General features: G+C 43.4%; 1 protein-coding gene across 4 annotated transcripts; it reads left to right on the forward strand.

Annotated features, from left to right (window-relative positions):
* Positions 1 to 2,708: 2,708 nt before the first annotated feature.
* On the forward strand, positions 2,709 to 42,322 carry LOC306913549 (palmdelphin-like). 4 transcript variants are annotated; one of them, XM_079490278.1, is made up of 12 exons: positions 2,709 to 2,790; positions 23,078 to 23,129; positions 26,269 to 26,349; positions 26,770 to 26,906; positions 30,096 to 30,210; positions 32,482 to 32,506; positions 33,907 to 34,017; positions 34,387 to 34,711; positions 35,007 to 35,143; positions 35,290 to 35,704; positions 36,989 to 37,512; positions 41,800 to 42,322. In XM_079490278.1, exons 2-12 carry the CDS (start codon positions 23,085 to 23,087, stop codon positions 41,919 to 41,921), a joined length of 2,037 nt encoding a protein of 678 aa, XP_079346404.1. In that variant the 5' UTR covers positions 2,709 to 2,790; positions 23,078 to 23,084; the 3' UTR covers positions 41,922 to 42,322. The 4 variants fall into 4 exon arrangements, with proteins under 4 accessions (XP_079346404.1, XP_079346406.1, XP_079346405.1 ...); XM_079490280.1 differs by having other exon boundaries at positions 35,314 to 35,704; XM_079490279.1 differs by having other exon boundaries at positions 35,010 to 35,143.
* Positions 42,323 to 72,089: the final 29,767 nt, after the last annotated feature.

Consider the following 72,089-nt stretch of genomic DNA (forward strand, 5'->3'; position numbering starts at 1 on the left):
AGCAACCAATCCAAACCGTTGGGCTGCAAGGAGAGACCTTTTCCAGTTTGTGTTTTGTTTTGCATAGGAGGCTATTAGGGGACAGGAGGAGCAAGATCTTGGCTTCACTATTACTCCCAGATGGTCTACGAGAAACCCTGCAGAAACCCTGACAGACCTGGACAATGCTGATGGCATCTATGTACCTGCTATCTAATCAAGTAGAACAGGCATAGGAGCTCTAGACCGGAGTGGAGTTAGTCTGCCAACAAGGTTGGCCTCATGCTGGAACCTAAAAACATATAAGAAAAAGTCCTTCTGCACACCTACAATGGACAGGTGCGTCGGATAACTGGAACTGAGAAGTAGAGAAAAAAGAATCCCGCACACTGTCTTCACTTGAGTTTAGATTTTATTGAGCAACGTTTCGGTCGTCAGACCTTCATCAGGCATGCCTGATGAAGGTCTTTTTTTCTCCTTTTTTTTCTCTTTTTCTCTACTTCTCGGACCCTAAAAACAAAAATACATCGCATTGATGATGCACCTATAGGACGTATCCTCAGTGATGTATCCCAAGGTCATCGGGGGTTTCGGGTCTCCCAACATCATACCCCTCACTCAGGTGACCCAGCCGGTGTGATCAAGTCCCGACTTTCGTCCCAGTAGCTACCCTCGATCAGTCCCATTAGGGAAAAACCAGGGCCACACAATCCGTTCCTCCTGAACTACTCTGCCGGGTACCATTCCAGCACGTGGAAGGACTAGGCTCTGTGGGTTGTCTCCTGTCCGGGCCCCTCCTACGTCTCACCAGGTCCACTCCTGCTCTCACCAGGTCCAGCCCCTGTGTGTTGCACCAGACTCCCAGCACCAGGCACTTCATTCAGGAATGGTGGATTCTCGAGCCGCAATGGTTCCGCAGGCTCCACCTTGCCCTTGGTGGTGCCGCAGGCTCCACTTGAGGCTTGAATGGCCCTCCTAAAGGCCTCACCTTCCTCCCAAAGGAAATCAAGGTCATAACCTATATCAGGGGTGCCCACACATTTTTGACGTGAGAGCTACTTTCAAAATGATCAGCTCAACAAGACCTACCCACCGAAAAAAATATTATACTATTGTTGAAGATAGTTTAAATACAGTGTATTCACCTGAGGGGGCTTTGGAATAGCGGAGCTGGCGTTACATATAAGACAAATGCACTTGGAATGGGAAATGGAGGGGGAGAAATGGAATAGGTAGGGTTTTTTTGGTGCCCGTATTGTATCTGCCATTCTGCCTTCTATCTTTAGAAAACACTTAATTTTGAGAGAGGTTTCCATAGCAACACAAGGGTTCCTCTAATGTAGATAGTCTACTGTAGATATACGCTGAACTGTTTCATTCTAAAGAATAATCAATAATTTAATAAAATAATCCATTAATAACCAATCCCTCGATGAGCGTTTAAAATGATCGCCGATACAAGCTCAACGATTTTGATCTAGTCTTTTGTATCCTGTATGGGTTCTCGCTCCTGATTGGATAAAATTGGTATTCCAACGTGAACACCTATTTTCCGTTTTAAGGGAGACTTACAAACGCTCTAACACAATTATTACTATCAGACTATAGAGATATTCAACACTTTTTAATAAAAAAGTTCCAAAGTTGTTAACTTGTAGTGGGGGAGCACACCGGTTCGTGCATGTGCCGTCTACAGGAGTGACAGAAGATTTAGATGTATGGTGTATAACAATATCATTATTTTATGTTTTATTTTTCATGCCGCCCCCCCACCCCCCCAAAAGAAAAATCAAAAGAGGGAGGGTGGCTATAATGTCTATATCGCTGTTCTTTGTCGTCTTGACTGTCGCCCTATTGTGTAGGTATTGTGTTATAGTATGTGATGTGACTACTATTTCTGAATGCTATAAGTCTGGAACTACACCTCCCGAATGCCCAAAGGAAGCTGTGATTTGTTTGTCATTTCCAGCATCCATATTTGAGGGGGGGGTCCAAAGTAACTGGGAAGACCCTATAGTTTAGAGGGTTTAGGTGGTTATATATGAAATCAATGAATATGGACACGCAATACTATATAATCATATCAGGTATGATGAAGTAATATGTTATTATGTTAAGACACAGAGACACATTGATACTGTCAGAGGCTCTTTGATGCTAAATATGGAACAGGAGACACCCGCTAATTGTACGTCAGTATCCATGTCTGCATTTCTGTCACTGAAGAGACAGCTGAACACACACACATGCGCGCGCACACGCACACGCACACGCACACACATGCACACAGTTTGAGTGTGGTTTTAGTGCACTATTGTAAACGGCCTTGAGTGTCTGTGTGTGCACGCTTACTCGTGTGTGTGTGTGTGTGTGTGTGTGTGTGTGTGTGTGTGTGTGTGTGTGTGTGTGTGTGTGTGTGTGTGTGTGTGTGTGTGTGTGTGTGTGTGTGTGTGTGTGTGTGTGTGTGTGTGTGTGTGTGTGTGTGTGTGTGTGTGTGTGTGTGTGTGTGTGAGAGAAACGTCATTGTTTGGCAGTGGTATGCTGCTGGATGGCACATGGCTCTACAAGCGACCTGAGAGGCACATGGGTAGAGAGAGAGAGAGAGAGAGAGTAAGCCTTTCTCAGCCGCCCTGCTCTGTTCTCCTTAGTACACGCTCTCTCCGGGCTCAGTAATGCTGGATCCATCTACACCGCGCTCAACACAGTGATACCCTATCCATCTCCACACACACACACACACACACACACACACACACACACACACACACACCGCTTCACAGTTCACATTCCTCGAAAGCAACCCACAAAGCGGTGAGTCATTGTCTCCTTTTAATTCTCTGTTCATAGTGTCTGTCATTTAGTTTAATCATGTTTGTCATTTCTTCAAGTGAGTGTAAACAGTGTATTCATGTAATTGACTGTGATGACACTGTGAAATCCTCAGTAAGTGATTATTTTGACAGGGACAATAGTTTTATTACTGCGATAGTAATCATTGCTATGATTATGACATATAAAACATATTTTACCGGATAAACAAGTGAAACTGAAAGTGACGACTCAACAACGTGTTGGAACACTATACAATTGAAGCTGATAAATGGATGGAAATTGTATGTTTATACTAAAGAGATGAAGAGACAGCGGGAGACCCATGTTACTGAACAAACACTTTTCACAGATTTATATTATTATTACAAAACATAAATTAAACACTTAAGCCCTACCCCCATCGGTTATTCGAAATTTTCACAAAGTTCACAAAGCATTATATATGCCACACTGTGAGTTTACAGATCGGCGATTATAAGTTATATCGTACTTAATCCAACCCGAATCTAAGTCAGTCTATAACAGGGGCTCTCAACATGGGGTCCAGGGACCATCAAGAGTCATATAGGCTACAAATGGACCCATATACGAATCTGTGTAACAAATGGAGCCAAATGGACCCTTATGGGTCTGTAACTCAGTGTGTAACAAATGGAGCCAAATGGACCATTATGGGTCTGTAACTCAGTGTGTAACAAATGGAGCCAAATGGACCCTTATGGGTCTGTAACTCAGTGTGTAACAAATGGAACCTTATGGGTCTGTAACTGTAACGAATGGACCATTTACAGGTGTGTAAATATGAGAGTTATGGTGGTCCTTGGAACAGGTCTATCACATCAGTCAGTGAGTGTCCATGTTGGTGATTGAGGTAATGAGCTATATCGAGGATGGAGCGGGGGATCAGTTGATTCTATAATCTTTTAATTCCTTTAAGCTGTCGTCGTTTTGACCCGTGTGTGTGTGTGTGTGTGTGTGTGTGTGTGTGTGTGTGTGTGTGTGTGTGTGTGTGTGTGTGTGTGTGTGTGTGTGTGTGTGTGTGTGTGTGTGTGTGTGTGTGCACGCTGGGGATGGGGGGGTGGGATGTAGTGTGTGTGACTTGTTTAGTCGGCTGATTTAAACGTGCCCGGCTTTGCACTGACGACCACTTTCACTCATGGACTGACCAGTGTCCACACACACACACACACACACACACACACACACACACACACACACACACACACACACACACACACACACACACTCTCTCTCTTGTTTATTGTACAGAAACTCTGCTCAAACAAAACCACTGAACAAACCTAACGGGAGTGTGTGGGTGTGTGGCTGGCTACTGCTCTCTCTCTCTCTCTCTCTCTCTCTCTCTCTCTCTCACACACACCTACACACACACACACACACACACGCACACACACACACACTAGACACCCACCTCCACATGCTGTTATGCATAGAGCTCCAGTCACCCCGCTGTGGTCTCTGCTACCCACTCATCTCAGAGTACATCACAGCAGCAGCAGCAGAGCGATTAGACACATCTTAAAGGACCATGCCACGTCACCACTTTTCACCCTATCTTCATATAATTGGTCCTCACTAATGTTCATGATAAAATGCCACCATTTGTTCTACTCCGTCTGTGTCTCAGTGGCGTGCACAGACGGGGCAGGCGCTCAAGTGAAAAAAGGGCACCTTGTGCAGCGCGTGGAACCGGCCGGTTGCCTTAATAGTGTGAGATTTATAGATTTTGGGGCCTAAGTAATATATTAGAAGCTTTTTTTTTAATCAAGAATTGATCAATGTCACCATGGTCCACATACTGTACAGTGTAGGCCTACTGTACTGCTCTAGCACCCCCTAGTGTCTATCTGTGCACGCCACTGTCTCATATAGGGCTGTGGGCAGTAGGCCCGTCCACCAGTGACATCATCGTTAGGCAGATTTTTTAAACAAGATTTAAATAAATATATATAGGCTATATATATTATATTTTTATTATCGTGAAAACAATAGATTTCATTTTTCGCATGGCAACGTTTAAGGAATATAAATATATGGTAAATGGTGCATTTATATAGCACCTTTATCCAAGGCGCTTTACATAGATTGTGCATTACATTTACCCATTCACGCACACATCCATACACCGATGGCAGCAGAAACCATGCAAGGCACCAACCAGCACATCAGGAGCAATTAGGGGTTCAGTGTCTTGCTCAAGGACACTTCGACACTAACTCTGGGAGAGCCCGGGTTTGAACTGGCAACCTTGCGGTCACCATCCGGCCACTCTACCCCTGAGCCACCGCCGCCTGCAGTTTCTATTGGCTTGGATTCCCTATCGATGATGATCAGAAAAAAATGGTGCTATTTTATCATGATTATTACTGAGGACCAATTCAAGTGGTGAAGCAGTCCTTTAATCACTGTCATCTGCATTCCTATCTATCTAAATAGATGAGAATGTCAACAAAAGATAGATATATATATAAAATATAAAAAATAAAATCACTGGCATTAGTCAGTGTTTTGACCAAAAAATTGTTTTAGTCATGTTTTAGTCGACATACATATCAAATGATTTTAGTCGTCAAAATCGAAAGTTTGATTGTCTCGACAAAAATGTATTTTAGCGGTGCCTTGATGGTGTCGTACTGCCTGATTTTGGTTGTATGCTGACAATAGTACAAGCTATACAAGCTCACAACGCGCCGTCGTCGCAGCTCGGCGCGTTGAGGCTTACCGTGTTAGTAACGCCTGTCTGTAGTTCTACTGTATATGCTTCTTGTCGGGCAAGCATGCAAGTTCTCGTGACAGTGGCATGTAGACGGTGTGTGTGTACATTATCTTCCTTACATTCAGGGCTTAATTAATTCTTTCTGTGCTGCTAGCTGGTAGCATAAGTGTAGTTAAGCTGTGCCAGCGCCTACGCTCACTTTAAGAGCATCAGTTTCCTCCCCGCTGTAGCCCGGCCTGCACACTCTCACTCTAAGTACAAATATATACGTACCTAGCAAATAACGTCTCATAGCTGGGGGGGTACGAATATATTCGTACTTAGCAAAAAAAAGTTAATGCCGGAACCTTCCGCTTGCGCTCCGGTACCCGTAGAGGGCGCTCCGCCAACTCGAATGCACCTACAGCGTATTGTTTTCTTGTATTTGTTCTTCCAGGCTTCCCGCTCAAGTTCTTTTTTTTCCTCCCCCTCCCCTCCACAATACATTCGATCGACAATCTCTCTACAAGTTGACTATGCATTGCATCCATCAATGTTGTTACTGAACAACGATCTGTTTTCCCCCTCCCCTCCACAATACATTCGATCGACAATCTCTCTACAAGTTGACTATGCATTGCATCCATCAATGTTGTTACTGAACAACGATCTGTTTTGCACTTCACACCTGTGTGAAGTGAGGGGCGCTCTTATCATCATGCATAATCTCATTCTGACCAATCACAGTTTGCGTCCTCACTTTTCAGTCTTCATTTTTCTGCCCTCACTTTTTGAGGGGCGCTAGCCCCTCATATATACAGCTTTTCCCCACACATCTCATATTCGACAATGAAATGAGAAATTAGGTCAAATGTCCGCAACACAAACATTAAATGCCATTGACAATTTACGCCATCTTGTCCCCACACGTCTCATATTTGCCATCGACAATGAAAGGAGAAATTAGGTCAAATGTCCGCCAAATATGACGTAAATTTGTGGCAGCAGGCAACAGGCATTCTGATTGGCCAGTATGAGATGATGTACGATGATCAGAGCGCCCCTCACTTCACATGGGTGTGATTTCTTTTCTTCAACATGTGCTTTGCTCAGCCGCAATCAAATCATCGCTATGGGGTGATCAGCCAATCACAAGCCAATGTTTGTGTTCACACAAACCCGGAAAGCGTGTCTTTCCGATCTTGAGGTCTCTTCAAGATTCGCTTGGAGAATTTGCATCTTTATTGAAATGAAAGAGGATTTGTGTCTTTCTCCATGTCAGAGGTTTGTGTCTCTCTTTTACTCCAATACTCCAAGATGTGGTTATAACATGATGCAAATATCTCCTCCTAAGTTATTCCTGGCTTCTTCCTGAAAGCTGAAAGCCTTTGAGTTAAAAAGCCAAAATCAGCCAATCCTCTTATTATCATACAACAGCCACGGGCGTAGCTTAAGAGGTCCAAGTATTGTATCTCTCGAGTATTGCGCAATGTCTGACATCTCTCTACCAGCCACATAATGGATTTCCCCTGTGGCACAATCGTTATGCAAATGCCCAATCACAATTTGCGTCCTCACTTTTCCGTCTTTACTTTTGTCTCCGATGTCCAGAAAGCTGGGCATAGGAGGCGAGGAGGGGATGGCGCCCCTCAAAATTGAGGAGGTATGATTGGACAAAAACAGGGGAGGTAGTGTTTTGATTGGTCAAAAACAGGGGAGGTATAGTGTCTTCAGTGTTCTGACTTAATTACGTCAACCTGATGTAATTACTATGACATAAGATCAGATATATAATATTCATCGATTCCTGTTTTGAACTTCAGTTCCCATCCTCAATTCAGAATTAATTTTGCTAGCAACTTTCCCTGGCAACTATAAAGCCATGGCTTTATACTTGTGTAGTATATAGGATCACCGACTGACTTCCACACTCTGATGGAACCTTGAACTGTATTTTCATTTGAACCGTCTCCAAAGAGCACCTGTGTCAGTTCCAGATAATCACAGACCCACGCAGTGCTCCCTCAGCTCTCTATTGATCCTAATGTCTCCTGGCATCCCTGGCACATTGTATCCAAAAATGTAGTTATAGGTTAAGACAGATTTAGAAGGGGGAAAAAATCAATAATTTACAATACATTTACAAAAGCTTGTAAATCGGCTACCGTATGTTCGCTATTTTAGCTATTTTTTAGCTATATTCTTAAAGTATAAAAGGGAATCTGAAGTTGCCTAGCAACTACAATAATGATGTTGTCGGCTTTCACAACACCAGTGAATCATCATTGGTGATTCTGTTCGCCAGGTTTCCATTAGTACACTTGCATGTACTAGAGTAGACCCCTAAGGGTCTACTCTAAACAACATGCTATCTAAATAGCATTCTGCAGTCTACCTTTGAAACAATACCTTTGTACCTGGTAAACAACGAACCTATAGCATCTGTCTACGTCGCATTCGGTGCATTTGATGCTCAGGACGAAGTCATTGATAGTGTTTAGTGGGTTGAAACATTACAGGCTATGCAATGAGGACACGATAAACAATCTGACATTGCATGCGTGTAATGAAACAAATTATTATTACCACACGGTGGACAGAGGGAAGCACATCTTACAGCAGAACTCTGCCTCACGCAGAGGAGTGTAACTCCCAAATGTGCAACATCCTTAATCAGTAACACTCAAATATGTAGCATTATATCAAAATAAAAACTAAAATGCATTCAAATACATTACAATACAGGTTGTGTTGGTCTGTTCCCTGACTAAAACGTCCTGATTTTTGAATGGCCAACCCGACCACGACTGGACTGCATTCGGATTGGTTCACCAATCCTGTTCCACACAAACGTCATACATCAAAATGGTGTCAGTGACACAAACACCAAAACTTCCACCCTGTTAAAGGGATTGTGACATTAAACAAAAGTTTTTGTAATTTTATTTTATTTTTATTTTTTTCTGAGCTCAATTCAAAACCTGAACTTTTGACATTCAGTATCGATTTTCTGTGGTCTGGGGTTTTCTGGCTTAAACAAGTGCTCTGATTTTCCTGCTGTTTGTGATGTCACAGCCTGCAAATCCCATATATTTCATTGCCGTTCAAAAGGCTTCCAAACCCCACAGAAAATCCACTGAATTCAGTTCAGGTTTTTGAGTGGTGTAAACCACTCCTACAACTGGCTTTTGTGTGCAGAAAAAAATGACCATGGTTGCTATGTTCAAAATAATTTCTGACGTAATTAAATCACACCCGGGTGAACTGGATGACCGTAGCAACCGTGGTCATTTTCTCTGCACAGAAAAAGCCAGTTGTGAAATCACATCCGGGTGTGATTTCATTACGTCAGATCAGAGCTGATCAGGCTACATAATACCTTACCTTATTTCATTACGTCAGACATTACGTCAGACCACAGCTGATCATGCTATATAAAACCTTACACCACTCAGTTCACACGGGTGTGATTTTTTTTTGGGTGTAATTGAGGTCATAAAACAGAAAACAGAAAAAATAAATGAAAATGAATGCCATGAAACCTTTAAATAACCAGGTAAAAAATGGAAATGGTTCAGTAAAGTAGAAGTATAGCTACAGTATGTGATCCTTGTACAGTACTTGGTCCACCATTGTGTGAATGTGTCCATGTTGTACAGGTACTAGTCCTGCAGACTGTTAATCCGGCAGAGGTCAGAGGTCAGATTAAAGCAGGGATTAGCAGGTGAGCAGAGGACAGGTTAAGAGAGGACATGCGGGGTCAGCAGTGGTACGCACAGCAGTACTGTGACAATTATTACATCATCACATGAAAGCAAAGTAATTTATCCTGATCACAATTAGTATTGCCTAATTGTTGGAATCGTCTCAATCATGTTAGTGCTGCAAGATTAATCGAGGGGAAAAAAAGAAAAAGATCATGATCTAGATTGAGACACCGATTTGACCTCATTTCTAAATTTGAGCAAGAATGGCGATCTTAATTCCTGTGGAGGAAATCAAGATTCACATTTGAGAAAGGATCATGCTGCACTAATTCATGTGTATAAAGAGTAAAGACAGCAGAATAAATCACACCCGTGTGAAGTGAGGGGCGCTAATATATTAAAGTCTAACTCATGTTGATTAGGTGATGTAATGGTGATGTAAAACAAACACAACAAACATTAAACTCCATTAACAATAAAGAGACAAGCACACTAATAATTAGAGTGTGATTAATAGCAATCACAAAAACAGACCTTTAACAACAAAATATATATTTCTTTTTTTTTACGAAAACATCGCTTAACACCACCTTTTACTCCCATGAATCATATTGCATCCCTATTCTAGGCATGGGGTATATTGTGAGCTTTCTGCTGTATTTGAGCTTGTAGATCGGCTGTTTCCGATGTTTGGTGTAGATGGAGAACATGAGGGGGCCAAGGATAGACCCCTGGGATCGACCCCCAAGTCGACCCTGGTCAGTTAAGTATAGGGTTTAAGTGATATTATAGAACATTGGGGTATTATTTGGTCAAAATCTTCAAATCAAATTGCGATAATCACCACGTCACAATATGACGTAAAAAAGATTTAGTCTCTGTGACACATCTAGGGGCCGCAATCTGCATTCAAAGATGTTCCTGGAAGCTTTGTCATTGGTCGAAAAAAACCCGGTCGCAGTGACTAACCAATCAGGAAGCAGACAGGCAAATTGACCAATGACAAAGCTTCTAGGAAAATCTTTGAATGCAGATTGCGGCCCCTAGATGTGTCACAGAGACTAAATCTTTTTTGGGAGCGTTCTACCCATTGCTGGCTGTGTGAATACCAAAAAAATAAAAAATAAAAAGGTCATTAAAATGTTGACATAGTACTTGAGTAAATGTACTTTAAAAGCAGATCTGGGGTTTCCCTGGCTTCCATGTTGACTTGGCAGACTGTAGTAGTATGTGTTTGAAGGGTGTCTCTGGTGTCACATAGAGTAGGTGCTGACATTGTGACCTGTGAATGATAGGACCTCATATTCACTGACACTTAGATGTGTTGACTACCAAAATACTCCACAGTACCAGACGACAAATGACCAATGACCACATGATCAATGGTGGACAGTAATAAAGTACGGATCCTTTCCAAGTACTGTTGCTCACTTACTTTCATGTATCTTTCACTTACTTAACTGTATTAATTCAAAGCACATTTCTAGGGAAGGACCCCTGTCCCCGGCTGGGACCCAAACTTACAACATTAAATAGAGTGTACTATAAAGCCTTAAGAGTAATATTTGACCAGGAGTATCTATAGATTCTATACTTTGACTCAAGTACTGGGGTTGAGTACTTTGCCCAGCATTGCACCACCACTAAAACGTCTGGGTTTCCGAGGCTGAAACATGGAGATGCAAGGTTTCTGCCCAACAGGGATGATATGTTTTCTCATTTGACTGACATCATCAAAATGTACAGTAGTCCATCTGTACACGAACTAGCTTCCTTTTCTGATGTTAATACCCTTCCTATCTGCCCTGTGCAGCTCTGTTCCAAACACCTTAGCTTTGAAACATGGTTGACTTGACATCCCTTTGCTTCCCTCTGTCCTCCCGTTCAACCCGAACCGTCTCCGTATCTGTTCCTTCATTTTGACAGCCTTCCCTGCATGTGTTCTCCCCAGCTAACCTGCTTTACAGAATCAAACCGGCTATTTCCGGTGCGCAACAACACCGCCACAAAATGAAGTATATGAATCAATCATGCTTTGAAGAAGAAAGCCAACTGAACTCTATGGAATCCAAATGACTAAGTCAGTCAGTGACTGAGAACTTTAATCCATGGATGTGAATGTGTTTGGTGTTGATCGGAAGGTCTAAAGATGCATAGTTGTCAAGATTCAACATTAAATGTTGTTGTTACAGTTGTTGTTACACTGTCTTTGAGCTTTCTGCTTGGGAATCGGAACGTTCCGAGGTCGACCCCCCCCCCGGTTTAGTGTTGAAGTGTCCTTGAGCCAAGACACAGAACCCCTAACTGCTCCCGATGTGCAGTTTGGTGCCTCGCATCATGGTATCAATAAGGTCCCTGACGCTTCAATCCACTCTTTATATAGATGTGTGTGGGTGAGAAAATGGGTGTGTGTGCGTGTGTGTGTGCGTGTGTGCGTGCGTGCGTGCGTGTGTGCGTGTGTGTGTGTCCTGAGCATGATGTTAAACTGCTCCGTTGTAACTACCATCGTTAATGTAGTGGGTGCAGATTTAAGATGCATTTGCAACCTCTGTGGACACTGTGTGCTTTTTGTGTGTGTGTGTGTGTGTGTGTGCGTGTGCGTGCACGCACGCACGTCTGTGCGTGCGCAGGCGTTTTTTGAAGGTTAGGTATGCATGTGTTTAAATGACATAACAATAGATTCAGTGTACACACTGGATATCATATTTATAAAGTACTGGTTTTGTTTGACACAAAGAAAATCACTGTTTGTTCCTCCTCATTAGAAGAGAGAGCCCATTCATCAGCTGCAGTTTTATTTTGCTGTTTTGCTGTTCCAAATGTCTCCAATTTGACTTGTTTACTCTGAAATCTGTATTCTCCCTCCTCGGCTTTGCCTTGTGTTCAATCATCCTGATTGGGCTACCGGCGCGGCATCTTATTATCCCTTGCTTACTTACTTTTCACCTCGGATGCAATGGGAGCTGTGCCTCATTTACATTAAGTCACATGGTGCTGTGAGTGTGCGGGCATATACGTCTCATACAACACACACGCACACTGGACAGCTGGACATTTCAGTGGTCCATGCATGCGATGACAGCACTGTGTGAACACCAGCTGTACATAAATACACGTCCCTGCTCCTGTGTCTTGGAGGATCAAGTTATATCCTATAGGTATTTTGAGCAGCATGATACGCTAGCGTGGCTCTGTTCCCTCTGCCCTATAGTTGATTCCCTATTAAGCACAAAGACACTTTAGTAGATAGAGGCTCGGGTTGTGAAGTTACCTTCTCAACAGTGACGTAGAGTCTGTTGGGGCCGGGGGGCCAGGGCCCCCATGAGGAATTGGACCAGGGATCTCGGCCCTCATGAGGAACTGGACCTGCGCCGCGCCCGTTCGCATAATTCTCGTCTTGCATTGACTTTGTAGTTTGTATGTAATCGCGCCGCTCTAACCATCCAAGTCTGGCACCTTAACACCTCTTTTTTTCCTCACTGTCCGGGACGGGGGGTGGTGGGGGGTGGACCGCGTTGCCTGTCCCTTGTACACACATGCAGATCAGGCATTGAAATGCTATTCTGGTCCGATCGGGCCCCCATGACGATTATAAAAACATTTCGTCTCTGCTTCTCAATATGTAATAAAAAAGCCATCGTGACACGTTGATGTAACTTCTGTTTTCTGATGCGAGTGTGGAAGACGCGTAGAGGGAGAAGTGTGTAGACGGCGGTCACTACAGAAAGTGCATTGCATAGTTGTAGTTGCACATCAAACAGTCCATGCTGACAGACTGAATTGCTCACCGGCGCATCGAGCATCTCATAAATTACACATGATGTCAGGTCACTTGGAAACTTGGAGAATGGAAATGAAAGAACTAAAAGTTCGGAAGTGCACGCCCGTCCATCTTCAAGTTCAACCGATTTTCCAGGGTCGGGTCGCCGGGGGCAACAGTTCCGGCAGAGAGCTTACTTCCACTTCATGATGTTTATACTTTGACTATTTGAAAATAGGAAATATATCACAGCACATTGTGAGCATTGTGACTATTTTCGAAACATTTTGAAGATGTTTGATTATACAAGAAATGGAGATACTCAAAGTAAAAGTGGCTTGAAATTGTACTTAAGTACAGTACTTGAGTAAATGTACTTATAGAAGTTTACACAATTAAGAGAATGTAGAATAATTGTTATTTTGATCAAGATATTAAAAGTTTTGGGTCTGAGAGGCAAATTCTCATGGTGGTCCGTGGCTCAAACGCCCAATAAATAATGGGCCTTGATATGAAAAGGGTTGAAAACCACTGCTTTACACCATTGAAGTTGGGTGGTGTTGTATGGTGGTGTTGTATGCTGCAACATGTTAGTCTCCATGTGTGGCTTTAGTTTCAGTAGAGCTGTAGTTGATAATGGAAGACTGGCTGACCGTGGATTGTGTCCAGTTTCCCTCGACTGTACTGTCACCAGTAGGGAAGCCACTCGATGGCTTGGTGACATTTTATTTTCGCATGTCATTGTTTGTGTGGGTGGTCTGCTGGTTTTATTTTCCTGTGTCATTGTTGTGGGGGGGGGGGGGGGGGTATTCTGGGAGATCAAGGTCTTACTTTGGACGAGCGGTCAGAGGGGGGCTGTGTCTACAAACGCACCACACACGGGCAACACGCACGCACGCACGCGTGGAATGGACATGAACTTTGTACTGCTATTCCTTCAACTCATTTACTTTGAGGACATTGACCTCTAACCTGTAACCTCTAACGCATAACCTGTAACCTCTAAGCAGCCCGAGACCCCTAGGGGGTCCTCAGAGTTAATACAGGCCTGGGGGTCCGTAAAATAATTGTGTGATAGGACATTGAGGGGACATAATACACACACACACACACACACACACTCACTCACTCACACTCTCTCTAAATGGTGCATTTATATAGCGCCTTTATCCAAGGCGCTTTACATAGATTGTGCATTACATTCACCCATTCACACACACATTCATACACCGATTGCAGTGGAAGCCATGCAAGGTACCAACCAGCACATCGGGAGCAATTTGGGGTTCAGTGTCTTGCCCAAGGACACTTCGACATGTAGACAGGAGGAGCCGGGATTCGAACCGCCGACCCATGGATCATTGGCCGACCTGCTCTACCTCCTGAGCCACAGCCGCTCTCTCTCTCTCTCTCTCTCTCTCTCACACACACACACACACACACACACACACACACACACACACACACACACACACACACACACACACACACACACACACACACACACACACACACACACACACACACACACACACACGCTGAAAGCATGCCATACGATCCCATGTGGGCAATGGGTATGTTATTTGAATGACCTCTGTGAATGGAGTTGTGTCCTTGCCAGTTTGGCTGGGTCCACCCTATTATTTATAACTCATAAACAACATGAGAGATCATAACTCTGAAATAAACACGTGAGGGGGACTAGAGCTTAATACTCAATCACACCATTAAACACTACCAGCAACACGTGAGGGGAACTAGAGCTTAATACACAATCACACCATTAAACACTACCAGCAACACGTGAGGGGGACTAGAGCTTAATACACAATCACACCATTAAACACTACCAGCAACACGTGAGGGGGACTAGAGCTTAATACACACTACCAGCAACACGTGAGGGGGACTAGAGCTGAAATAAACACTATCAGCAACACGTGAGGGGGACTAGAGCTTAATAAACACTACCAGCAACATGTGAGGGGGACTAGAGCTTAATAAACACTACCAGCAACACGTGAGGGGGACTAGAGCTTAATAAACACTACCAGAAACACGTGAGGGGGACTAGAGCTTAATAAACACTACCAGCAACACGTGAGGGGTACTAGAGCTTAATAAACACTACCAGCAACACGTGAGGGGGACTAGAGCTTAATAAACACTACCAGCAACACGTGAGGGGGACTAGAGCTTAATAAACACTACCAGCAACACGTGAGGGGGACTAGAGCTTAATAAACACTACCAGCAACACGTGAGGGGGACTAGAGCTTAATAAACACTACCAGCAACACGTGAGGGGTACTAGAGCTTAATAAACACTACCAGCAACACGTGAGGGGGACTAGAGCTTAATACACAATCACACCACAAGTCTCTCACAATGTCCACATAATCGCCTGATCACAATTCCAGTGATGTATTATGTTTTCTTTTTTTTTAATCACATTTTGTGAATTCATATCAGATCCCATGAATGACCTATTAAGCCCTAACCACACTAAAGGGTCAAGACGGTTTTAGCGTTGTCCCTGTGGTGTGATATGTCTTGTTGCATTTTGACCCACGTTGACCCTAGTGATTCAACGCATGGAATGCAATGGCCCAAACCACACCAAAGGGTCGAGCCGGTTTTAGCGTTAACTCCTTGCAACCGTTTGGACCCAAGGAGTTGCATGGTGACCCTTTGGTGTGGTTAGGGATTTAGAGTACTGATGTCATCAAGTTGATGTCATGGAAGCCATACTATTAACTGCAACACTAACTACACCTGACCTATCAAATGTCATGTATAGTGGAGTACAGTAGTAAATTAAACATCTACTGATGCACAAACTTGGACACGTCATCAGTGACCTAAAGGGTGTTCAGTAGCACCTAAAAATGGAGTTAGGTGGTTTGCTCCCATAACAGCAACTATATCTAGCCTATATTGTTGTAAGCTGAATGTGAAGAAGACCAAGGAGCTCCTCATAACCCCCCGGAGGTGGGACGACCTTGACCCTATTTCGCAGCTGACACTCGGTGGGGAGGTGGTGGAAATGGTCGGCAGCTACAAGTATCTCGGGACCACTATTGACAGTGGGTTGACATTTAATGACAACACACAGGCCATCTTCGCAAAGTGCCAGCAGCGGACCTACCTCCTACGGAGGCTGAGATACATGGATGTTGCCCCCCCCCCATCCTCCGCAGCTTCTACATCTGCCATATAGAGAGCCTCCTTACCTTTTCTTTCCTGGCTTGGTATGGAGGGCTCTCAGAGTCCAGCAACAAGGCTAAGCTGCGGAGGGTAACCCACGCGGGGTCTAAACTCTGTGGGATGCAGAGCTCTGCCCTTCAGCATCTCTACGACCAGAGGACAGTGAAGAAAGCAGGAAAGATCGCGAGAGTCACAACTCCTAACCTCAGCACCTGCTTCAAGGTCCTGCCCTCGGGTAGGAGATACACTGCATCGAGATTCAAGAAGGCAAAGGGCAGTGCCAGTTTCATGCCCTCTGCCATTAGGCTCCTTATCAAACACAAACCCCCAATACCTGATTCACCTCAACTGGACCTGCTTGCCAGTGCCCCCGGCGTGCACACGCACGCACACACACACACGCACGCACACACACACACACACACACACACACACACACACACACACACACACACACACACACACACACACACACACGCACAGAGGCACATTCATGACATTATGAATGTTTCATGGTGTGGAGAGAGACTTTGCTTTCTTTTAAATGGCTTTAAAAAAATTGAATTATTTGACTAGTACTTTGCTGGGTGTTTTATTGTATTGTATAATTATTTATTGTCCTGTATGTATTGTCCTGAATGTATGCATTGACCTGAGCAAAACAATGTTCCCTTGTGGATAATAAAGACATCTAATCTAATCTAAGACTGAACATGCTGCATGTATCCGTGTAATTATCTTCCGTTCAATCCATATCCGACACGGATTGCACATGGAATGATACAGACTGTACTGTCAAAATTGTACTTATAAGTGCAGTAAATCTTCCACCACTGGCAGCAGCACACGCGGCTGTTCCATGCGTGTGCGTGACAGACAGATTAATTGTGAGGCAGTACACCTACCTACTAAAACCAAGACCCTGGCAGCTACGCACGGTGCTGTACAGAACACATTTACTATTAACACTTTGTGTAACCACACTGTGATGTCACATTCCTACATGTTCTGTCAAAGATGTTTCTCTCTCTCTCTGCTTATCTCTAGTCTGTCTATTCAATGTTCTGTCTGTCTGTCTGTCTGTCTGTCTGTCTGTCTGTCTGTCTGTCTGTCTGTCTGTCTTGGGAATCTCGTTAATCCATTCATGCGCGTCACTAATTAGATGACGAGGCATTTGGCTACCTTAAGAGAGTCATAGTTACTCCCGCCGTTTACCCGCGCTTGATTGCATTTCTTCACTTTGACATTCAGAGCACTGGGCAGAAATCACATCGCGTCAACACTGTCTGTCTGTCTGTCTGTCTGTCTGTCTGTCTGTCTGTCTGTCTGTCTGTCTGTCTGTCTGTCTGTCTGTCTCTCTCTCCATCTCTGTCCGTCTCTTAATCTCTGTTTATGTCTGTCTCTCTCCCAGTCTTTCTCTCTATCTATGCCTGACTGTTTGCCCCCCCCCCCCCCTCCTCTCACTCTAGTCCAGTGCTGTCCAGTAGAGATTTATCACTGCCCATTAAACGTCGGTGTAACCACATGGTGATGTCACATATTCCATATTCCTTGGCATGTCAGGTCCCCGCCTAGCCATTTAGAGCTGGCCTGTCATATAAACTCATCTTTCAAAAGCACGACGTGTCACACACATGCGCCAGCTGCTTAGCATTCACATCTCTTTGTGTCACTGGCACACGCAGGGATGTGTTTTCGATGTGGAACTAACTACGCATTAGTCCGACTACTGCTAATCCGACATGCGTGGCCGGTTAAGACTCACCCCATGGCTTCCGCGTGTGGTTATGTTAGCCTGGGTTCCAGCGTGAATCGCTGCGTTCCGAGAATCCGAATTGTCACTGCGCTAATCAGTCTGGCCAGCAGGCAGCAGACTCGTATTTCAAAATACTACTGTCCCATTGTTCAAGTGAACTAAATGGAATAACATTCGATTGTGGGTTAATAAATATAGGCCTATACAAGGAGGTTAAATGGGAGGCTATTGTGCAATCAAAGTTACCAATACAAGCTAGTTTCAGAATTATTTTATTGACCGGTCAGGCCGGTATGGTACCAATATAGGCCTCATGCCTACCATAGGCCTCAGGCCTACCATACCAGGCCTCAGGCCTACCATTGCGTGGCACATCTATGCACGGAATATCTATGTTCACAGTGAAAGGGGGTGTTGTTGAGAAGAACCACACGCCCACTCACTATGCATATTTCCTTTGGGAAACCCAGCCAATATCAGTCACCAGATTATTAAGCAGGGACGTTTCTTTTCAATGAGTCTAACATTAATAAACGTTGGCGTAACCACATGTTGATGTGACATATTCACATATTCTTGTCCGCTAAGCTCTTTAGAACTGGCCTGCAGGCATATAAATCCATCATCATCACAGACACGCGCCAGATGCTTAGCATAGATCTGGCGCATGTCACGGGACGTGTCTTCAATGACTATCATTCATTAGAAGGACAATTTCAGTCACCAGAAGCAGGGACGTGTTTTCAATTAATCTACAACATTCAATAGGATAATTGCATGCAGTCACCAGAAGCAGGCACGTGTTTTCAACGATTCTAACATTCATTAGAAGGCAAATATCAATCACCAGAAGTAGGGACGTGTGTGTTCAATGAGTAACATTCACTCTGTCTGTCTGTCTGTCTGTCTGTCTGTCTGTCTGTCTGTCTGTCTGTCTGTCTGTCTGTCTGTCTGTCTGTCTGTCTGTCTGTCTGTCTGTCTGTGTGTGTGTGTGTGTGTGTGTGTGTGTCTCTCTCTCTCTCTCTCTCTCTCTCTCTCTCATCAGTGTCACGTTGACCACTGCAGAATGGTGGTGAAGGGCATTAATGAAGCTTCAGTGTGAATCTCAATTCCCATAGTCCTCCACCGTGCATGGCTGCCTAACACGAACACTCTAGGAGTCTCACTGATGACAACCACCACCAGTGAACCTGTCCCTTATAGTCTTGCGTAGCCAGACAACTATTCCACAATCTCCAAATGCTGTATGGATTCTGGAACTATATACGCTGTCCGAAAGCAGTGAAACAAAGCTGTCATCTGTTTGTCATTTCCGTTCCGAAAATCTATTTTAAAATATCTTTACATTAACCCAGTGTCCGTTGCAACCCCCCTCACTGCAGTACATTGTACTACATTCATGGTCAAATGTGTCCGGTCTGTCTTAACTGCTTTTATATGAACACAAACACGTATATTCAATGTATTCAACCAGTGGTTAACATGAGTATATCCAGTGAATATGAAAAGAACAGACATTGAAATGGTATTAAACTAGAAGCTCGACCCGCCTGTGGTGGGTCTCGCGTCGAACGCCACGGGTCTGTGTCCCAGTGCGATCTGAGTGAGACACACGCACCTTATCTTCGCCCACTGACCGTTTGTTTTCTGTGCTGCCTATGGCCAGGTTTTGTTCTGTGTTGTTGTTGTTGTTTCTCCGTGAATGTAGTGTATCCGCTGTCCGTGTATATTATCGGGCCATCACACCATGGAAAGGGAAACCACGGAGCTGGGTTGAAAACACGGTGGTAGAGTTGGTGACATTATCGCGGCCGCGGAACACGGGTGTAGGCGGCGGTTCCACATGCTCTGCATGCGTCACACGGTCTACGACTTGCCCAGCTGAACTGAAGTGTGCCAACGTATTCTTTTTTGGGACCGCTACATTTACAGAGCAAACATGTACATAAACGTTCAGAATTCAAATGTAAAGTAGTAGCAGCGCCGCTATTGGTTGAGAGGTATGTTGCACTCATACACTGGTCGATATAGGCCACACTGCACCACACTGCCAATACAAACTAATAGGCGAGTTTTCCGATGCACCCCATTTGAGAAGAATACCTGGGGCGCTCGGATAAAAATGCCTTTTATTAAACAACGCGGACCAGGAAAATTCTAACATCCGTGGCACCTATGGTGTGTACTTTATATTTGACATCTGGACGTCTGTAGGCCTACACGTTTGCTCTGCAAATGTAGCGGTCCCAAAAAGACAGACTGAAGTTGCTGCATGTTTCAGGGCTATACCGGCTCAATTGTGTATAGATGGATATTGTACATTCAAAACGAAGACCATAATCAGTACAACTAACAGAACATGAACATGAGCAGTCCTCTGTGCTGCGTGCGTGCGTGCGTGCGTGCGTGCGTGCGAGTGATACCAGTTGTTTTTCTCTCCACAATAGGGCTTTTGAACCCATGACATTTTATTTTAATGGCCACCTCTGTTGTCTCGCCTCCACTGCTCGCAAAGTGCTCCCATGAGTCATGCTTTTATTTTTTATTATTATTCTTTTTTTGTTAATATTAGCATTAAAACCTTTGTGTTTAGCCCACAGGTTGGGAAACACACTGATATTATTTTAGGATGCTGTTCTGCTGCAGTGGTTTATATCAATCATAGTTCATTGTGTGATCCAGAATGCTGCAGCTCGCTTTCTCCCCCCTTTCTCCCCCCTTTCTCACATGTCTCCCCCCTTCTCCGCTCCCTCCATTGGCTCCCATGGTTGCTGCCCACACAGACTAGTACAAAACTCTGATGCTAGCATTCAAAGCAACCAAAGGTACCCTCCCGTGCACTCAGATCAGCCGGCGCAGTGAGGCTGGAAGTGTCTCTGCTAAAAAGGCTCCACACGTCCCAAACTCTTCTCCCCTCTGGCTCCAAAACTATGGGAATGCACTTCCCATAGCAATATCAGCACTGCAGACTCACTCCCAATCTTCCGCCGTAGTCTGAAAACCCACCTCTTCACAAGTTCAGCCCGTAGCACTTGCCGTAGCACTTGCCCTAGCCTCGACAATCTTACAGGTGTATGCATAGGCTCAACTTTTGTAACTTAGATAGCATTTTATGTAGACATAGCACTCTATAGTGTATACACATAGTTTCATTATATAGTTTCATTATATAGATATTCCACTGTACGTATGATTCATGATGACTATTTTTGATGTATTACCATGGTTGTTGTTCTTGCTTAATGTAAATCGCTCTGGATTAAGAGCTAAATGCCTACATTTTAAATTGTGTGTACAGTGCAGAGATGGCAGAATGAAGAAATCACCCGTCAAGGGCTTCTGCCCTCCCCTAAAAACCCTCCCCTACTGGGCGGGGTTTCTGGCAGGGTTTCTTTATTTTTACAGGAGTTGGGCATTGTCATATTCTAATACAGTCCCAATGCTCCATCAGCACCTCAGTGGCGTGTTGTCATATTCTAATACAGAATCAATGCCCCATCAGGACCTCAGTGGCTTGTTGTCATATTCTAATACAGACCCAATGCCCCATCAGCACCTCAGTGGCTTGTTGTCATATTGTAATACAGACCCAATGCCCCATCAGCACCTCAGTGGCTTGTTGTCATATTCTAATACAGACCCAATGCCCCATCAGCACCTCAGGCTTGTTGTCATATTCTAATACAGACCCAATGCCCCATCAGCACCTCAGTGGCTTGTTGTCATATTCTAATACAGACCCAATGCCCCATCAGCACCTCAGTGGCTTGTTGTCATATTGTAATACAGACCCAATGCCCCATCAGCACCTCAGTGGCTTGTTGTCATATTCTAATACAGACCCATCAGCACCTCAGTGGCTTGCCTCACTAATCATTAGACTCCCAACTAACTACACCTCCTGGTATCGAATCCAATCCAGCTTGTGACTCTATTTTTGTGGCAACCGCAAATATATATAATATATATATATATTTTTTCTTTTAGACCTCGACAGAGTCTGACCTACGTGGCGGGTTAAGACTGAGGTTAGGGGTAGGGTAGGGTAGTCTGGAACTCACCTATGCTTTTTATGGCATAGGCAGCTCCCGGCAGGATCCGCCGGGAGAAACTATGCGCAGCTGCGCGACATGAGACTAATTACTTAGAGCGACAGAGAGAGAGAGGAGTGTGTGTGTGTACATGTGTGCGTGTGTGTGTCAATTTAACAAAGGTGCAGCCGATCAGAAATCAGCAGAGAGTGAGAGATGTTTGCGCTACTCTATGCCGAATTGAAGTGGACTCGGACCCAGACTTTTTTTTTCTCCCTGGAAATAAAAACGTCTGGGTTTCCGAGGCTAGGGGTAGGGTAATGTCCGACATACATATGGTACGTGGCCATACATATGGTACTGAGGTTAGGCTTAGGTTAGGGGTAGGGTAATGTCTGACATAAATACTGTCAGGAATACCTCAGTATTTGGACCCGTATGCAGAATAACCCAGGCAACAACGACTTGCACTCAAGCACTTTTATTTGAACTCAGAAAACCCTCCCAGGGCATATAACATAAAGTCCCACTCTTGGGAAACACAGTTTCCCAGTTATAATCGAGCAACCTAACCAATAACACAGAGTCACTAATATACCTCCATGCTCATTAACCAAAGTCTCTTCAGCTTAGAAACGTAGGTGGACACAGTCTCACAATCAGCCAGGGGAAGGGAGGCAACAGAGGGGCAAAGGTAGGGGCGGCGGTCCAGGCGTGGTACGTCCTAGGACAGGACGTGACACATACGGTACGTGGCCGGTTAAGACTGAGGTTAGGGTTAGGTTAGGGGTAGGGTAGGGTAATGTCCGACATACATACGGTACGTGGCGGGTTAAGACTGAGGTTAGGGTTAGGTTAGGGGTAGGGTAGGGTAATGTCCGACATACATACGGTACGTGGCCGGTTAAGACTCACTTCCGTGTGCGGTGCCACTCCCAGTGACTACTGGGCTTGGCTGCTGAATGCAAGGGGTTGGGCGGACATAGTTGAGGAGTGATATGTCCTGTGTGCAAAATCTAGGCGCTGTTGTTTCACTTGTTTCCTGTGACCTCTAACCTCTCTGTGACCTTCCTGTACATGTGTTGCAGGGTCAGCATGGAGGAGGCAGACCTGTTGAAGGAGAGACTGCAGGCCATTACGGTAAGAAGTGGGGGCCCTTGGGGGGGTTCCGGGGGTTGGGGGGGGGGTTCTTTGTAAGTTTGCTCTGAGGAAGGCTGAGTGCCGAAACTGCATTGCATCTGAGTCAGTCTTGCATCTTTTATTTTGGCAGTGCCACTTTGGTGGTTTTTTGGGGGGTGTGGTAACCTGACTCCGCCAGATGGGGCAGCAGAGAGTACACTACTCTCTGCTGCCCCATCTGGCGGAGTCAGGTTAGGGGTGTGGGGTCCTCAGCTAAATTATATTCAATTACCTTACAGTCATTTTAACCGTCTTAATCCATACTATATAATTTGGCTATTCAAAAATCTTGAACATTTCTGCAAATCTTTGAATTATCTTTTTTATGAAGCGAACATTTTAAAGGACCACTTCACCGCTTTTCAACCTATCTTCATATAATAGGTCCTCACTTATAATCATGATAAAATGGCACAATTTTTTTCCTACTCGGTCTGTGTCTCATAGGAGGGCTGTGGGCAGTTCAGAAACCCGTCCACCAGTGACATCATCGATGGGGAATCCAAGCTAATAGAAACTGCAGGCTTTCTAGTCCTGAAAAGTTGCAATGCGAAAATGGAAGCCATCGTTCTCACCATAATACAAATCTAAACATTTTTGTAAAAATATCTTATTTAAAAAAAGATCTGCCTAATGATGATGTCACTGGTGGACGGGTTTCTGAACTGCCCACAGCCCTCCTATGAGACACAGACTGAGTAGGAAAAAAATTGTGCCATTTTATCATGATTATTAGTGAGGACCTATTATATGAAGATATGTTGAAAAGTGGTGAAGTGGTCCTTTAACACAAATCTTTGCCTCCATCTTCCCACACACTGATATTAGTGTGGAGTGGTGACGGCGAGTGTGGGTGGGTTTAATGATGAGCCCTTTCCACGCTAGCGCTGTGTGTGTGTGTGTGTGTGTGTGTGTGTGTGTGTGTGTGTGTGTGTGTGTGTGTGTGTGTGTGTGTGTGTGTGTGTGTGTGTGTGTGTGTGTGTGTGTGTGTGTGTGTGTGTGTGTGCACGTGTGTGTGACTGTGCGTGCGTGCGTGCGTGCGTGCGTGCGTGTGTGACTGTGCGTGCGTGCGTAGGTGGGTGGGTGGGTGGGTGGGAAGAAAGCTCTCACACAAACAAGGCTGCTGATGTGAATGTTACTGCTTTGAAAGCAGGGTTCCATGTGTGGGGGAAACAGAGATGGCAGGGGCTTTGTCTGAACCACTAATGCATCAATTGTATAGACCTACGTGTTTTTACGACACATTTTGGCAAGAATAATGCCACAGACGAAAAACAGTCTAAGTCCACACTATTTATCCATAATGTATAAATGATAGATAAGGGTTCAGGACAACGAGGCCTTTTCGTGGAGGGGTCAGAATGAAATTTGGACTTAGACTGTTTTTCGTCTGTGGTAGGCTACTCATCGATCCAACGATCTGCAAGCTGACACTAGATTGGCTATTTTCAACGATAGACCAACCTCAAAATAAGGCTTAATTGGTTAATGTATGTTCTGCAATAATCTAAATCCACAACTCGTTGTGAGACAAGAGAATATACTGAAATAAGACAATAATGTTAACAACACCAGGCTGCTGTGATGCTATTATGTAACATAACAACTGGCTAAGTGTTATTGTGAACAGGTGGGCACATGCGTACACGCACTCACGCACGGCCACACACGCACCCATTTGTATATTCTGTCAGGGTTAAATTGTTACTGTGGGTTTGACGGTGTGTTACATTTTGTTGCTGTCGGGCAGAAACATGGATTATTCTTTTATTTTATTTTTTCATAAATGTATGACCTATGCTGTCCTAATTTGTCATATGAGTGTCATAAAAGAATAGAAATAAATATTTGTCTTGTTTTTTTCTTGTTTTTTTTTTTTAAGTTAAAATATAGTAAAATATAGTGTCTCTGAGGGTTTTATAAATATTGAACCAATGAAACGTATTATTCATTTATTTTCTTTTTCAATTTTCCGAAAAGCAACCGTTTTTTGACATACAAGGTTTCCACTCGACACCAACGATTTATGGCACGGAGCAGCTGTGCATGGGCTCAAGTCCAAAGCCACAGCGAGGGACAAATAGTTTCCATGTCGTAACATTTATCTGCACTGTTGTTATGTAGTGGTCAGAGAAGTACTCAGAGGAGAGGACAGTTTCATCCATTTTCAATCTATCTTCATATAATTGGTCCTAAATGGTAAAATGGTAAATGGTGCATTTATATAGCGCGCTTTACATAGATTGTGCGTTGCATTCACATAATATTCACACACCAATGGTGGAGGAAACCATGCAAGGCACCAACCTGCACATTGGGAGCACATTGGGAGCAATTAGACCACTAATTCTGGTCTTGCTCAAGGACACTTTGACACTAACTCTGGGGGAGCCCGGGTCCCGGGATCGCACTGGGAACCTCACGGTTCCCATTCAGCTGCTCTACGGGCCACTCTACCCCTTATCCACTGCCGCCCCATACTCGCTAATGCTGTCAGTCTCAGAGGAGGGTAGACACTAGACAATTCAGAAACCTGTCTACCAGTGACATGATATCACATCATCGGCAGGCAGATTTAGTCATTTCAAACGTTTCAAATTATTTTATTAAATTATTTGTATTGATGCGAGAGCAATAGCTTCTGTTAGGCTACAGCCAGCTAACTTTCAGGGAAGAGAAAGACTGCAGTTTATATTAGCTTGGAATCGATGAGATGTCACTGGTAGGCAGGTTTCTGAACTGTCCACAGCCCTCCTCTGAGACACAGACCAATTAAGTAGACAAAAAATGGTAGCAATTATAATGAGCATTAGTGAGGACCAATTATATGAAGGTAGGTTGAAAATACTTGAAATGGTCATTCAAAGTTTTGTCGTTATTTTACTTAATTGCAAGCATAAATTCTAGTTTGCACAAATTCTAGTCTGTCTGTCTAGTCTGTTCACACTTTCCCCCCTAAAAATATAATAGATGGAGAGATTAGGCTGATGATAACGTTATCACATGTTGTGATCTGCTGTTGTCAAATAATCAAATGATTAAGTTAAATTGGTTCATGTCTGTGGTTCATGACTGTGCTGTTTTGTGATTGGTCCCCCAGGACAAGAGGCGGGTACAGGAGGGTATCTCCAAGAAACGGACAGAGATCGACGAAGAGAAACTCAAACTTCAATATATAAAGGTAGGAATGTAGCTAGTGAGGGCCAAATGTCCACATAAGTATTGTGTATATATGCAGTGATGTAAATAGGTTTTCAATGTAATGAGTCCCGGGATGCAGGGATGGTCTTTTAGATGAGTCCCAGGGACATTTTATGAGTCCCACTTCAACAACGTTAGGAGTCATATTTAACTCTCATTTCATTTTATATGGTTATGATGTGGTTATAAACAGAAGAAGAAATGATTATTATAACTAAAGCTAGCAAAATAAACTAGAATAAAAAACTGTACAGTAGTACAGTAGTGCATCCCGTGGATGCAGAGGTCGTTGTTTTATTGCGTCCCTTAACTATAAACAGATGCAAAATGCACCCCATTTTAATCTGATACTGTATATGATATATATGATACTAGTGCGTGTACTGTGCGTGCCCAACAGAAGAAGGCTCTGAGGGAACAGTGGTTGATGGATGGACTGAGTCTGAGCCAGCAGACGGAGGAGGAGCAGGAGGCTTTGAGACGTCAGGTCCAAGATGAACGGGAGCAGAGCGTTCAGCTACAGACCAACATAGACAGGTAACATCGTTACGCATAACACCCAGCTACAGAACAATACAGGTAACATCATTACACATAACACCCAGCTACAGAACAATACAGGTAACATCGTTACGCATAACACCCAGCTACAGAACAATACAGGTAACATCGTTACGCATAACACCCAGCTACAGAACAATACAGGTAACATCGTTACGCATAACACCCAGCTACAGAACAATACAGGTAACATCGTTACGCATAACACCCAGCTACAGAACAATACAGGTAACATCATTACGCATAACACCCAGCTACAGAACAATACAGGTAACATCGTTACGCATAACACCCAGCTACAGAACAATACAGGTAACATCGTTACGCATAACACCCAGCTACAGAACAATACAGGTAACATTGTTACGCATAACACCCAGCTACAGAACAATACAGGTAACATCGTTACGCATAACACCCAGCTACAGAACAATACAGGTAACATCATTACGCATAACACCCAGCTACAGAACAATACAGGTAACATCGTTACGCATAACACCCAGCTACAGAACAATACAGGTAACATCATTACACATAACACCCAGCTACAGAACAATACAGGTAACATCATTACGCATAACACCCAGCTACAGAACAATACAGGTAACATCGTTACGCATAACACCCAGCTACAGAACAATACAGGTAACATTGTTACGCATAACACCCAGCTACAGAACAATACAGGTAACATCGTTACGCATAACACCCAGCTACAGAACAATACAGGTAACATTGTTACGCATAACACCCAGCTACAGAACAATACAGGTAACATCGTTACGCATAACACCCAGCTACAGAACAATACAGGTAACATCGTTACGCATAACACCCAGCTACAGAACAATACAGGTAACATTGTTACGCATAACACCCAGCTACAGAACAATACAGGTAACATCGTTACGCATAACACCCAGCTACAGAACAATACAGGTAACATCGTTACGCATAACACCCAGCTACAGAACAATACAGGTAACATCGTTACGCATAACACCCAGCTACAGAACAATACAGGTAACATCGTTACGCATAACACCCAGCTACAGAACAATACAGGTAACATCGTTACACATAACACCCAGCTACAGAACAATACAGGTAACATCATTACACATAACACCCAGCTATACAGAACAATACAGGTAACATCATTACGCATAACACTCAGCCATAGAACAACTCACAGGAGGTTACCTGGTTGGGAACCACTGCAAGAGATGACGTTCGTCCACTAGATGTCGCTCTCCACTAGTGCACATCTCCACACCTGAGGCCTAATATCACATCAAAGAGACAGCACTCATGTAGCCTGCACCATTGTAATTAGGGATGCCAAACGACTCATATTTGGCCAATCGATAAATCGAGGCCGCAAATCGACGAGTCGATCGACTTTTTTTCCTATTTATTTTCCATTATTTTTTATTTTTTTATTTTTGTTGTTGCTGCGCAGCAGTTGAGGAGAACGCAACTATGCATTCCTTTAAGCAACACAACTTCTGCAGCTGCATCCATATGTTTAGAATTTGCATCAATGATCAAAGCCCAATAATAAAAAATAAACTTTATTTTGTAAACAACGACACTGAAGGAGCAGCGGCGCTATCGGCTGCTATGCTATCAGCTAGTCCCAACTCAAGTGTCTGCAGCAGCCTGTCACAAGTCCCGTAATGAACTGATACGGGACGCACGTTGTTCCGTATTTTAATGTCGGGTCGGGGAATAAATACAGTATGAATGACGGCGGGATTTATTTGACAACGCTGTCCTGCTTTCTTCACGAGAAGAGAAGAGCGCTCACAGCTCAGAACAGAGCGGACCTGTCTTTGAGAGTGAGCAATGAGATGCATTGCGAACCTGGGGTCTGGGGGCTCAGAGCTGCAGCCATTGGCTCATGATACGAGCACACGACCAATGGGACAGAGCATTCAGTGTTGCTAAGATACCCTTCCCCTTCACCCCACACCCTTGGACGATGGCGCTCTAACTGTAGCCAGGGCATGCGAGGTGTGAGGTGCGGCGCTGACGGGCGCAAAAAAAATACGTTTTTGAGTCGCGGAAGGCATGAGTCGAAAATCGAGTCGATTTTCAACTTTTTTCAACATCCCTAATTGTAATGTATTAACGCACTACGCAGTGGCATAAGGGTCCCTGTCTCCCTGAGTCACGGCTGAGTCATGTCAAGTTATTAAACACAGCTAGTGCCTGATTATAGAGCAACACAACAGAAATAACCTGTATAAGTCTGAGCTGAATGAAACAAGTTGAGTCCAGAGCCCTGGCCAGCTACATTGTTCCTTCTTCCCTCTTTTCTGGCATCACAATTCATGTACAGGTCCTGATGTAGGAAGGACATTGAACACTTGTGTGCAGCGTTTGAGTAAGTCCCCGGAAACTTACTTAGTTCCTGTAACGAAGGCCACATAGCTGCTATTATCACTATAATTGGAATAGGGCTTAAGTGGTTATTCATAATAATAGCCTATACTTTCCCCTTCCTAGAATTGTAGTGGAGACAAAAGTGCAACATTCCTCCTATAAACAAGGCTACTGAGTGGTGCTCAGTCTGGTCTGAGACCATTTACAGCTTTCACATTAAAGGACTACTTCGCCCATTTTCAACCCATCTTCATATAATTATAAAATGACACCATTTTATAATTATTTGATATAACCTAATTTATACTCTGTCTGTGCCTGTCTCAGAGGTGAGCTGTGGACAGTTCAGGAACTCGTCTACTATACGGGATATATACGGATAGATACGGATATATACGGATATATACTACTGGGATCATGACAAAACATGACAATAAACACAATTATTTGGGTCGAACTTTAGAAAGAACTTTTATTTGTTGTTTTTCTTCTGTCTACAGTAATTACATTTTTGTTTATTGTCATGATTTGTCAACCATCCGAGTTGGCTTTGTCCGAGGCTTACAGGTCTTTAAATAAATACTTTTTGAAACGTCTATGGGAAAAATGAATGGGGAATTCTCTTCCGGGCCGCTCGTCGCCATGAAAGGGGGCGGAACTGCGACGCTCTATATGTGGAGGGGTGGGCGTGGGCTTCCCTGCTTCATCTCTCTCCCAGCTAAGGGGTCCTTGGTCTGAAAAACGTTAAAGACCTCTGTTGGATCTTGTCCACAGGATAGACAAGGAGATCGTTGCCCTGGAAACGCAGGAGTTGGACATCTCGGACAATGAGAAGGACATCCTGCGACGCCTCAAGGAGGTGGAGCGAACACCAGAGGACATCATCAAGGTAGGCGGGGCTTTGCGAAGCCATGCCACCTCCTGGTGGCATTTTTTGTTTCACCATGGCAACCGTTGCACTGTTTCCGTGTCCTACAGTATACAGTGGTGAAAACTAAAGTTTTTTTCTGTAGCCTATACTTTGAGGTACAGTACTTCTACTTTACTGGAGTAGTATGTCCATATTTCAATACTTCTACTCTACTACATCTCAGAGTTATTTAGTAGCCTTCTTTTTACTCCACTAAAAGTATTTGAGAGTCTCTAGTCACTGTTGCTTACTTTGTAAAGTATTTGAGAGTCTCTAGTCACTGTTGCTTACTTTGCAAATTTAGATTATTATTACAAAACACACATTAACCCTTCATGTTATTCAAAAATAACAGATCTACATGTACAGTACAAGCTGGAACACAATCGATTGATTGATCGAACAGAAACATGCTATGAAACTGCACGCGGCCCACCCATCTGAAAACGTAGCGGGTGTTAAGTGGGCCGATAGGTGGGCCGCAAACGCTTTAGAGATTTTCAATTGGGCCCTGATCCAGTAAAATGTATTAAATCACACACCTAACTAATTATATATTTTATTCTCTATTGTCTTTTTCAACTCTTAACTCTTCATTTATCGTTTAAAGTTTACATGATAGTCTTGTAGATCTGCTATGTTTAAATTTTTAACGTTTGACTCAGCTGGCCTACTGGCGTTGACTGCTTTGTCCACGACTGAACTGTTAGCCTAACCGTGTAAATCTGATCTAAAGCTGATTCTGATTCAGTTTGCTTGGGTCGTTGTTTTGACATGCAAATCTCAGATTGCTGCGAAAGAATAGTGTAATCAGACACCTGTGAGGTTGCTGAAATGTGGTTATTTTTTATTCGATTGTTGCTGATGACTTGGCTGATTATTTTTTAAGTTCATATGCTAATCCACATGCTGCATGTTGTTATTCCTAAACCCCAACGGTGTTGGAAAGGGCTTTGTTTGTCTAACCAGATGCATTTGCTGGAGACAATCCTGTGTGTGTGTGTGTGTGTGTGTGTGTGTGTGTGTGTGTGTGTGTGTGTGTGTGTGTGTGTGTGTGTGTGTGTGTGTGTGTGTGTGTGTGTGTGTGTGTGTGTGTGTGTGCTGTTTATGTGTGGGTGGTTGTGTTACTTCCATCTGTAGTGTGCCTGCAAGGTGTCAGGCAATACTAATGGCTTCCAGAAATGATTTCTTCTTCTTCTTCTTCTTCGTAAATTCTGCCATCTCCGTCATGCGACCGTTTCCTAGCCATACAGCTTGGCTGGTCTCACTAACTTGCTTAATGTAAATCGCTCTGGATTAAGAGCGTCTGCTAAATGCCTAAATTGTAAATTGTACTAACGTCTTCTACATATTTTCCACTCATTCTTGCTTCTGTCACAAAATCACTATGGTGTACAAAAGCGCTCTAAGCCCATTGTCCTCTGGTGCTTTTAACCACTTGAACCGCAGTATCCATTTTCGGGGGCCAGAAATTGCATATCTACAAGCTCACAGCGTGCCAAGCTGGAACACATTGTGAGCTTATAGATCTGCTGTTCTTGGTTTACTTTGAATTTAGACTCAAGTAAAAAGGTCGAATACAGGACTTTGTGCCTTGTTGTTCATTGTGGTGTTTCTACTTTTACTTAAATTAATAAATTGCAGTGACGTAAATAGGTTTGCAATGTAATGGTTCCCGGGACCCAGGGGTGGTCTTCTAAATCCAGGGTCCCAGGAACATTTTATGAGTCCTACTTCAACGACGTCAGAGTACAGTATTGAGTACAGTATTGCATCCCAGGACCCCCGGAGGGTAGCCTCGGAAACCCAGACGTTTTTATTTCCAGGGAGAAAAAAAAAGTCTGGGTCCGAGTCCACTTCAATTTGGCATAGAGTAGCGCAAACGTCGATCACTCTCTGCTGATTTCTGATCGTCTGCACCTTTGTTAAATTGACGCACACACGCACACCCGTACACACACACACACTCCTCTCTCTCTCTGTCGCTCTAATTAATTAGTCTCATGTCCAGCAGCTGCGCACAGTTTCTGCGCACAGGAGCTGCCTATGCCATAGAAAGCATAGGTGAGTTCCAGGCTACCCGGAGGGTGACACCATTGCGTTCTTTTCTCAATTTAGTGAGACTATAAGGATGCAGGATGCAGGCTATATTTGCATCGCTGAGTCTTCTGCTATAGCATTGAGTATCGCTATAGACATCTTCGTGATATCATGGCTCGTTTGAACTTGAACAACTTTATTCACACACAGGAGTTGAACGCCAAACTCCGGGCTGGTAAGTACTAGCATGTGTGTTATTAACATACCGTATATAACAGTCCTACAGTGTAGTGCTCTGTGCATGTCAATGCTGGTAGGTGCAAACCTTGTACTGTACGTCCGAAACCATTCATTTTATTGTGATTATTTTTCAATAAATAGTGAAAATTGCCGATCTACAACCTCACACAATGTTGCATTGCATCGCTTTGACAGCTTGTAGATCGGCTATTCTATTTGTGCGACATTTTGTGCGATTAAGTAGGACATTCATTTACAAAGAAAAAAAACATAAAATACATGGAAATATGGACATACAGTATATATGAGGTTTGTCCCCGACAGCAACGAAGTATGCATTATATTATATATTTCACGATAATAATGACTACTATATACTAATGACTACTATATCACAATATAGAGCTTATAACTCTATTTTTGTTTCTAATAAAATAGAATAATAATGACATTTTGTTTTAACCATAACAATAATTACACTTCCCAAAGCATCTTGTGCATGCCAGGCCAGATTTCTTTGGCATGTCTCAATACTATCTTGTATAATAAAGGTCAATTTATGATTTGTGTCGACCAACTGTCACATAACCTTATGAGAAATGAGCATTCGTACTGTCCGTGACTTGCCAGCATGACCCCCAGACCACAGTTTGAGAACCACAGCATCAGAGGATGCATCATTTTGGGAAGGGGTCTGCGAGCGAGCGCTCATTTTTCCCAGAGATTTACGCGACACCCTTTATGAAGATTTCTGTTGTTTTGCCGTCACTCTTGTGTTGCGGCGTGCAGTTGGAAACTAAGCATGAATTGACTTGACCTAACATACGGCTTCTGACGCTATAGTGCTAATATGCCTGATTTTATATTCACGCACGTCTACAAGCCAGCTGGGCTTGTAGATCGGCTACTTTGGTGTACGCCACTGACAACCGTCTAAGTCCAAATCAACACTAACAATGGCTAAATAAGTTAACTAAGTGTATTGCAGTGTTGAAAAGTAACTAAGTACATTTACTCAAGTGTTTACTTAAAAATGCCTGAGTATGTCCTATTTCTTTAGAGACTCCACTACAATTATTTTACATTTTGTTACAAGTTACTTTATTTAGATTATTATAAAACCTAACCACTTACGCCCTATTCTATAATTCATCTATTTGAAAATATCCAAGCTCCCAACATAATGGCAATGTGTTTTTCAATGAGCTTGTCGATTGGCTATTAAAACGGGGGGGAAAGACACATTTTGAAAACTATGTACGATATGTCATACTTTTATTCAAATACAATTCTGAATACAGGACTTTTTTCCTTTTATTCTACATTGTGGTATTGCTGCTTTTCCTTGTGAGTCTGAGTAGCTCTTCCACCACTGACTGTGTGACTAAACCTCAGGTGCTGTCCCACCATCACCAGTCTCACAGACTCCACTCACATTCCAACCTGCACCAGCCAAGAAGAGCACCAGTCCAAAACTACAGACCAATGAAGAAGAACCCAAGAAAGGTAGCGTCTCTCTCTCTCTCTCTCTCTCTCTCTCTCTCTCTCTCTCTCTCTCTCTCTCTCTCTCTCTCTCTCTCTCTCTCTCTCTCTCTCTGTGTTATTATTTCTGGACTTGACCACTTTCACTTTAAACAATGTAAAGAAATTGTTGCAAATAGCAAAAATAGGCAATCTACAAACTTGTAAATTGGATTTATTTGCTATTTTTGTGTGATACTATAGTTTTTTTTTTTAAATAGGGCATTATTTTACCCCCCCAAAAAACATAAAAGGTTTGTTCCTGATAGCAATATGTAACTTTTTTTTTTTACGGCATAAAATGAAATACTGTTCCCATCCTTTCCCAATGTCCACCCTTTGTCCGGTGGGCAGCCATATTCGCCTGCATGGAGATAAGCGTGGAGCGCGACATGCGAACCGGCGAGAGCCAGGTGATCGCCACGGCCACCGTCACCCCGGAGGCGTTGAGCGAGCGCGGCGTGAAGGTGTACGAGGACGGCAGGAAGTCGGTGTACGCGCTGCGGCGAGACGGCGGCAGCGGCTCGCCGCGCGCCTGCGACGGAGGAGCGCTAGCGGAGATGATGACCCCCGTGGAGGTGGAGGAGCTGCTGCGTCAGGCCACCGAAACCAAAGTGCCCAGTGAGGTGCAGTACCACCACCCTGTGTACTCCTCGGCGTATACTGGAAACAGTAGCAGGTACTGACGGATAAGAATGTTAAAAAATTATTGTGTTCAGTTGTACACTACAAGTTTGCATCGCAGCATAAAGTGACGCGATGTGAGCTTGTACATCTGCTATTTTTAAACAGCCCGCGCAAAATATCTAAAATGCTTTCCACAAAGTAGAAATACTGTGTTACAAGTAAAACACGTTTTAGTGAAAGTAGGCCTACTAAAGTATTGCAATTAAAATGAACGTATCGTACCAAATTAAATATTATCCATTATGTGAAAAATATCGATACCGATCACGTCTTTTCTTACGAAACAGCAGGCCTTCGACGCCAAGAACACCCGGCGCCAAGTCGCCACAACAGACGAGCGGCCCCGATCAGACGAGCAGCTTGATGGGCCTCGGTGCTCAAAGCTCTGACGACCAAACGGGGCTCAGACCAGATGCCTCATCAGGTACTGTCGGCCAGTCCTTCTGGGTCGGGACCCGTTTGTGGGTGATCTTTTTCAGCTACAAAGCAAATTTGGCAAACATAATGCAATTTTTATTCATACGTTTGAATATTCAATACCAAAAACACCAATTATATCATTAATCACAGACAGAAATGTCATGATCGTTACAGCCTTGCCTAAAGAATACGAGACCCCCAGCCCCGCGTCTTCCCCGCAAGCCTCCACGTCCACCGACAGAACCCAAGCAAGAGGAGACGAAACCAAACAGATCCTGTCGCACATTCCAAGCCACGCCCACAGTGACTCCTCCAACGTCAAGCATCATCTGCTGTCACAGCCTCATTGGCCCCGGCCCTGTGCCGAGACCACTCCCATCCTGACCAACTGGCCCCGGCCCTGTGCCGAGACCACTCCCATCCTGACCAACTCGCCTCCCATCCTGACCAATGGACACAGCGGCTACACGACCAGTCCCGCCCCTGTGGCTCTGGTCTCCATCACGGCCAGGTGTGAAGGAATGCCGGCCCCCATGCACCCCATCTACACGGTCCAAGGCTCAAGGTGATCTTTAGTGTTTTAAGTCTTGTGTGCAGGTATATACTGTAAGAGTTAAAAGAATTATGTATTTTCAACTTCATTTTTTGAGGGACGAAGCTCCTCCTATATTCAGCTATTGGTGTAGATTTTCGTCTTACACAAACATTAAATTACCATTGACAATGAATGGAGAATTTCCGTCATATGTGGACGAGCAAATGGGCTATTTTTGTCCTACACAAAGTCATTGTCAATGGGAATTTGTCAAATTCCCATTGACAATGAATGGAGACTTCACGTCATGATGTACAATGATAAGAGCGCCCCTCACTTCACACGCGTACGGGTGACATTTTTATTTTATTCTTTTTCTCCAACACATTCTCACTCCCAACTAACTAACTATGGCCACTTGGTAACCTCCCACCCATCCCTAGGTGTAACTTTCCAACACCGCGATGTGCTACAGTATAGCATCTATATATTTCGGCATCAGCGGTGCCCCAGTCCAATTCTGTAGAAATCCCACGGCATCATAATTAGAGGCTGCATTTGGTGGGTTGTGGGTGAGAATGCGTTGTCTTGGACATCATAGCAGCAGCATAGTAACAATGAGAAAGACAACAATAACATGATCTGTAAAACAAGCAAAAGTCTATACAATATATATTGAAATTTTATTTATTTTAGAGGATAGCCCCTTGAGTTGTATCAACTCGTTTTAGAGGGGGTCCTCGGGCACAACAACAATACAATAATACATTAAACATGTCGACACAGCACAATACACTTACATCAACAAAACATAGATGCTCTCCAAACCACTCAAACACTACATCAAGACCAGAAACAACTGCACTGAAACACTTAACAAAATACTAGTAATACTAATAATGAAATAATCAAAATAAAATCAAAATCAAAAACAAGTACAAATGGGCTTCAGGTCTACAAGCAAAGAGGCCTTGAAAATGTTAAATGATGTAATTGATCTCAAAGCAACAGACAAGTTGTTCCAATCAGATGAAGCTTTAAACTGAAAAGCACGTCTCCCAATTTCATTAGATGTTGTGGGTACAGAAAAGTAAAGTTGTTGAGTATGTCTAAGAGGGTATCTAGAGTTATATGTAACTAATAACTGTTTTAAATATGATGGATAATTAAAGTAAATGCACTTAAAAATTAAAAGCAGCCAGTGGAATATATGTGCAATAGCAGCCAGTATGGCACAGTGTGGCTCCATACATGACTGTCAGCATGTCGAATGTTGTAAAAGTAAATGCTGCCATTGTCTTTGGCGTCGTACAGGACCTCGGAGGGCTGGACAACATCCGGTGCCGACGCTCACAGCCCCGCCCATCTGATCGAGACAGTCGATTTCGACAGACGGTCGCCGCTCTACCCAGAGAGCGAGGCGTCGTTCAACTTGGTCAACAGCCTGCCGGACGACCTGGGGTCGGGACCCGTCACCATGATTTTCATGGGCTACCAGACGGCCGAGGACGATGAGGAGGACCAAGACATCGAGGCCAAACTGGTGGTCATCGGCGAGTTCGAGGATGAAGTCCTCCCGCCGCGTGGCGGCCACAGCCGCGGGGACGAGTCTCTCTCCTACCACCCGGAGGGCTACACCAGCAAGGTCTTCAGACCCGCCATGGGCGTGGCCAAGGTGGGCGGTTGCAGAGACGCCGTTGGCCAGACGACGACGTACCCTCACTGTGAAGACTTGCTGCTGCTGCCCGTGAAGCCCACATTCACTCACAAGCCCGGCCAACGCAGCCCCCTGCCCCCCTGCCCCGGTGGACGGGTGCTGGACGAGCCCCCAAGCACAGGTAGCAACAGCCTTGACGAGATGACTGCGCGCCGTGCAACTGCAAGAACTAACTGAATTATTTCTTTCTTTCTGTCTTTCTTTCTGTCTTTCTTTCTTTCTTTCTTTCTTTCTTTCTTTCTTTCTTTCTTTCTTTCTTTCTTTCTTTCTTTCACTTAATTTAAGCCAGACAATGTTTGTTGCCGGAAATAGCCAACCTCTAAAGGTCATGGATGTGACACGTTGTGTGCTTGTAGGTCAGCCATTTTCTGTGTGAGACTTTCTTTTTTTCTTTCTTTCTTTCTTTCTTTGCCTCCTTCCCTCTCTCTTTCCATTGTTTTATATGCCTCAACAAACTTATCTGCTGTTAACCAGATTTGTTAATGCACTGACTCACAAGCTGCTACTTGTGCATTTCACAAAACTACGTTGCCATCTAGTGACGAGTTTGTGTCACTACGGCTTCACGTGTCACACTGGGTGTTGTTTGGTACAATGCCCAGTCAGGCACAGTGCCTTAGTTTAATTTATTCTAAAATGATGTGTGTGTGTGTGTGTGTGTGTGTGTGTCAACTAACTTTGCATGTACGTTTTAATTAAAAGCGTTGTTGTCAATGGATACTGTATGCTGTGTTTTGTTTGTTTGTTTGTTTGTTTGTTTGACTAACATTGGTTCTGCATAATGCGACGCCGTTGTGGAAGAAGTTGGAATGTGAGATCAAGGGACCCTCTGGGTTTCTTGAGGGGGTTCCAAATGGACCCTTGCAGGTACCGGAGACGGTTCCAAATATGATGGAAGCGATTTCAGTTCCTCAATGTTGGACCATTAAAATAGTAGTAGTTCACCCAACAAAAAGAAAGAAAACAAGAAATGAGAGAAAAAAATCTATCAAACACCCCATGAAGCCTTGGTGTACAATGAATGAATGAATGTACAAAAACTGAAACATGGAAACACTCAATCGAGTAAAAGCATCTCAAATGTGTATTTAAGTACAGTACTGTAGTAAATCCACTTGGTTACATTGTCCCCACTGTAGCACCTCAGCATATAGTGCAGGTTTAAACACACACAGAGAACATATACTGAGACTCGGCGCTGTTTATCTCTCCTGCTGCACTCCAGCGTTCTGCAGTCGTCCTTGAGTGCTCTCCTCCTTTGTTCTCTCCACTTCAGATCTGGCCAGGAGAAGAGACACAGACGTAATGCTTTTGAGATGTACTCATCCTTACTGTCGGTTGGAAACCGCATATGTTTTTGTGTTTTTTTCTTTTGTAGGTTTATTATTATTATTATGATAGATGGATAGATAGATAGATAGATAGATAGATAGATAGATAGTTTATTTGTCTCTGCCATGGTTTATCCAACATTATTACATACAGAAAAGGGGTTGACATGATACAAATGACCGAAAAGGAAAGGGCTGAAGCCGAAGCTTATTATGCCCACCTTTTTGAGATTTCAGTAATCTTCAGTAAAGGAAGGAAACAAAGACTGAATAAAGAAATCAGATTTCAACATTGCTGCATTTCTAATAAAAAAGGATTAAACAAAATCATGTGGAAAGAAACGTATTTTTTTGATCAATTGACAGAAAAAGCACTACTTCTACCACTTATGATAGTGATAATAATAATTGTAACAATGATGATGATGTTACTAATAATAATAAATATTCATTCACTTTTTTTCTTTTATACACATACATACATACATACATACATACATAATGTACATAAATATGCCCATAATAACACATATACATATGTTCATACATATGTGTTTACATGTATATGAAGTGGTTGTATGTATGTTCAAAACTGATACTGTACCTTTCAGGATATATATATAGCAAAAATAATAATTCAATTATACAAGCTCGGAATGCATCGCAGTGCGACATGTTTTCAGCTTGTAGACGCTATTTCTGATACCTTTGTGTGACACTGTATTATATAATACTATGGCATTAATTTATCCCCCCCAAAACAAACTACAACATAAAAAGTTAAAATATGGAGATAAGAGGTTTCTGCCCGACAGCAACGTTATGTAACTGTCATTTCTTATGTTACGTAAGACACAATTGAACCGCTTCGGAGATAACTCCAAGGTCTTCTTTATAATTGTATAGACAGAAGGACAAGATTGCCTTCAGATTGCCTTGGCTTCATGCCCATGTAAGAAAATCTGTACTTTTAGACTATACTGAAAAACACAATATTTTCACTAAACCTCCGCAACAAGCAGAGTCCCCCAAGGCTCTGTACTAGAGTATTTTCTGTTTTCACTCTACATTGAATATCTTCCCTGAAAATAGCTGGTCTACAAGCTTACAAGGTTGCAATGTGATGTGTTCTTTTCTGTGAAGGTTCTCCCCACAAAATGGATACTGGGGTTTAAGTGATTAAAGGTAGTGCAAGTGGTGATATTTTTGGTTAAAACGAAATGTTGTTTTGTACTTTTTACTCAAGTCAAACAGTACGAGTGTGAGTAGGTGTAGGCTGGGGTTGCCCTTCTAATCAATTGGCTCAGGCAGAGCCTGGAAATTGGACAGGTGTGGGGACTTAGGCTCATTAGGTCCACTGGCAGAGCCTGACCTGAGCCTATTCTGGCAGTTCTTGACAACCGTGTGTGCTCCCTGTGGTGGTGTGGAACGCGTACTGTGTCGAATTTGAAGTCGGTGTGGCGAATGGTTCTCGAGTTACGTGGATTACATACGTACACACGTGTACAGAGAGTCAGTGCATTTATTTTAAGATGAATGGAAACCATTCTAACTTATTCAATATAACTGTGATCAGTTTAATTAAATGTGATTACTTGGGAGTATGTCTTCCATCACGTGTGGTCACCCGTTTGAACTGACTGCCGTTGCTCAATATGAGATGAGACCCGCCTTTACTCAATATGAGACCCACCTTTACTAAATCATTTTATATCATAATGTGATGTCATGCATTCTGTCACCCTACCCTTTTAACTGCTACAAATCAAGGCTTTACTCATAATACCTGAAAACAAACCCTTCAGTGGTGGAAAGCAACTAAGTACATTGTATTACTTGAGTATATCTAATTTCCAATTCTTTTACTTTGACTCCACTAAAGTGTGGATCCAAATATTGTACTTTTACACCACTACATTTGTTTGAAAACTTTAGTTACTAGTTACTTTGTAGATTATTATTACAAAACATACATTAACCACTTTGACCCTATATAAATTGTTTGGCTACCATCAAAAGATTTAAATTTTCGCATTTGAAAACATGCGAAATGGGACATACTTTATGACTACTTTCTACTTTTGGCACTTTAATTACATTTTGATACCAATACATTTGTACGTTTAATCAAGTCAATTTAGAATTCCGGACTTTTACTTCTATCAGAGTGTTTCTACATTAAGTCAAATTTGTCTGTACTTTTTCCATCACTGCGCTTGTCAATAATTCCTAACACTAAAGCTAAACATGCACCATGACAAATAGGTCTAAGCTGTTCAGCTTAGCACTCCGATTCGTTCCCCACGAGATCGGCCGCATGCAGAGCGTTCCCTCCAACAGTGAGTAAGAATTGAATTCAATAATTCCCAATCGAGACACTCAATGGTCTGTTGCTAGGCGATAAAGTGTGTGGTCTAGAGCAGGGGTTCTCAACGTTTTTGGCCGGGGACCCCCGGAAATGCTTTGGCAATGTCTCGGGACCCCCGCCCCGCCCCCTCCCTCCCCAATATAAATTGACTGCTACAATAACCTTAAACCATTTTGGGCGGGAACCCCTTTTGGTGTTTTAAGCATTGTTATAATTTAGCTATTGAAAAATAGCAGATCTACAAGCTCATAGCGCGCCACCGAGTGGCGCGCTACGAGCTTGTAGGTCTGCTATTTTTGAAAAATCGTGAAAATAAAATTTAAAAAAAAATCTTTTTTTTTATTTATTTTTTTGAAAATAATTTGGGGACCCCCTAAAATAATTTGGCGACCCCCCGAGGGGTCGCGACCCACGGGTTGAGAACCCCTGGTCTAGAGCAGTCGTTCGCAAACCTTTTTGTGCCAAGGACCCCCAAAAGAGAAGATCTGTGTTTAAAAAAACATGCTAATTTTCACCATTTTCAAACGCTTTTAGATCTTCTATTTTTGAATAGCCAGCAGACAAAAGCCTGTTCACTCGTGCAACTAACTAAAAACTAATCTCAACAATATACTAAACACTTTTTACTCTAACTAAAAACTATATTAGCATTTCAGAAGTGCAGTATATATTAACTGGCTGGTTGTTTGTCCATGTTCCTCACAAACAGGAGGACAGCCAAGCTACCGTAGGACGGAGGGGAGAATAACACTGTACCCTACTGTACCCTACCCTTACCCTGATGGATCTACTGTACCCTACCCTTACCCTGATGGATCTACTGTATCCTAAACGGCTCTTCACAAACCCTGAGAACCCTAACTGTACCCTGAAGAATCCACATGCTTCTCATCAAACTTCTTCATGTCAAGGACCTACAAATTAAAATGTATTTGACCGTGGCTGGGAGACGACAGAATAGGGATGTGTTGAGTTACCAGTGGTTGTATAGGCCTACTCCAATTTTTTGGACCTCTACCAACGTGTGTTTGACAATAATAAATTAACTTTAATTAGTCTCATAAATTAACACTAAAGGATTTGAGCAATGATGGTATTCACAAGTATGAATTTCAAAGTGCATTTTCCGAGATTGTCTGAATTTTCCCCCTTAATTTTCAGATTTCTTTTGTAAATAGTGTTCGCAAAGAAAATATTGGCACATCCACTTTGTTCAGATGCAGGTGCTTTGGACGGTGACGAATGAAGCAATCATGAACGAACGAAGATGTTGGTATCAATGCTGTGAGACCGTCAGAGGGACCGAAACGAAACGTCTGATGGTGCTGAGCAAGAGCAGAGTGCAGGATCTTTGTTCATGATTGCTTCATTTCTTTAAATGTGTGAAAATAGCACATCTACAAGCGCTGTGACGCATTGGGAGCTTGTAGAGCAGCTTTGGACTTGAAATAGGGCTTATAAGTGGTCAATTCATAATATATTTTTGTAAGTGTCTGTCCCAAGAGTCCCTTCCTAGAAATGTAGTAGAGTCAAAAGTACAATGTTTCTATTTAAAATGTATAGCGGTGTATCACTTACAAAAAATAATAAAAATAATACTTAAAACATGTACTTAAGTAGTCTACAGTACTTTGGTAAATGTACTTAGCTACTTTCCACCACTGGTGAGTATTGAGACGCTTTTGATTGTGTCCAATATGGTGTTTTCACCATAGTGTCTCCTGAGTTAACGGCACACAAAGCAAAATCCCAAACATTAATTCAACTTCCAAGAGGGTTTTAAAATGAACAATAAAGCTTTTCGTGTGTGCAAGAAGGTTGTAAAGTAGTTGTGTCAGAATTCATGGGTCAATCCGACCTGCTATGAAAGTGACTTTAATATATACATATTTTTTTTTGCTGCAATGTTTTGCTGTGAGCCTTACACCGCAGTGCGCTACAAAGTAGTAGGCTAAATAAACAACTTTGAGAAAAAGTTCTGCTCCTGCTGTTTCTGTGAGGACATGTGGGAGGCTGCGGGGGCATTTACAGCATGTCAGAGAAGCAACATCATTTAACACCACATTTCAACCCCATGGTCCTCACTCAGTGCTTATTGCGAACAAAGTGATTGCGAACGAAGTGACCACTAACTATAGAAGATGGCCAAAACTGTCTGTCTGTGTGTCAGTCTGTCTGTGTGTGTGTGTGTGTCACGCTGTAACACCACCCGCCCGCCACCAGAGGGCAACTACGAACTGAAATTGGAACTATACAGAGGTCTGTGTGTGTGTGTGTGTGTGTGTGTGTGTGTGTGTGTGTGTGTGTGTGTGTGTGTGTGTGTGTGTGTGTGTGTGTGTGTGTGTGTGTGTGTGTGTGTGTGTGTGTCCGACTGCCACAACATCTTTGTTCGCTTCCCGCGTTTACGCGTCTTACTTATTATTATAATGGTCCCATTTTTCGCTATATCCTGTCTGTATCTCAGATGGCTTTGACAGTTCCGAAATGAGATGGGGAATCCAAGCTGATAGAAACGGCAGGCTTTCTATTCCTGGAAAGTCAGCATGCTATAATGTAATGGAAGCTATTGCGTACGATAAATGTGGGGAAAAATATATGTACAGAAGTTAATAATGGTTGAAGTGATCCTTTAAACCCCATACATTGAGTGGAGTCCCTAAGGGGTGGGGGGGGGTCGTGCGCGCGGTGCCAGTGCGATGCCAACACACATGTACAAAGGTGTGTGTGTGTGTGCGTGCGCAGAGCACAGTATGTGTGCTAGAAAAAGAGAGGGACATATGGTGAAGGCATTTGTTCAAAAAGGTTCTGCTATTGGTTGTCTGCCATGCACCCCCCCCCCCCCCCCCCCCCACACACACACACACACACACACACACAGAGAGAGGGACACACACACAGAGAGGGACACACACGCACCACACAGTGCCCCTCCGTTCACAACACACAGACCGAGAGACAGAGCGAGAAACGGAGAGATAGAGAGAATATCCACACTCAGCCCGTCTCCTCTCACATCCTCTGCAACTGCGCCTCAGGTAGGACCACAGTACACACACACACACACACACACAGTCACACACACACACACACACACACACACACACACACACACACACACACACACACACACACACACACACACACACACACACACACACACACACACACACTACAGACACGGGCTAATACAATAGATAGTATAGATTTTGCCTTGTATAGTTAGTATAGATGTTGCTTTGTCGCAATGTTGCTTGCTCTGGGTGGGATCTCTATCGGTTTGCAAACACAGAGAGCTTTGTCGCTCTACATGTAAAGTGTCTTGAGACAACTTGTTGTGATTTGACACTTTAATACAATTGAATTTAATTAAATTGAGTGACAGCATAGATGTGTAAAGTGTGCTAACTGTTTCGTGTGTGTGTGTGTGTGTGTGTGTGTGTGTGTGTGTGTGTGTGTGTGTGTGTGTGTGTGTGTGTGTGTGTGTGTGTGTGTGTGTGTGTGTGTGTGTGTGTGTGTGTGTGTGTGTGTGTACTTGAATTGCTATACTGTTGAGCCAAATGATGTCCCCACACAACGCAGTATAATTGAACTGAATGTGTCACAAGTCCTTAGTCATACTGTAGGTGTACAATTATACAAATATATTCAGGTTGTGATTCTGGCATCTGGGGTTACAGTTTCCCGCCCTGTGTTATACTTTTCTGTGCTGCGATGTAACACACTTGTAGATTTGTTATTTTCTATCTATTTTCAGTGCTGAAAATGGGGGTATTGCTTCACAATTTACCTGTTACCTATTCATGCCTTGTGGCACGTAATGCCTCCACAGGGCACTTCCACTTTTTTCATGGTCAGCTGCTGCAGTCTAGCCTGGCTCCAGCCCTGAATCGCTAGCCACGCCCATTAAGAAAATATGTTCTGGCGATTCAGAATAATGAAGTGAAACTAAATGAACATTCAGACTGAGTGTCAGGCTAGCTGCAGTCCTCACTTCAGACCATGATTTCCATCCTGCTTCTTGTCTTTCTTTCTCAACGGTGCGCCTCCAGGTGGTCTTTAGTCTTCCTTTTCTTCTTTTCCCTTCTGGTGCCCTTCATGTCATTTTTGCTATGTTTGCTTGTTGTCTCCTTTGTTAATTTTCCACGTGTCACATGCATACAGTATAGCAATACTGGCATCACTATAGCGTCTTGTACAGTTTTATAGCTTATGGTTGTCATTGTGATGCTGTTGGAACTCCAGGACTTTTTAAGTCTGACGTGATGAATGCAATTGCTTCACAATAAAATACAGTCATGTCCATGAGGATAGAAAACAATTAACATTCAGTGCTTAATTACATTACAACAATAGGCTGTAAAATCGAAGCAAAATAAGACAAAACGAGATGACAGTGTATGCAAATGGTGAGCTGAAGTCTTCTCTCTCTTGTATCAGCAGTTTTAATGTGGTGAGCAGTGGTGGTAGAATACACTGGTATTTTCCTTAACACTCATGACGCCAAAACTCTTCGGAACCCGTCAGATGACGGGTTAAGATTTAACCCCGAAGGTCGCCATACCCGTCATATGGCGGGTTGTAAGGTTTATATCAGTTCCAAGCAGCCGAAGCTCAACACTAACCTTTCGTGCTGCCCAGGCTGCTATGACTGCGCCCATACGTTCTTCCCATCCGAGGATCAATGCGCGCGCCTCCCATAAGGATCCACTCATTGTCGTTTCTTTGCTGCTTGTTTTCTCAGAAAAATACTCCAAAGTTGTTGTTTTTGTCCAATCCGCCCGACGTTCAGATGTAAATAGTGATTTTTGACCACATCGCGCCCGCCATATTACCGTTTGTGGTGAAAGCTAAGACATGTCAGCTGCTGCTCGTACAACTTTTTGCTCCTCCTCTCGCTGTATTGGGCTGTGTGCCCCGGAAGTAGTTGGCGCAAATTCACAGATATTGCCTGGTTGCCTGCGGTAATTTCTCATGAACACCAGGGGGCGACGAAAGTGCTAAGAGTAAAAAAATACCATAATGTAGCCTACAAATTCTCTTATAGTCAGGGAATATTATCAGAACATTTTAAGTCTCCAGTAATACATTTTAAAAAACCCAATTTGAGAACCACTGCCCTGAATACAGTATGTTGCAACATTTGTTTTGCACCAGAACCACATCTTGGTGGAAAAGTAACCACGTCCACGGTTCCTGCTCAGCAAATAAAAAATAAAATAAACTTTTTGGAGTGAAAATCAAGGGAAAATGCAGGGTTCATGTAAATGAAAAAGCAGCTTACATGTTTTCAATCTCTCAAATAATATGATAATTTCAACCTGACTCATATGAGGGTTGAAATTATCATAATTTCAAAGCCACTTTTCCAGCAACTGTTCAACACTATTTATGGAGGAAGAACATTTCTGACAAAAAAACAAACCTCAGGATACTGAAAAATAGGGCACGCAGGCACGCAGTACGCACGCACACACTCTGTCTACTCACACTCTCATTGATGGGCTGTGGACACTGACAGTTCAGAAACCTCTAAAGAAACGTGACAGAAAATGACTTGCCCGCCGCATACATTTTTAAGGAATACTCTTAGAGTTCAGAGCAATTCAGAAACCTGCCCTACCACATACTGCATAAAGACTGAGTGTGAATGATTTTTTTTCTTCTAGTTCTCTAATTTCTTCAAATTGTTTGAGGACTAATCAAGACAAAATGCTTTATGTTATTCCTATTGGTCCGGCTTGGTCCCGTACGGGTCCATTTGGTTTCATCGTACGCTCTCAAGAGTTAAATTTGTGTTAAACATCTGCTACTTAATTTACAATAAGTCTACACAATGTAGAAAGATGTGTTATTTTGATCAACGTTTGCCTGTTATCATGGAATTGTGGACAAACTCAACAACAAAATATTCTTTAGTTTTGGGTCGGAGAGGCTAAATCACATCAAATGGTGGTCCGTGGATCAAATGCTGAATAAATAATGGGTAAATAAATAATAATTGAAATGTTTGAGAAATTCATAAAAAGAAATTTTGGTGGGGAAAAAGCGACGGTAGGGTTAAAAAGTAAAGACGGACGACCTTCATTTGACATTGAGTATATACTGTCTATGTATAATCTGTATTGTATGGACTATATATTATGATGGACATTTGTCACACCACTCTGTCGGACATATAGGACATTATGGCCTGGAGGTCACACACGTCCACTCAACCTCAATACAGTGACATTTCTGTCAATACGCGCGCACACACACACACACAGGCACACACACGCACGCACACGCACACACACACACACACACACAGATCGAAGTCAAGGTTTTGCTAGTGTTTCATATATGCATGGGGATGCACATACAGTATGCGTGTTGTGGATGTGTCGGTGACATTTGGAGACTGTATTCAGGATGATTTCATTTTGGATGATTTACTGCAATCTGGCGGTGAGTAATGGCTTCACTCACTGCATGCCAATCTGGGTGTGTTATCTTGTTCTTTTTAACCCATTTATGGCTGAGACCAGATTCTACAAATGTCTTCTAAATCATGACAGTTATCAGAAAAACCTATTTTTCTATGTCAGTGGTTCTCAAAGTTTTTCATGTCAAGGCCCCCAAAAAGTACATGTAATTGGCCGCCGACCCCCATCTGAAAATATGTTGTTCCGGGGACCCCTCCGGAAGCAAAGATTTGAGTTAAAAACGTTCGCTCTGAAAGAATATATATTCAAAGATTTGTGCCATTATATATTTTCACGATTTAAAAAAAATAGCAGATCTACAAGCTCGTAGCGCGGCACTGAGCTATGTGTGCGTGTGTGTGCGACTGTGCGTGTGTGCATGCGCGTGTGTGTTGTCAGAATCCTGAGGGTTTGTTTTTTCTCAGAATTGTTCTTCCTCCATAAGTAGCTTAATAGGCTTAATTATCATAAAAGCATGACTAATGAAATACGGTAATTATCGTAAAAGCATAAATAATGACCGTGGTGAATATGACATTGTTATTGCTAATGATGTTGTCTGATGACAGTAATGCTCTGTAACACTGCTATGAACAATGACAGACAAACAGGCAGGCAAACATTCACCCATTTTCAACCTTTGTTCATAATTGGACCCACCTGGACCCAGTGACATCTATCTATAGGTGCACCCATGGCCGCGGGAAGATGTTGACAGTAGGAGGTGCTGAACGTTTAGCAGGGGGTGCGCGCGTGTGCACGCGCCTCGTGCACGCGCATTTTCACGCAGAAAAGTGGCTTTTACTTTCCCTCTCCACACCCATGAGCAAACTGACACAGGCATACCAGGATAAGGCACCGATACTGTGATACAGCATATTTATTAGTCTATTAACAGAAATCTGTTTTGATTAAAATTATTATTATTTTCCCCCTCCTGTCCGAGGGGGGGCTGTGCCTGGGCGGAGATGGTGCTCCAGCCCCCCCAGCACCCCTACTTCCCTCAACCAATGCACCATGTCTCATGTCTCAGATTTTTCTCAATAAAAGCTGCAGGCTACGAGAGAACGAGTCACGCTTTTATTGTTATTCTTCCGGTTTGAGAGAAAGGAAGTTCCAGATTGATGGTTCTTGCCTGATGACTACAAAACAATGACTACAACATGACGTAACGATATCATCCGCTCCAGACCGGTTCACACGGCAATTTGACCAGTCTTTCCTCCGAGGTGGAGAGCCTGGTGACGCGAGGTTAGTGGAACGGGTACTCTGACACGGGTCCAACGGGTATTGCAACTCCAACTTCCATCGTAACTGACTCGGTGCTCTACAGACGGGCACCGGTCTAGTCATCAAAATGACCAAGCCATGCCCATCGATGATGTCATCGGTAGGCAGGTTTCTGACCTGTCCAAAGCCCACCAATGGGACGCAGAGTGAGTAAACAGGCTGGGTGCCATCAAATGACGAAGATAAAGTTGAAAATGGGTGAAGAGCTCCTTTAACAACTTAAACCTCTATACTCGCTTAACTGTACTCGCATGCATGGGCCCTATATAATAGTTAACAATATTATACCCATGGGCCCTATACTTAACATATTATACCCATGGGTCCTATACTTAACATATTATACCCATGGGTCCTATACTTAACATATTATACCCATGGGTCCTATACTTAACATATTATACCCATGGGTCCTATACTTAACATATTATACCCATGGGTCCTATACTTAACATATTATACCCATGGGTCCTATACTTAACATATTATATCCATGGGTCCTATACTTAACATATTATACCCATGGGTCCTATACTTAACATATTATACCCATGGGTCCTATACTTAACATATTATACCCATGGGCCCTATACTTAACATATTATACCCATGGGTCCTATACTTAACATATTATACCCATGGGCCCTATACTTAACATATTATACCCATGGTCCCTATACTTAGTCGACGGTATTGTTGACGTGTAGAGATGCCTGTGGTTAAACTCGATTTTAAAGTTCACTTCATGTTTTCATCTTAACCGTCTTAGCGGCAAACTCGCTGAATATCAGTGTGTGTGTGTGCGTGTGTGTGTGCGTGCGCGTGCGTGCAAACATTGTTCGAAAAAATGTCAAAAATGTCCCCAAAGAAACGACCGTGTAGACAGTGCTCTTCTCCAGAGTGAGATGAAACTTTACCCTCCATAGAGATGGAGGAAGTGAAACCTTTCCATCTCCAGTAATTGGCTCTCCATAATAACCTGCTATCCTCACTGTGAGACTGACAACTGCTATGCAAAGACTTCATGCAGATAGAGAAAGACTGGTTCACACAGATTAATTTACAGACTTTACAGTCTGTTCTAAAACTCTAGCTATATGTTTCAATGTTACATGCAGTCGGATCCTTTTGTCATGCTCGTGACTCATCAAGCCTTTGTCATGCTCTTCAAGCCTTATATAGGTTGCTGCCTTCAGGAAGGAGATATGGTGTTCCAGCATACAATACGGTCAGACTGAAGAGGTCTTTTGTCCATCAATCAACTCTGAGGCTTAATCAGGATTTTGGCCAGAACTAGACTGAGCTGTGGACATTGCTTTCTGCCCTTATGTTCTCTATGTATGTAACTGTATTTTATTTCTATTTCTTGTCCTGTGTTATGTCAAATGTGTGTTGCATACAAGGCCGCTGGGTCGCAAAACGAATTTCAGTGCGAACTGACAATAAAGTAATATATCATATCATATTATATATTCAGCCTTGGACATGTATTCATAGTTATGTCTTTAGCCATGTTTCTGTAGCTCTGTATATGTTCTGTATAGACCGATTCAGAAACGGGTCTCATGGTCACAGGCAACGTATTTCCTGTAGGCGGAGATGACATATCTGCGGTTTAAACCCGCACCTCTTCTACTACAGTGAATGAAAAAGTGACTGATGATGTTAGTCTGCCTCAAACGTTACTCTTTTACCTGCTTTTTACTAACACTAACATTACAAAGATGCCCAGAACATCAGGATGAACCTGTGTAGTTTATGGCTGCTCCTGCTAGTGGCAACATTCAAAAAAAATTAAAAATGGAATGTCAAAATATCTACCGCGGTGGCTGAGACCAGAGCCATAGAGTAATGGTTGAGACAAAGCAGTGAAAGGTCCTGAAAGATACATAATGTCAGTCTTACCCAATACCCAATCTTTCTGTTTTAGGAACACAAGGCTGCTGTACTTTATACCTCATACTTTAAACGCTTACTGAGTGACAAAAAACTACTTTCTGGCCTTGACAGCCCATACATCCAAACAGATAACTCCTATTTGATTGCATTAAACTACTTTAAACAACATTAAATTAACTTTGCCACTACCTTTGCCACTCGATCTGCCATTCACTTTATGCATGCACACCCTCTATTAGTGTAATTCTGGTTTGTTGATTCCCCAGATGTTTCCTTATTCCTCTGGTGTCTTCCTGTCTGACCTTTTATACATTACCTGTTTGCGTCATCGTTAACCGCAGAGAATGTTCCCTTTTTTTGATCAATGAAGGCCATTAAGTGTGCTCCACTGCCGCCGGTTGTGCTTGGACGGTGTCTGGACAGCGTCACCCAATCGCCCCCGGTTAATTGTTTGGCACCGTCCAAAGGCAACGCGACGCAACGCATGCACTCAGTGGAGGCTATGGAGCCGTGCCCTATTGTCCCCCTAGCCTAGCATATCCCTGTGTTGATTTTCTAGTTGAGTACACCTGTGCGTTTAGTAGTTTGTGTCCAATTTTGTGTGAGTATGTGCTTTGCTGGTATATTTCTGTTCAGCCTCTTACCATTTTTATTGAGGGGCTCTAGCCCTTCCTATGCTATGCACAGCTTTGTGTGTCTGTCCGTTTGAGCACGGAATGTGATGTATGACGATAAGAGTGCCCCTCACTTATTTTTTAATGTGAGCCGCTGTGAGAGCTTGTGCTCTAAGCCTTTGGAAACCAGATTTTGGAACAACCTTTGTTATTTGAATAAATTAAGTTGAGCCTTGCAGCTGCCTTTAGTCATCCTGCCTCTGTGTCCAATTCCTCACTCTGAAATGAAGAAAATGCCAGCACTCTTTATGTCCTTTTCCCATGATTGTATTTACCTCTGACGAGAGTGGACAACGTACGTACGCGTTTCGGCCTGGTCGGCCTTCCTCAGCGTTGTGACAAGACAACAGGAAGTGTGGTATTTATGTGTGAGATACAATCGAATGTAATTGAACACAGGTGTCAACTGTTATCATCTTACACAGTATCAATAAGAAGACTCTATTTATGGTACCATCATGACAGGATAAAAATCATGTGAGCACAAATAAATAAAGTAAATAGTAAAATATGAATGCATCACATGAGCTATCATACTGAATATTTGTGTTCACATGATTTTTATCCTGTCATGAGGCTGAGGAAGGCTAACCTGACTCCGCCAGATGGGGCAGCAGAGAGTACACTGGGTTCCCCCCTCCTGCTCCCATCTGGGAACTCTCAGGCTGACTTGATGCCCGGCCACAAAACGGCCTGGCCAATCAGCAGCAGCTATCCCGCCTCTAGCCGGGCATCAAGTCTACTCAGTGTACTCTCTGCTGCCCCATCTGGCGGAGTCAGGTTAGAGGAAGGCCAACCAGGCCGAAATGCGTACGTTGTCCACTTTCGTCAGAGGTAAATAAAATCATTTCATCCTGTATCTTCGAGCCTTGCACCTAGAAGGATTTTGTTCTAACCTGTTCTGAGTTCTGCGGGTTGTCTGCTTTGGCAGTCATTTTTTTTCTCAATTCCTCACTCACCTTAACATTCAACACCCGCATGCGTGTCTCTCCATTTCATCAGCGCTGTATTCATCAAAGCTCAAGACCATGAACTGTGCAGCACATGCAGTGAGTTACAGGAACTAAGCACATATTTACTTTAGACAAATCGATAAAAAGCGAAAGACCATATTCTTTTTCATCATTCTTTGGATAACAAAAGATTATTTGTGCTACACTGTATTGCTTTGTCTAAAGCTTGTGATACGTGGATGAAGAATTGCTTTCACAAGGATTATTGTCCATTGGTGTTGATTCTGTTGCCTGTATCTGTCTGAGAGACATCAATGTGTCAAAGTTGGAGCTGTAAAAGCCGAGTTCCTCCATAATTCTATCTAAAGTAGGACAATAGTAGTTTCAAAAGCAAGTACTCCAGTCCTTAAACTCAAGTACACATTTGACAGCAACTTCAACTTATAATATTTGACCATAAGTATCTATACTTTGACTCATGTACTTGAGTTGAGTACTTTATCCAGCTCGGAGCACGGACACTGGCTCAGTAGCACTCACACACACTCTTGTCTCTCTGAAGCCCAAACCACACCAATGGGTCACTAGTAGCACTCACACACTCTTGTCTCTCTGAAGCCCAAACCACACCAATGGGTCACTAGTAGCACTCACACACTCTTGTCTCTCTGAAGCCCAAACCACACCAATGGGTCACTAGTAGCACTCACACACACTCTTGTCTCTCTGAAGCCCAAACCACACCAATGGGTCACTAGTAGCACTCACACACTCTTGTCTCTCTGAAGCCCAAACCACACCAATGGGTCACTAGTAGCACTCACACACTCTTGTCTCTCTGAAGTCCAAACCACACCAATGGGTCACTAGTAGCACTCACACACACTCTTGTCTCTCTGAAGCCCAAACCACACCAATGGGTCACTAGTAGCACTCACACACACTCTTGTCTCTCTGAAGCCCAAACCACACTAATGGCTCACTAGTAGCACTCACACACACTCTTGTCTCTCTGAAGCCCAAACCACACCAAGACTAGACGCATGTAGACACAAGTCAACCCAAGTGATTCAATTGGTTCAATTCAATGGTTGCTTGCAACTCTACTATTGGTCTACTCGCATGGCGACAGATTGGTGTGGTTTGGGCTTAACACACACACTTTCTGTCTCTCTCTCTCTGTCTCTTTGTCTGTCTGCCTGCCTGTCTGCCTATTGTTACTTACCACTTACGGTAAGTAGGCTAAGTATTATATAGGAAAGTCAGACAATAATCCCAGACAGTCACAAGACTGTTGGCTGCTATAGGAACATAACAGAAAAAGTGACACCAACAGTCACTTGTCAAAAGGACAAGTAACATTTGAATGCACTTGTCCGGACAGATTTATTACTTGTCGTCCAGGACAACAAGTCAAGCCCTGACTAAAGCGTTATTCATAGTCTGGATTTTCGGTGGTGAGGTGACCACTATACAACATGACGTCACGAGCCGCGGTGAAGAGCAAACCACCGCCACTGCCCCAGCCCTTCTCTCTGTTTTTACTCACCACCGCTCAACGTTATTTCAGCTACGGTGGTCACCTCACCACCGAAAATCCAGACTATAAATGAGCCTTTACCCCTCCTCCAAGTCCCAACACGACTGAAGTGCCCTTGAGCATGGCACTGAACCCCCAACTCCTCTGCTCAGTGGCCAATAGGCCTATCTCACAGCCCGCTTTCCACGCCCACTTCCGGTAAATAGTGGTGTCTTTAACATTAGCATTTACACGTTTTTTTCTCTGGAGAATCTAAGTACATTTTCTAATGTAAAAATGTGACAGACCAATATTATTATGAAGCAAACAAGATGGTAAATCAGCTCGAACAGATAGAACAAACCTTACCTTGAGAAAACAAAAGTTGTAGACTTCTTAAATTACCTCTGTTAACATGTAGCGTCTATGGAGTGACGTCACGCTATCACCACTAACCCCGAAAGGGGCCGTATTAAGGGGGGCGGGGAAATTCTGTGAGATAGGCTTATAGTATAAGACTGTGTGGTTGTTTTGGTCAGTTTTGTGTGTGTGTGTGTGTGTGTGTGTGTGTGTGTGTGTGTGTGTGTGTGTGTGTGTGTGTGTGTGTGTGTGTGTGTGTGTGTGTGTGTGTGTGTGTGTGTGTGTGTGTGTGTGTGTGTGTGTGTGTGTGCGTGCGTGCGTGCGTGCGTGCGTGCGTGCGTGCGTGCGTGCGTGCGTGCGTGCGTGCGGTGAAGGTATTGCAGGGCGTTCTTGAAAAAGAGAATTTGTTCTAAAGGTAAAAAAGGAGAAAAGTATGTTATTATTAGATTGTTTAAAATAGTTTACAGTCTAAATTAAGCCCCTCGTGCCTTGCAGTGGAGAAGCATGCTTTGCAGTGGAATCCGAGAGGAATTTGCCGTCGGGGAATAGGGATGATACCAGGATTATTATGGCCTTGATGTGTTGTAGTCAGCAGCCATGGAGAGATCCTGTTCAATACACAGAGATTAGGCAGACAAGTGTCTATGCATGACCCTTCCTGTGCGATCCCAAATCATGCGTCCATGACATCAGTGCAGTGCAGGCAAAGGGTCTACATTTTTTTAAATATTTATTTTGTATATTATAATTTATATTTATCTTGCCACTGTATGTATTTCATAAATGATGGGCCAAGTACATCATATATTTTTTTAATAAAATGTAATATATTGTACTTCTACAATTGCTTCAAATTGCTTGCTGCAAAATCAAGTCATTTTGTCAATGTTGCTCTGTCAAATATATACTTGTTTGACTTGAAAATACACAAGTATTCAAAAGCACCTGCTAAAAATACTTTCTTTTTCATATCAATGCATTTAAATGCATATTGTTCCCACTAAATTCAAAGATTTTCCAGAAACGTTCAACAAATAGCCGGTCTACAAGCTCACGTGTTGCATTGTACACATTTTGGAACTTTTACAATTTGGTATTGGTATTTTTATGGACAATACTTTTGTACAGGACTGAAAACAGGACTTGTACTTTAGTAGTATTTCTACATTGTGGTACTTTTACTTATAGGTAAAATAAAACAATCTGAGTACTTCTCCCACCCACTGATCCCGTTAAATACCGGGAGATTTGGAGTGAAAGGACCCCACGGTGAACAGGGTCACAGTGAACAGCCACTTGGCAGACAGCTATAGCTGGATGTCGATGACATCAGCGGCATGGTGTTCTGCACAGTTGGAGGATTTCTGTGGAGTAGAAGATAGCGGAAGGGTTGGATTTACTGCGTGGCCAAATCCACGCCTCTGCTTTTGATATCCCTCATTTGTGTATGTCCGCTAGGCCCAGGGATTAATCCCGTCTGTCTGTCTGTCTGTCTGTCTGTCTGTCTGTCTGTCTGTCTGTCTGTCTGTCTGATAGGTTGTCTGTCTGTCTGTCGGTCGTCCATCCGTCCGTCCGTCCCTCCCTCCGCCCACTACAGTGGCAAAAAAAACATCTTTAGTTACTGGCTGCTGTCCGTATAGTTGCTTTGCAGGTTTTGAATAGAATTACTATCATGAAACAAAAATGTTTCTTTTGTATTTTTACATAAGTCAATTACTTATTTATTTTTACGTGAGTAGTTTTATATTTCTACTTTTGCATGAGCCAAAAAAAACAATCACACCCGTGTGAAGTGAGGGACGCTCTTATCATCAGACATACATGGTCATACACAGTGTTGATTTTGTCGATTAAAACTAAGACAAAAAATGTTCGTCAACTAAAGCTGAAAAATGTGTCACGCTGCGACGTGTTGTGAGCTTGTAGAACGGTGGAAAAAAACTGTCATTACGGCGGTATCAAGGCCCGCCAAAATACATTTTAGTCGACTAAATCACCTGTAGATTTAGTCGACTGTCAAGGCCTGCCAAAATACATTTTAGTCGACTAAATCACCTGTAGATTTAGTCGACTGTCTGTCTGTCTAAATCACCTGTAGATTTAGTCGACTAAAACTAGACTAACACTAAGCCATTCCAGGTGACTAACATGTGACTAAAACTAAATGATAGCTATTCAAGAGACTATGACTAAAACTAAAATCTAAATGTGCCGTCAAAAACAACACAGGTCATACATCACCTCATTCTGGCCAATAAGTATTTGCGTCCAAACCTTCATCTTCAATGTTTGTGTTACGCAATGTTCGTGTTTGCACAAACACTCAAAACTGGCCATTTATTGTCAATGGCATACAGTACAATGTTTGTGTTAGGACGATGTTTGTGTTTACACAAACCCTCAAAGCTGGACATAGGAGGCGCTAGCAGTAGCACCCATAAAAAAGATCACACCCGTGTGAAGTGAGTGGCACTCTTATCATCGTATACACATGACGTAACATGTCGATTTGCTCAGACACATGACGTAAATTCTCCTTTCATTGTCAATGGTAAATGTGACACGAGTTAGGCCAAAAAGCTGTACGAAAAACACTATTTTCCACCACCATTCACAGTAGGCCTATAGCCTATTGCAGTACGTGTACAACCTCAATCAGCTATCAGCAATTTGTTGCAGGCAGCAGCAAATGGCTTCTATCCTCAAAGTGATTATTGTTGTCGTTTTGACAATTCTCCACTTGAATTTCATTCAGCTTCACTGAGTAGAGGTGCACTGCAGTGAGCTGGAGAGCCGTGTGTGTGTGTGCGCGCACACGCACACACACATATACAGTATGCTGGCAGACTCAGGAACGGGGGACACTTAATGAAGTGCAGGCACAGTCAGACATGCACGCACGCACGCACGCACGCACGCACGCACGCACGCACGCACGCACGCACGCACGCACACACACACACACACACACACACACACACACACACACACACACACAGTGTGGGTGGCAGTATCTATCTATCCCCGCAGTATTATGTAACCATAAGGACTGCAGAGAGAGCTGGCATGTGATAATTTTGACTTGTACGGTAGCAAGGTAGACATGGTCACTGTTGGCCAGAAACCTCTCATATCCATTGTTTTAACTTAATCCTCTGGCGTCTGGCTTTTTTGGGTCATGGGTGGTGTTGTTGCTCTTTGTTGGTTCCAAACATTTCTACCTTATAGCCAACAAACCCACTGATGCACCTACAGTTGGAGGCCATCGATATTGTCCTTTTCTTTTTGCTGAGGTTTGCGTGATCTGCGCAAAAGGACAGTTAACCCATTTTGGGCGGGAACCCCTTTTGGTGTTTTAAACATTATGTTATAATTTAGCTATTGAAAAATAGCAGATCTACAAGCACCGAGTGGCGCGCTACGGGCTTGTAGGTCTGCTATTTTTGAAAAATCGTGAAAATATTTATTTCAGAAAACTGTAGGATTTAGAAGGATTTTTTTAAATTGAGGTCAGGCCTAAATGGGTCAAATAATAAGGGACAATATCGGTGGCACCCAACTGTAGGGACTATGGATGTACGCAGATCAAAGAAACAGATTGTCCACAGGTTCAATGTCATTTTTGGTTTGTATTTACTTTCCTTTAAAGTGCAGTGATGGTACATTACAAACAGCTCCTTCTGGCATTTGTCTCTTCTGTGTTGTCTGTCTGGTAAAAACTGGTTTGTCCACCAGGTGCATGCCGCTCCCCAATCACCCAGGCCTACATGCTCTCCATCAATCAATTAGGCCTGGGGAGGCGTGCCCCTGGTGTCCAAACAGTGATTCAAATACATAATCAAACCAATACCCAATAATGCCAAATGATAACTACAACAATTGTGATAATAATAACAATAATAAATACACATACAAAACAGTGAGGATGGCTTCTACAGGTGGGATGGCTGACAGATGATTATTTTGGCGGGGTCGCGGCCTGAAAGGTTTGGGAACCCTCAGTAGCAGTGGTTAAATGTCGCTACGGAAGACAGAAATGCTTCTCGTGTGGGTGTGAAATATATTCAGCCTTTTTTTGTCTCCACCAGGCCGAAGGCATGGGGAGAGAGTATGTTTTGCACTCCGTCCGTGTGTGTGTGTGTGTGTGTCCGTCCGTCCGTCCGTCCTTCCGTCCGTCCGTTACCAGCTAATCTCTGGCACCGTTAACCCGGTCGATGCCAAACTTTGCACACACACTCCCTGGATGCCAACGATGAACCTCTGCCCCACATTTTCCAGAACGGCCTGTTATAGCGCCACCATGAGGCAGCTTTTCACATTTTTTACCTAAAACTGCACCGATCTGCGTGAAACGTTGCATGCACTCTCCCTAGAGGCCAAGGACAAACCTTTGACCTGCATTTTCCGCATCTGCCTTTTATAGCGCCACCAGGAGGCCGACTTTTGTAAAACACATTTCTTTATATTACTCCTCCAGATTCTGTCCAAAATCGTTACACAATATCTCTATGGTCATGTGCTCAAGTCGGATCTGTCCGATATTTCATATTCCATCATAATTGGCTATAATTGGCTTTCACAGTTTGCAAGATTGCCCCGTTTTGAACAAAAGCCTCAAATCATGAACGCAGCATGCAATTTAGGTGAAATCTTTCACACATTGTCTTACTAGGCTGAGGAATATATCCCACCCTTTTCACATTGGCCTGTTATAGCGCCACCAACAGGTTGATTTGTGTTCCTCAACAAAATGAAGAAAACTGTTGCATATATTACTCCTAAACATTTTGCCAAACATCTCACACAGTCCTATCCTCCTGGTGGAGACCTGTGCCCAGAAGGGCACTTTTTCCTTTTTCTAGTTTATTTATGTTCTGTAGGCCTGTTAAAGGATGAAAACGCGTCAATAATGACAAGCCAATGGAAGTATTAGCCTGGTTCACCATCTAGTGGTTATAATAGGTATTGCATTCATGGTCCATGATGGAGGGAGCACATGACCATAGGGATGTGGGCAGGGAAACACCTACCTTAATCTATGATGTCACTGAGCATCCTGAAGGTACACTACCCAAGGACCCACCCACCTCAGACACTATAGCAACATTGTGAAAATCACACAAACATGCGTTAGTGTTCTAGGGTTAAAAAAAATAATGTTAGCTCCAGTTGCAGAATGGCGCCCTCTGCTGAAAGATTTTTGGCAAACCATCTACTTCTGTTTTTGAACACCGCTCCAATGACTGGCCGCTTGTGTTGTGTCCCTATGTCCGTATGTCCGCATGTCTGTCCGTTTGGGGTATGAACAGCTGCAATACCGCTGGGTGACCTAAAGTGGCACTGTTGAGCAGCCTAAAGGGCCACTCGCACTGAGCACCACAAGTATTTTTTTTTTCATTGATATTTTTATTAGAAGTTTGGCATCAGTATATGGTGTAATTTCAGTCACATCATATATACAATAGTTATTTAGGTATACTGTACATGAATGACAACCTTTTATAATAAAATAAAAAGTGCATAAAGAACATGGTACAATGAGCACAACAAGTATAACAATAAAAGTATAACTAACAATAAAACTACCGTACAGTACAGTTACAGTACAGAGTACAGTACAGTACAGTAACTATCACAATAAAAGTATAGCCACACCGCTCAGTTCACACAGGTGTGCATTTTTGCTTAAAGGGTGACATCTTCTTCATATAACGTGACACACAAAGACAAACACATCCAACTCGTACTTCAGTATCTGGTGATTAATTACACACGTCTCTGACTACACCCACACTGTTTTATGTCATTATTTACAATGGTGGAAAGTAACTAAGTAGGCCTACTTTTACTCAATCCACTCAATTTTGAATACCGGACTTGTACTTGTAAGGGACTATTTCTACAATACCTTTACTTTTTACTAGTAAAACATGCAAGTACTTTTTCCATCACCGATCATTTTATTTGTGGATGAATGAATCTCCTCTCCTGAAACTCTCCACATTGTCATGCCTGTTTGTCTGTTACTTTTGCCTCTCTGATATATTGCCAGACAGGTATACTGTTCTATTCTGGGCGGAGCAATGTTCCAGCGATATTTACCCCTCAAGGCTTGAGGTCCCTGGGGTCAGAAAGAGTTCCGCCTTTCGGTTTGTCTTTGCAAACATTAAGAAGTCGCTCCTGAACTTGTTTTATGGCATAAAACCCGCTCTGACATTGTCGCTGCATGGCTACATAGTAGTAGTCGTGTTCGGAAATATGTTTATTTTAAAATAATATTTTAATAGAATCGTGACAGCATTGTCATTAGGACTATACGATGCAGTGGATATAAGCTTCCATGGTGTGACTTTGCTCTGATCTAGTTGCTACAGTTCATTTTTGTGGAATAAGGTTTCCGAACGCACATCTCCTTTTTCCTTTATCTTGGATTGCAAGGATTTTTGGATACAGTAGGCCTATATCCACCCCAATATCTTGTTCATAGGCGATAGCACAAACATAATATGTTTAAACGTCTGCACGCAAACATGTTCAGCCTTTTACCTTTCGGCCTCTGTGGATGTTTTGGAGGCCGCAAAAGGAGGAAGAAACCCGGCACTAATATGAAGGAGGTACACCAGTCTGGATCGATCGCACCGCTTTCTAAACCAGACGAAGTCAAAGCGAGAAAAGGAGTGATAGTCAAGGTCAGTTTTCCAAAAATATGAACCCTGAAGGCAAATCGTGTTAATTTTAGAGGAACTGCCTATGCACATTTTCCCATGGCCAAGGAAGGCTGATGTAGTATCAGTGTAATTGGCACATGGAAGAGAGGCAAAGCCAGTGACCTCTGCGGACCAGGAGCATTGCAGATCTCATGAACACGAATGTCCCAGTAGTTGTCTCCACCATGCCGAAGGCATGGGGAGAGAGTATGTTTTGCACTCCGTCCGTGTGTGTGTGTGTGTGTGTGTGTGTCCGTCCTTCCGTCCTTCCGTCCGTCTGTGAACAGCTAATCTCCGGCACCGTTAACCTGGTCGATGCCAAACTTTGCACACACACTCCCTGGATGCCACCGATGAACCTCTGCCCCAAATTTTCCAGAACGGCCTGTTATAGCGCCACCATGAGGCAGCTTTTCACATTTTTTACCTAAAACTGCACCGATCTGCGTGAAACGTTCCATGCACACTCCCTAGAGGCCAAGGATAAACCTTTTTCCGCATCTGCCTTTTATAGCGCCACCAGGAGGCCGACTTTTGTAAAACAAATTTTTTGATATTACTCCTCCAGATTCTGTCCAAAAATCTCACAAATCGTTACACAGTATCTCTATGGTCATGTGCTCAAGTCGGATCTGTCCGATATTTCATATTCCATCCTAATTGGCTATAATTGGCTTTCACAGTTTGCAAGATTGCCCCGTTTTGAACAAAAGCCTCAAATCATGAACGCAGCATGCAATTTATGTGAAATCTTTCACACATTTTCTTACTAGGCTGAGGAATATATCCCACCCTTTTCACATTGGCCTGTTATAGCGCCACCAGGAGGCCACAACCTGACCTGCCCTGGTGGAGACCTGTGCGCCGAGGGGCACTTTTTCTAGTTTTTTATATATTTTTTATCCCACGATTTTGTAACCCATTTTTCACCCGTGTCAATTATCTAATGTGATCCTGGGCTCTACACACCCTCCGCCAACCTAGTCCCCATATATGGGAGACATGGGGAGAGCAACGGACTTGAACTCATGCTTCCTTCATGCCTGAGTGTCCAAGTTGCTCCAACCAGGGAGTTCCCCTGGTTGGACGTAGCGCGTGGAAGGAACACGTTATTCCAACCAGTTCCTTTCCCCTCCATCAGGCACCCCGGCTGGCCAGGGGGAGGCAGTTTAGACCAGGATTACTGCATGTTTTTTGTGAGGGTACCTACCTTAGGGGACACAGGGAGAACATGCAAACTCCACACAGAAAGGCCGTTTTGCCAACCCCACCTCGGGTATGGGCACCGATGACGCGGAGGAGGAGACACGCCGCCAGCGCCCACAGCGTCCCGAGCGGGAATCGAACCCAGGACCTTCTAGCTGTGAGGCGACAGCACTAGTCTACCAACTGTGCCACCGTGCCCCGAAATATATTCAGCCTTGTAATATTTAAAACATATAAACTGTGCATACAGATTCTGTTTTCATCGTTCAGGACCAGTTTATGTTTAGGAATAACTCTCATCACACATTGTTTTGTGACTCCTTGCAACTGCTTTCAACCATTATCCCAAATGGCAGTTGAAAGCAGTTGCAAGGAGTTGCATTGGTGTGCTGTGGTAGCCTGGCTAATAAGCCAGACCGAATCAGCCGTTGGCAAAAAAAAAATTGCCTGCCGACAGTGTGATTTGAGTCTGGCTTATTAGCCAGGCTAGTGCTGTGGCCGTGTCATGGACTGGCCTTCAAACGCTTTTGTTGCAAGGAGTTGCATTGGTGTGGACTGTATGCCTTTAGAAAGAAGGATTTGAGTTAGCTACTTTTCTTTCAGGGTGCGTTAGGATATGCGCACCAGGAGCGCACTCAAGTATTAATTTGCAAATCCAACAACCACGTTATCAAAACACTTAACAACACTCCTTTGAAACAGTGGGTTGATGACTACTATGAAGTATTTGGGTTCATATACCTTCTTCCCAAAAGGACTTTCAAACTAGGAAGGTATGGCCTGGTCAGCCTGCAATGACATGCATAAGATCTGGTCATCCCAGCTTAGTAAGAGGTTCAAAGTAAAAAATATTTAGGACGACCGTTGAGCCGATTCTACTCTATGGCTCTGAGACAAGGACACTTTCAAAGAAATTAGAGAAACGGCTGGATGGCGTAAAATCTCTCTTGGAAGCCACCCATCAACTTCTCTAATATACAGCAACCGTCCCTGTGTTTCTTACTTTCTTCACTAGTCCAATACAGAAGAACACAGTTTGCTGGCCACTGATCATGATGTTATACTGTATCTTCCCTTCTTCTCTGGAATCCTGCCTCATAGCAGACCAGAGGTAGAACATTGTCGTTCCCTGATCTCATCGCTATAGGGACACATGCATCAGTAAGCAGGAACTGGGGATGGCAATGAAGGACCGGGAAGTCTGGCGTGGCATTGTGAAATCCATGGTCTCGACCGCGGTCGAAAAATGATGGATGATGATTCACACAGTGCGCTCAGAGCGCTATATCCGAACACACGGTGTCATCGTGGGAATGCCGTTTGGTTGTTTTGTTGTTTGGTTGGGTCCGAGCACTGAACAGTAGTTCAAAGTATTATTGAAATCACAATGATTATTATTAGGGTCCGAGCACTGAACAGTAGTTCAAAGTATTATTGAAATCACAATGATTATTATTAGGGTCCGAGCACTGAACAGTAGTTCAAAGTATTATTGAAATCACAATGATTATTATTAGGGCCCGAGCACTGAACAGTAGTTCAAAGCCTTATTGAAATTGCAATGATTATTATTTCATCCACAATGAATCGCGTTTTTGAGACGCTAATCATACTCGAAAAGTTGCGCAACTTTGCATACACATCACAAGCAATTACGTATTTTAATTGTCTCAAAAAGGGGCGCAGCAGCGACCCCTACAAAAGCTTTCCCACCACAATACGGTTTAATCTACATGTATGCAAATTGGTATGATACAGGTGGTACCTGTATCATGTCCCAATTTACAAAAACATCTCTTGGCGCCATGAGCTAAACCAAACAGGAAGTCAGCAATTTGTTTTAATTTATTGTGGCGTTGTACATGCTTGTGTTCAGGAATGATGCAGGGTAGAGTGTGCACATGCACAGCTATATTGTCAGCAGGGAGATAATTAAACAATATTGAAAGAGCTAGGGCCAGAGCAGAGGACAATGCGGTTGAGCAGCACAGCAGCAGGGAGTCAGATCTAGCTTAAAAAAGGGGTGCACATGTTTCTACACGCACACAAAAATTCCCAGCTCAGCGATAATGTTTTTTTTTTCCCTTTTACCTCCTCCCCTCTCTTAGGGACGAATACATGTTCTCTCCTCTCCTCTCCTGCTCTCTTCAGAAAGCTTTCAGTGTAACCTGGGAGACCGATAGGATAGAACAGATCTTGACCAATGGCGCAGTAGCTATGTTTGTTTATTTATTCATTTAATCATTTATTCATGTATTCATTTAGTGTGTTTATTTTTACCTCTAAAGTTTCTGTCCTACAGTGTCCACTATATGGATACCAAGGTGTTGCACCTTATGTTTATCCTCATCTACAATCACTTTGCGATGTGACGCATTGTGAGGTTGATGTTCTGCTATTGTACTTTTTTCCCCTGTCTAGAAATGTAGCGGAATCAAAAGTGCAAATTTTGTCTTTAAAATGTAGTGGCGTGAAAATGAGTATACCGCAACACAGATACTCGAAAAATACTAAGTACTAAAGCACAGTACTCAATTAAATGAGTACTAGTAGAGGGTGACTACTGGGTCTGAACAGATTATGTACAGCAATAATTATACAGTTCCATTTAGTTCCATTCAGAGCTACTACATATGTTCCATTTAGTTCCATTTGGAGCTACTACATATGTTCCATTAAGTTCCATTTGGAGCTACTACATATGTTCCATTTAGTTCCATTTGGAGCTACTACATATGTTCCATTTAGTTCCATTTGGAGCTACTACATATGCTTGACACAAACAGAAACTCAGCCATGCGTTTTATTGCCTCCTCCTCCCCTTTCTCTGACGGATTAACCACTTGAACCCCGGGCAGCATGCCTATTCAGGGGGTGAATATTCACCAAGAATAGAAGATCTACAAGCTCAAAATGAATTGATCGGCTATTTCTGGGGAAGAGATTTGGCGTAGACGGGGATATGAGCTTGATTGATTGATTGATTGATTGATTGTTTGATTGATTGAACACTGTATTGATAGTTTACAAATAGTAGAGTGGTACGATTATACAGGTGCTAAAAGGATAACACAAAGAAAGCCCTATATGGACTTCTTTCCATTGTGGTCCTGTGTATGAAATTCATCAAGTCTAAGTAGGGGGCGGCGGTGGGGTAGAGTGCCTGGATGGCAACCGCAAGGTTGCCACTGCCAGTTCGAACCCGGGCTCCCCCAGAGTTAAGTGTCGAAGTGTCCTTGAGCAAGACACTGAACCCCTAATGGCTCCCGATGTGCTGGTTGGTGCCTTGCATGGTTTCCGTTGCCATCGGTGTATAAATGTGTATAAATGTGTGTGTGTGAATGGGTGAATGTAATGCACAATCTCTGTAAAGCACCTTGGATAAAGGCGCTATATAAATGCACCATTTAAGTAGCCTAGTGCACAGTTATAACTCAAGTCCGGTTCTCTATGACTAGAGTGGTTATAAAAACCAAAATCCCCCCCCCCCCCCCCCCCCCCCCCTCTCTCTATCTCTCTCCCTCTCCTCAGAAAGCCGCCAGTGAGTCCGGGCAGCAGGAGACAGATGGAACGGAGCTGAGCCGAGGCTGCAACGACGACTCCTCCTCCTCCAACACCAACACAGACCGACTGAGCTCCCTCCTCCTCGCAAGCAGCATCGTAGCCATGGATACCCCCACGGAGCCACCGGAGCAGACAGCTGCGGCCACAGACGCCGACTCCGCTGACTCACCCGCCGCAGCGGAGCCCGAGAAGAACGCGCCCGCCGCCGCCGCTCCGGATTCCGGGAAGGATCCGAGTGCAGCCACAGACACAGAGACACTTCGCTTGTCGTCACCACCAGACTCCCCCGGGATGAAGACGGCGCCTGACAACGCCGCCGGAGCACACCTGCAGCCAGCCGGCGCCAGCGCCGCTGCTGACGAGATGGACGAGGCGATTAACTCGGACACTGTGCCGGTAGGACTTGTGTGGGCGGGGTATTGTTTATACACAAACTAATCACAATTAAGCCATTTAATTGTTTGTTTTTTGTGCACATGGGGGCGGGGCAGAATGGCATGATAGGACAAATAACTTCAATATACAAAGAATGTAAGTGGAAATCTCATAGAATTGTGGAAATGGCCGAGAGGCTCACAGTGAGCTTGTAGATCTGCTATTTCCGCAGTTTGAAAAATAAATTTGACGTAGAAACGATTATGCAGAATAATTGTGATTAGCGGTGTCTCAAATAATTGTGATTATTTAAAGTAGGGTACACATTTAAGTGCTATACAGTGTTCAGTATAACATAGGTCTCCATGCCTGTCCAGCTGTTTAGTAAATAGACAGAACATGACTTTTCACGTCATCGGCTCTTCTGCATCATAGACTTCTATTGGTCAACAAAGGCCTGAATGAACGTACCACGTCACCACCGGTGCTGTTTACCAGCCCCATCACCCTTTCAATGGCTCTGAGTCATACTAGCTGCTTCAAGGACACGCCGAACCACAACAAGATAGGCTAGTACCAAAACAATAGGCTAGTGGAGAAAATACCAAATGTTGTTGCTGTTGAGAGGAAACCTCCTAACTCCATTTTACTTTTTAGTTTTCTCCATAAATCAGTGCTATTGAACACCCTTTATGTCTGTGTATTGTTTCGAAAATATTGAACCAATGGAAAGTAGTAAAAAATGGGACAAAACCTCTTGAACTCCATTGGACCCTCAAACTGTCTGCTAAAACAGCTAACTCCACCACCTCTCCCCCTCTCATGCAAAAGTAATTGATTTGACAATATATAAAGTCACAACACCAACGTTGATGAGGCAGTATTGCTTTGTTTTCAAAATACAAGGTTTTCTTAATTTCCTGAAAAATGAACATTTTGGAGTTAGGTGGTTAGCATATGTATATGTATTATATAAGTATACAATAAGTGATGGTAAAATATAAAGGATAGATATAAGCAACCATAATAACAATAATACAGTATAACTGAATAATTCTCCTGCACGCTGCACCCTACTTTTAATGATCGTGACAGGCCGACATGGCGGCTCGTACGGACACAAAGGAAGCTCTGGTTTTGGAGGAGGCGCCACGCTCCGAGGAGCTCAACAGGAACGAGTCGGTGGCCTCGTCGTCCAGCGCCGACAGCGTCTACGAGAGCGAGGCCCACCGCCGCCGGCGGGAGCAAGACCCTGACCCCGGGACCCTGGAGGCTGCAGGCCCCGACGAGCACCACCACCCCCTTCAGCCAGGGGGCGTTGTTGACCCTCCTCCGGACAGCGAGCCAGAGGACGAGCACCACCACCCCCTTCAGCCAGGGGGAGTTGTTGACCCTCCTCCGGACAGCGAGCCAGAGGTCGACACTCAACGTGACCCTGAGCATGCGGTGGCTGACCCTCCTTCAGACCCCGAGCCAGAGACTGACCCTCATCCTGACTGCAACGCGGAAGGAGCTCACGGGTAGGGATGTTAACTATAATAGAGCGTCGCAGTCCCGCCCCCGACGAGCGGCCCGGGAGAGAATTTCCAATTCACTTTTTTTCCCATAGACGTTTCAGAAAGTATTTGTTTAAAGATCGTTAAGCCTCGGACAAAGCCAACTGGGATGGTGACAAATCATGACAATAAACACAATCTTTTGGGCCGAACAAATAATTAGAAAGAAGAAGAAAAGGGGAGGGTACAACACCTTTTTTTGTTGTTTTTGAAAGAAAAACAATTCTTCTTTCTAATTATTTGTTGGGCCCATTTATTTTGTTTATTGTCATGATTTGTCACCATCCGAGTTGTCTTTGTCCGAGGCATACAGGCTTTTAAATAAATACTTTTTGAATCGTCTATGGGAAAAATGAATAGGAAATTCTGTTCCAGGCCGCTCTGAAATGGGGCGGGCCTGCGACGCTCTATAGTGCTGCATGGGCAATATATGCATGGATATTATGGATATTGTGATATTAGAATATACAGTAGATGTCGTCTGGGGTTGTAATATTGTATTATGGAAGAGTGTTGTTTTCTTTCTGGTCTTATTCACTTAAACCTTATGTTATAGGGCATAGCAGTGGCCATGGTTTTCTGGTTCCACTGAAACATCGGCCATTAATTTTTTTTCCCATAGAGGTTTACAAAAATATGTATATCGAAATATCGCTACTCCATCTTAGGCCATAGCACATTTAAAGCCAGGCGTTTCTACGGGTGCCCATTTACCTGTGCCAGACGAAAAATACAAATTGTGGACCCTGTGACGGACCGGAAGCAGTGGCGTTTCCAGGAATTACATTTTGGCCAGGCAAGAATTATATTTTGGACAGGCAAGATGTGTTAATTGTCGTCTCCCCGCACACAATCGTAGCACTAAAGGTTTTCAAAGAGATATACCTGCCAGACGAGTAGTATACAAAGGCTGAAAGGCTTGCATTTACATTCCAATGGGTGATTGAGGGTCGCGCTCTACCGTGACGGTACCAGCTGTCCAATAATAGTTCACATGTCTTGTTTTTGTCCTCCTTGTTTTTTTTCTCATTGTATGGATTTTGGCCAGGCCAGAAATGGATTTGGACAGGCGGACGCCTGCCCTCGCCTTATTGTAGATACTACTCTGACCGGAAGTATTAACCGACCCTGTTTCCGCCGCTCCATTTGACCCTTCACTAGCATGAAACATCTGAAAAATTAATGGCCGATTTTTCAGATTAACCAGAAAACCACACCCACTGCTATGCAGTATGCCCTATACAATACTTTTTTTTTCTATTTTGGAAAACAAACTATATTATGTTATCATAATATGAATATGATATCATCACAATACAGTGCAGATATTGAGGTATTTCTTGAAAAAATATTGATATTTGATATTTCTATCCACCAATGCCACTCACAGGAGTTGCCACCACGAGCTAGAGGCCGACCCTCACAGAGCTGACTCTGAGCCTGAAATTGATTGTGAGCTTGACGTCGAGCCCGAGGCTGCGGATCACGATCCAGGTCTCGACAGAGACCTAGAAGTGGAAGTGGAGGAGGAGGAGGAGGACCCGGAAGCTGACGAAATCCCGTTTGAGCCGCGGATTACGGAGACGGTGGAAGAGTTGACACTGGAGCAGTACTTCCTCAGAGAAGAGGCGATGTCGGACTTCTCCGACGAGGTGGACGAGTGCCTGCGGGTGGAGATCGCGGCCGTTTCGTCAGACAGCGACACAAACGAAAACGAGAAGTGGAGGTCGATATTCTCCTCGTCCATCAACAAGGAGGACGACGACTCGTACCTGGACAGCCTGCAGCTGAGCGCGCAGGAGCTCTTCGTGCAGAAGGTTGAGGTGAGAGTATAGCGATGGTAAGGAAGGAAGGGAGGCAGGAAAGAAGGAAGGACAATATGATAATACAAAATATTATCGTTTATCGCAATACAATTTGCTCACAATAATCGTTCGCAGTGTGTGTGTGTGTGTGTGTGTGTGTGTGTGTGTGTGTGTGTGTGTGTTAAAAAATATATAGCAAAATTGTCAATATCATGCATCATAGGCCTACTCTGGGATCAATTCACTTTTTCCATGTTCTAGATCTAGAGAGAAACAGCGGATATGGAAAATGTGTGTGTAGATACAGTTTTGGAGTAGACAGACACACGGGCACTGGCCGGGGCTGGCACTCTTTACATTTAAAATAGACACCAGGCTCCCATGCCGACGCAAGCGATTTTTATTGCTTGATAAACATCCCTGCTCACAAATTATGTTTAATCACAATTGTCATACTATGAAATATTGATTATTGTCACATCCTTATAGATGATAGACACAAACGATGGCGACGGCGTTCAGATTGTGGAACTTCCCCTGGAGGAGGACGTGCTGGAACAACCCGACGACAACCTCTCGTTCCCCAGCCCTCCGCAGGAAGTCACGTATAACCCTTTGACGCTTCAAGTCCTGTCGAGGATTTCGGAAGACGGCAGCGAAAGCGGGAAGGACAGCGGCGGCGGTCGCGACGAGTACCAGCAGCACCACCTCGTCACGGATCTCGCCGGCAAGAAGCTGCCGAAGGACTTCTGCGTCATCCAGGAGATGGTGAGCGAGAACGTCAGCACGGAACACGTGGACTTCAGGCTGGCGCGCAAACAGTGGTTGGACATGGAGGAGCAGACCAAGAACCGCGTCGTGTTGCCCACCACGACCAGACAGCCCATGCTGCACGGCAGTCACAGTTTCATGTACACGCCTGTACGCAACGTGGAGAGACCTCACAGGTAGTTATATATTATTAAATACTTAAACCCTTTAGTCTTAAGGTGGCCTTACACTAGCCGATAATCGTTCTGCTCGGGGCCGCTCAAAGCGCGATCGGGATCGGCCCGATCAACATCAAGAATGTTTGATATTTGCTCTGCCCCGCTCCGATTATCCTGTAGTGTGTGGTGCTATCAGATTTCATATTGAAAAAAATCGGCTAGTGTAAGGCCACCTTTAGAGAACCGGACTTGATTTACAACTTGACTTTGACCGCTACACAATCTCTTCTCTCTGCTGTATCTCTTCATTTTAGACCTTAACAGTTACTCTTCAGGAAATGGATAATTTGTTCATTATTTATAAATCCCTACAGACACGCTTAAACACTTTTGCTTTCACGTTCAATTTCTTTTTAAATAAGTGAAAATAGCAGATAGCTCGCAAAGCATTCTCATCACTCGTTGTGATCTTGTAGATCGGCTATTTTCACTATGCTTTTGTGCGACACTCAAAGTTTCTCAATTCCAGTATGAGTGGAAGTTGCTCAGGCAAATTACAATACCGGAGTATTTGCTATTAAAAAATACAGTAGACTTACTTGAGTATTTTTAAAAGCATTTCGAATACTTACGTTTTCAAAAGTAAAAAGACAAAAAAATAGCAATAACGTGAAAATAGATTTTAGAAAGAAATCTAAAACTGCCAGAGTTAAAACATTGTGTTTCCATCTTCATATAATTGGTCCTCACTAATGCTCATTATAATATAGCACTATTTCTGTCTGTGGCTCAGAAAAGTGTTAAAGTGCTCCTTTGACAACTTTCAAACCTGTCATCCCTATTCTGGGCATGTCATTATAACTACTGTATAAGCAAAACGTATAGAACAAAGGTGGATGTCGTCACTGTCGGGTGGAAACCTTGTATCTCTGAAACTGTTACCTTTCATAAAATGGTCTTTGAATGGATCCAATGTGGTTATTATTTTATCACAAGCTCTTGTTCATATTTTTCATTCGGTTCAGTATTCATAAACACCCAGGCACCACTTAACCACTTCTAGCAAAAAATAGCTGATCTACAAGCATACAACACATTGTATCGCGACACATTGCAAGCCTGTAGATCGTCTATTTTAGAAGTAGCAGAAGCTCACAATGCGTCCCATTGTGACACGTTGTGAGCTTGTAGATCTGCAATTTTTGCTCATTGTGTGTGTACACCAAAATATTCAAAAATTGCTAATTTACAACCTCACATAATCATAATTATAGATGTCCCGATACTGTATCGGTATCGGGAAAAGTATCGGATCGGCCCTTATTTGGTCATATCGGTATCGGCGAATATGCTATCTAACCTCCGATCTGACACAGGTGTAAGCGGTTGACACTATGGCAGGTAAATAAAATGTTGGAGCATGTGGAGTTTGCTTTGGAGTTGCCCAAAGTGCACAGTTGAGTGAGGAGTCTGCTATAAACACAACATGAGATATTCAGCTAGATAGCTATAAACATTATTCGGTGGACTTCAAAGTAAGATCTTTTTTTCTTTTTGTATTATTATAAATATTATTCTCTGGTATCGGTATAACAGTAGAAATTGTGGTATCGGGATCGGAAACAAAAAAAGTGTATCGGGACATCCCTAATCATAATTCATAATTGTATCGTACTGTATTTGAAAAATATTGTGATA

Source organism: Electrona antarctica (assembly GCF_951216825.1).
Source record: "Electrona antarctica genome assembly, chromosome: 20".
Lineage (NCBI taxonomy): Eukaryota > Metazoa > Chordata > Actinopteri > Myctophiformes > Myctophidae > Electrona > Electrona antarctica.

Coding starts and splice junctions, on each gene's coding strand:
- LOC306913549 (XM_079490278.1), top strand. CDS start 23,085: ATGGAGGAGGCAGACCTGTTGAAGGAGAGACTGCAGGCCATTACG. Junction 26,350..26,769: donor TCAAACTTCAATATATAAAG/GTAGGAATGTAG, acceptor CGTGCCCAACAG/AAGAAGGCTCTGAGGGAACA. Junction 37,513..41,799: donor GGACGAGCCCCCAAGCACAG/GTAGCAACAGCC, acceptor CCTCACAAACAG/GAGGACAGCCAAGCTACCGT.